The sequence below is a fragment of the Labeo rohita genome, chromosome 24 (genome assembly GCF_022985175.1).
Source record: "Labeo rohita strain BAU-BD-2019 chromosome 24, IGBB_LRoh.1.0, whole genome shotgun sequence".
NCBI classification, from domain to species: domain Eukaryota; kingdom Metazoa; phylum Chordata; class Actinopteri; order Cypriniformes; family Cyprinidae; genus Labeo; species Labeo rohita.
Genome location: NC_066892.1, coordinates 25075204 through 25147292, shown reverse-complemented (window position 1 = coordinate 25147292; position 72089 = coordinate 25075204). Strand labels below are relative to the sequence as shown.

The window sequence follows — 72089 nt, the reverse complement described above, 5'->3', positions numbered from 1 at the left end:
TCACGTAAGTAATATTCATGAGCAACGGGCTTACCATAGTAGGATTTGTTAATTCGCTTCCGGGAAATCTCGACTAAAGCGTAATGACGTAAAAGGAGTTTCAAAACACGTGAGCAGCATACCAGCCAATGGTATGTGGTGTTTAATATGGGGCCGAGACTCTTAAGTCAACCCGTTATACTCTTTATCATAAGAAGACGCAGGTGAGTTTTGATCTTGTAAACAGATTTGTGCAGCAGATTTAACGCGTCCGCGAACGTCATACTGCTTATAAACAACGCGTTTGTTTTTTATTTGTATGAGGAAAAAATCTGGTCAGTCACTACAGGCAGAACAGCCTTGAACGCACTTGCTGCATGACAAACTGTTGTGTTTCTTTAGGTCGTTTTCCTATATTATAATCATTTTAAGACGAAATTACATGCATTATACTTCTCTCTTGTTACCAGGCTATTCATAAGACCATACAATATATATTTGCATTTAATTCGTGTTGTATGTTTCCCTGGTAGAGATTTAGACGACTTCTATGTTATGGTATTTCCTCTCAGTGGATACATGTTTAAATGTTACTCTACTTACAATATATATTTGGGATAATTATTATTGTCACAAAACTTTATTTTATAGTTCTTGAAAACGTATGCATATAGATGTAATGACTTTATAATTATTAAGTGATTCCATGGAAATATTTGTACATTTAAAATCATTTGCACGACTATTTAAGTTCACGTTTATGTTATTTGTCAATGACCCACCTGTAGTCGGTGCTAAAATCTTGCTGACCAATATACAATTTTTTGTTTGTTTGTTTGTTTGTTTGTTTGTTTTCATCTTCACTCTAAAGATAAGGCAACCATGCATCCTATGAATATGTATATGGTTCCCAATCAAGGAATACCGGGTTGTCCACCGGGATTAGAATACCTGACACAGGTTAGTTAACATTTAATTCTATATGGATATATAATTTATATACTAATATTAATATATAGCTATATAATTAATATAATTTAGCAATTCCGTCTGAAGTTGAATATTAAAGTTTTTTTTTTTTTTTTTTTTTTTTTTTTGTCTATTTGTTAATATATAACAATATATAAAAATAAAAATAACCATAAAAATATGGTTACACTTTATTTTAAGGTGTCCTTGTTGCAGTGTGATTATACTTTTAAGTACTAAGTAATATTAAAGGAGAAGTCCACTTTCAGAACAACAATTTACAAATAATTTACTCACCCCCTTGTCATCCAAGACGTTCATGTCTTTCTGTCTTCAGTTGTAAAGAAATTATGTTTTTTTAAAAAAGCATTTCAGGTTGATTTTTCTCCATGTAATGGATTTCATTGGTGCCCCGATTTTGAACTTCAAAAATGTAGTTTAAATGCAGCTTCAAAGGGCTCTAAACGATCCCAGCTGAGGAAGAAGGGTCTTATCTAGTGAAACAATTGGTCATTTTTTTCGAAAAATAAAAATTTGTATATTTTTTAAACACAAAAGCTTGTGTAGCACAGGCTCTGGGATGCGGGTCTACGATGCTATGAATTAATAATGGGTCATTCTTGAACAATTCTTTCTTTTTGAACGAATCTTTAATGCGACTCGGGAAGAATGAGTCGCCTCGGGGAGTGATTCATTCAGTCTCGCATGTGCAACATCCTATTAGGTTCTGTACTGGAATTAATTCACCTGTTTGGAGTCTTCAGGTTTTTTCGAGTCGTTTGTTCATCTTATTGGGCTGTCACGTGATGAACGAATGACTCAAACCCGAAAACTTCTCAGATAAAAAGTGAGGTGAGCTAATCATAGACTAAAGACCAAGGTAAACAATGAATTAATCTTTTCTGTTTCTTATAGCATTATAGTTTTGTCTTGTTTGTAGTGTGATCAACATTTGTGTAAGCAGGAGATGTGTTAGGGAAGTAACACGTAACATTTTAATTATATTTGGCTAAAATGAACGAAATGACTTGAAAAAAGATTAGTTCATGGTCTGTGTACTGAGTATGGCGAAAAACTCCATCTTATTTTCTCCTACAACTTAAGAGGAGGACATCGTTGTACCTTTTTGTTTGTAAGCAGCGTTTTCAAACTTACTTGCACTTTCTTAGTCTTTGCGCGTTCACTTTGTAAACACTGGGTCTATAGTTCCGCCTACGTTCCGCATGACCTTTCAACGTGATTCAGTAGTATGTAGCCTGTGCTACACCAGCTTTTGTGCTTAAAAAGTATCAAAAATGTTATTTTCTGAAAAAAAAAATGACAGATCGTTTGACTAGATAAGACCCTTCTTCCTCGGCTGGGATCGTTTAGAGCCCTTTGAAGCTGCTTTTAAACTACATTTTGGAAGCTCAAATCGGGGCACCAATGGAGTCCATTATATGGAGAAAAATCCTGAAATGCTTTCCTCAAAAACCATCATTTCTTCACGACTGAAGACAGAAAGATATGAACGTCTTGGATGACAAGGGGGTGAGTATATTATTTGTGAATTGTTGTTCTGGAAGTGGAGTTCTCCTTTAAATACTACATGTACTTACTATGTTGTTAGTGTTAGGAATAGGGTTTGGTTTAGGGTTACTTGCATGTAATTATGCATAATTCATTGTTATTATAATAGTAAGTACATGTAACATGTATAACAAGGACACCTTAATATAAAGTGTTACTGTAATTGTTTATAAGTCTGTATATAAGTCATATAAAATTACTAAAACATCAGTTTCTTTTTCCTTTAGGTAGATCAACTTCTTATTAAACAGAAAGTTGAGCTTATTGAAGGTGTGTACAACAGTTTCTTACAGTTTCATCTTAGACCTATTTTTAACTTAATGCTAAATATGGAATCTTTGATTAATAAGTCCTCTGTATGTTTCACGCAGCTTTGGCAGGCTTTGAGAGCAACAATAAATATGAGATCCGTAACTCCATGGGTCAGAATGTGTTTTACGCGGTGGAGGAGAACGACTGTCTCACCCGTCAGTGCTGCGGCCCGCTGCGATCCTTCACCATCCGTGTCCTTGATAACTTCGGACAGGAAATCATCACAGTCAACCGTCCTCTGAAATGCATGTCCTGCTTCTTCCCATGTTGTCTGCAAGAGGTGATCTGCCAAAAAGTCTCTGAAAAGTGAATTTAGTTCTGCGAATTACATCGTTTGTTTGCAGATGCCACTCACTTTGAAATAGACCACAGGGAAAATATTACAATATTTATGAGTGATGGAGCAATTATGTTTATTCCTGTTTTTCATCCTCTCCTCTCTCTTTATTTCTCCTGTCTCAGTTGGAGGTCCAGGCTCCTCCAGGAAACACAGTGGGATATGTTGTACAGCAGTGGCACCCTTTCTTCCCCAAGTTCACAATAGAGAATGAGCATCGAGAGGCGGTTCTCAAGCTCCAGGGCCCGTTCTGTGGCTGGAGCTGCCTGCCAGACGTGGACTTTGAGGTATAACAAACAGTTACTGATCAAACAGTTACAGACAACAACAATTGCTAACTCTCACTGAAAATGAATGACTTCGTTGCTGTATCTGTGTAGCTCTAATTCTCCTTGAAAGCTTTGTTTAGGCTAGTAAGCTGTGACTGATGTTTTACCAAAAACGAAACTAATTATACTTCACAAAAAGAACAAAGAGACTATTTTTATAACATATTTTTAGCATTTAGGCACATAGTCTTCTCAAATTCTTTTTACTCCAATATAAAAGAAAGAAAGAAAGAAAGAAAGAAAGAAAGAAAGAAAGAAAGAAAGAAATAATAAATAAATAAATAAATAAATAAATAAATAAATAAGTATTTATGCATAATTATATTATATGTTGTACATCATTTATGGAAGCCTTTTATCTGACAATTCAGACCTTTTTTCCTCAAAATTCAGATTTTTTTCATGAACTTTTCATGAACTAAATGTAAAGAAAGTAACAATTGAAAAAAAAAAAAAAACAATTGTAAGATATAAACTCATTTTTTTTCTCATAATTCTGAGTTTACATATTGCATAGTTTATATCATGCTCATGCCGAGTCAAATGTACACCAGAATTTAAATTTCTATGGGTCAAGGTTTTTCACAATTTGGAATTTTTCAAAAAAAAAAAAAAAAAAAAAAAACTTTTTTTCAAACATGCGAACGAAGTTGACAAAGAACATGCCATATTGGATTCAAAGCTATATCTCTGCAACGCTTTAGCGTTTTCTGACCAAACTTGGTATGTCGTCATAATCATCTCCCGAGGCTACATACAGTGTTAAGTGCCACCTTCTGGTCAGGAGAAAAAAAAAAATATATATTTTTGCTTAAAACTTCTGAATGGTTTGTCCAAAAATCATAAAATTCTTTTCTGATTCAGTGCAGCATGCCGAGTCGAATGATATCCACTTTTTTCTGTATTCTATATTTAAATTTTTTCTCGTAAAATAATGTATTTCACATACTTCTTTAGTGCATCATTACGAAACTCAGTATGTGTCATTGGAACTATATTTATCATTTATAATTTTATAAAATTTATTGTGAAATTTAAAAAAATGCTAATAGTTTTTGATTAATTTTGCCTATTTTATAAAACTGGTCTTGGTAGATTGCTTGTATAATCATTATACCAATTATGCTATATTTGGTCAAACTTTTAGTTGAATTTCTTTGAAAACCTACTTTTTTGAGATCCTCCTATACCGTTGGTATGGTTTTCACCAAAATCATCTCAGATAATTTTCAGACCATGCTGGCAAAATGTTATAAAAAGCTTTTCGATAAACCAAACTGTTCTTGAATAACTGTGCAACACTTTGGGATATTGATATCAGAGTTTTTATGCGTCATTGTCATCTCACACTTACTGCACCATAATAATTTGATAATAGCGCCACATATTGGTAAAAAATTATTAGCAATTAAACCGTATTACTAATGATTGTATTTGTGATTTTTTTTTTTTTTAGCCATTTCCACTAAAATGATCTAAAAATGCCTTTAAAGGAGAAGTCCACTTACAGAACAACAATTTACAGATAATGTACTCACCCCCTTGTCATCCAAGGTGTTCATGTCTTTTTTTCATCAGTCGTAAAGAAATTGTGCTTTTTGAGGAAAACATTTAAGGTTTTTTCTCCATATAATGGACTGATATGGTGCCCTGAGTTTAAACTTTCTAAAATGCAGTTTAAATGCGGCTTCAAACGATCCTAAATGTGGTTGTAAACGATCCCAGCCGAGAAAGAAGAATCTTATTTAGCGAAATGATTGGTTATTTTTTTTATTTAAAAAATACAATTTAAATACTTGTTATTCTCAAACGCTTGTCTTGTCTTGCTCTCCCTGAACTCTGTGTATTCTGGTTCAAGACAGTTAGGGTATTTCGAAAAACTCCAATCGTATTTTCTCTCTCAACGTCAAAAATCATTTCAAAATCACCCTACATCTCTGCAGAAGTTACGACCCAATTTTTGCAAAGTGAACATGCAAAGAAGATCAAACTGTCATGAACAGGAAAAAAAAAACAGGTCGGGAAGAGCAAGACAAGACGAGCGCTTGACGTTAAAAAAAATATATAAATTGTATTATTTTTATGAAAGTGATCGTTTCGCTAGATAAGACCCTTCGTCCTCAGCTGGGACCGCATTTGGGATTGTTTGAAGCCACATTTAAACTGCATTTTGGAAGTTCAAAATCGGGGCACCATATCAGTCCATGATATGGAGAAAAATCCTGAAATGTTTTCCTCAAAAAACAATTTCTTTATGACTGAAGAAGGAAAGACATGAACATCTTGGATGACAAGGGAGTGAGTAAATTGTTCTGGAAGTGGACTCTTTGTCAAAACAAAAATGATACGCAAAATTATTTTTTCAAGCTCATACTCATTGGCCTTGGCTCATTTTCTGTGAAGAACATATATCAGAACACATTTTCAGTGACCGCTCACTGTACACCCCCCCCTACACACTTATATTACACACAGGATGTTCGGGTCCACTGGACCCGGGGCTAATAAAAGAGTGAAAATTTTGGGTCCTGTGTGACTTCACTCTATCCCCCTATTGTCTGGGCCTGCTATTAGTATGTGTATGTGTGTTTATGTGTGTTTATGTGTGTTTATGTGTGTTTATGTGTGTATATGTGTGAGTATGTGTGAGAGAGAGAGTCTGAGAGAGTGTGAGTGTAAGTGTGAGTTGTGCTTCTGCCCCTGTAGCCTTGCTACAAGGCTGTAGCACTTTAATTCATAAATGTGATCTAACAAAGGAAAATGGCAAATATCAGCCAAACATTCAGGTTATATTGCTTGTAATTGGGATGAAGTAAACATCTGTTGAGTATTTTAACAAATCTGTGTTGAATTAAAAACCCAAAAATGCAGCGGGTCCACCAGACCCATGAACACTGGCTGAGTAACAAAAATATGAACACCACAAGGATTAAACACTCATTGTTGCGGTTGGTCTGATGCTCCCAGCCATGACTCATTGTTCCTTCTTTGTGCTCGGTATTTATTTATTTAATTTTTTTAACTAGTGGTGGGAACAAGCTTCCATAATTTTTTCCCTCAATAGAGTAAATACATGCAAATTGGAAAGCGGAGTTTGTATATACAGTATGTGATTAATCACTAGACTACAGTTATGCTTTGAGCTTTACTACTAAAGGATCTATATGGAGAATATGTCAACTGTAAATGTATGTTTAATAATTCAGCTCTGTTGAATAGTGTTTAATTGGAAGAGCTTTACATTTGTACTTTTTCTGTCTTTGTGTTTGTCTGCTGTCTATTTGGCTCTGTCTATAAAGCCCACTAGGGGGAACTGTTGTTCAGCAGATGCAGTGTTTCACGTAAATAAGCATAGATTTGGATTGACATATTAGTATCTCAGAATTTAAACATTTTAAAAATTTTGCTTGAAGATTCTGACCATGGATGAAGTCGGCATCGGAAAGATCAGCAAACAATGGACAGGACTTCTTCGGGAGGCATTCACGGATTCCGACAACTTTGGGATCCAGTTCCCCATGGATCTTGATGTGCGAATGAAGGCAGTGATGATCGGAGCCTGCTTTCTCATTGTGAGTATGAGTGTATGGAGAATATGATTTGATAGTATGGCTTATGAATGACATATTTGTTTTATTTTGATTTTTTCAGGACTTCATGTTTTTTGAGACAAATAACTAGTTGCTATGCAGACGGTGTTTTAATGTCCGGCTCTGTGGAAACGGGTGAAAAGAGAAGATGTTTAACCTTGCACATCATACATCTGTGAAATCCAATGGAATGCATGTGAATATCAAGCCAGCAGCGTAGAAGAACGATGCTTTTAGAGACTGTGAAGTAGCTTCAGGTGTGTGATATAATTGGTTGTACCGATTGAAGTGTATTTTCTTTTTTTTTTAATTTCATATCTATACATAACAGATTAAAATATATGGCATTTAAAGGAATAGCTCATCCCAAAATAATAAAGAAATAAAATGCCACTATTCACTTCAAGCTCATATTACACATTTTCCTCCACTGTCTTCCATTTTCTAACATGAAAGGAGCAATTTAAAAGCAGGCAACTGTTTTATTTACTTATTTATTTATTTATTTATTTTTCTTTTTTTTCTTTTGGACAGCAGTCAAGCCCCATATCCCACACCCCAAGGCAAAGAAGAAAAAAAAAACACCATAAAATAAGCCATATGACAGATTTATGTGAAGAAGACACTGAAATTTAAATAGTGAACTATTCCTTTAAGAGCTGTCAGTACTACTATGCATATTAAATTTTGCAGTACTACCTGCAATGAATGACCAATATACACATTTACAACACAAAGTTATATTTTATTGTGAAATAGTATTTTCAACACTTTTCATTTTATTAATTCCCAAAATATATTTTGCATGCTAACAGATGTTGCAAAGAGCTAAAAGTGGTCCAAAAAGAAGAAGAAAAAAAAGAACAAAGAAAAAAAAAAGTGTGTAGTAGTCAATTTATTGTGTGATTTATTTAGCTTGTATATTGTTTGTCTGATTGATTTGTAGTGTTGACAATAAGCTTATAAAAATGGGATTTTTTTTTTTTGTGAGCTTTTTTTAGTTTATTTTTTGTAGTACTCAGTGTCTCCAGAAGAGGGCAATGTTGATCTTTAAGTGCACAAAATCCTCAACGTTTTAGGTCCTTCAAAATATTAATTACGAAGTGTTGTTCATGTTTTTTACGAGTTTGGTTTGCAATTTAAACACATTACACTCTTAAAAATAAAGGTGTTTCACGATGCCATCGAAGAACCTTTTTCGTTTAAATGGTTCCATAAAGAACCTTTAACATCTGAAGAACCTTTGTGTTTCACGAAAGGTTCTTCGTGGCAAAAGAAGGTACTTCAGATTATAAAAAGGTAAGAACGAGATGGTTCTTTAAAACGCCTTTGACCGAATGGTTCTTTGAGGAACCAAAAATGGTTCTTCTATGGCATCGCTGTGAAGAACCTTTTAAGGCACCTTTATTTTTAAGAGTGTCCTGTATGTGATGCTTAATAAATGCCTGGTATAGTTGATGTCTGACTAACACAGAATGTATTTCTAGCAGGGTGTTGTTCTTTTTTAAAATATTTATTTCGGGTGCATAATTCCAGCATTATATTTAAATAGTTACATGATCTAGTGCAAAATATAATTTTCTAAACTACACACATTTGTCTAATCATTGTGCAGCCAATGTACTGTTATTTGTGTCACTTTTAGTTATAATTCAATGTGTTTTGATCAAATTTGTCTTTAAAACAAAAAAGAACAAAGAAACCACAAAACTGTGTCTTGCATAAACCCTATACCAAAAGCAGTATTTGTTGGGAAGAAAAAAAAGGAGGGGGGGGGAGGGAGGGGGTAAAACTGAACTTTTCTCCTCAAGCTACAGTCAACAAGTCGGCAATAATGCCTCCTAATGAGCTGTGAATTGTGAATGCTGATGAAAAGAGAACATGGCAGTGCGTCACACAAAAGCTGTTTATGGGTTTGAGAAGAAAATATATTTATTAGCAGAGAGTGTTCAGTCAAGCATGTCATCAATGCAGCCAGGGCTTTGATCTGACCTCGGCTTGTGAAGAAATTTAACATTTTAAAACGGTATTAGCGTAATGGAAACACATGAGGCACTAACTCTGATCTGGAATGCAATAAAGAGAATTATTTAGCTGAGGATTCAGTCCTCCTGGGCGCTGATATTCAGTTCTCATCCTGCGTCCTGCAGGATAATGCCAAGCGCATCAAAGCAAACGCTGCGCAAATGCCATTCATTATGTCTGATTGCTTGTTTTTTTAATAGACTTATATTTTGTTGCAAGCTAGAAAGTCTATAACAGCATCCGCTATTTCTGGAAACTACTAGAACGAACAGTTCAGCCCAGAATTAAACATCTATCATCATTTCCTCACCCTCACAGTTTTCTAAACCTATTATTTCTTTCATGGAACAAAAAAGCTGTTCTCACTGAAAATAGAAAAAGCACCATAAAAGCATCATAAAAGTACTCAATTGTTTTGCATTGAACATTTTGCTCAACAGCTCACTTTCATTAAATAGAGAAGAGCAGCTGAGGCATTTTGCTGTAAACATCTCCTTTTTGTGTTCCAGAGTAGAAAGGAAGTCATATGACGACTGAGGGTAAATGATGACAGAATTCCTACGGCACTTCAGACAGGTAGTTTTACTGTAATTTTGCATTATAATGTTATCTGTACTGTTTGTATGTACCAAATGATATTTTATAGTCCATTACACTTCCATGTATATTTAATCACCCATGTCAATGGGACACTGGGAGCTTATATTCACTTGCAAGAATTGGGAGCAAAATGGATTTTAGACTTGAAATTACATTCAGGTTTTTTGGAAATATTTTTGAAGGATCAAATGTCAGAGTTGTAGGAGTTTTATTATTAAAAGGAAGAAGTTGTAAGCCTATCAGATCAGGCAAACTTGCTTTTAGGGTTTCGTCAAAATAACAAGACTGGACAGAGCCAAACCAATCTGCCAAGCAGGATGCTGATGTGAAGGTTTCCTCTCAGATGCTACTGTGAAATATGGGTGAAGCTTGGTTTGTGTGCACTATATTCAGTTACAAGTTTTCTAAGGAAAAAAATAGTCTTTAAAATGGATTATAATTGCTCAGGTAGCATTACAGGCCAGTGTTGCAATGCTTTACCACATGAGAAACAAAAAAAAAATCGGATGACTGATTGAAACAACCCTGTGCTCTTTGAAAACCCTGCCTTTCTTCTGTAAACAGTACTTACTTCTGGCTAAAGACGTTTTCCAAGGAACATACTAAAAAACTGTGTCAAGACCAGTATGTAATCATGTGCAATGACCCAGATTTTATGATTTGAACATTTGTCTTTATAATTGAGTGCTATCTGAATCAACAAACTATGTAAGGCAGCTTTGTGGGCCGTTTTGTGCTATTTTGAATTAAGACTTATGGACTCATTCTCTGCATGACACCAGCATTTTTAGATTTTTGGACTTTTGGACAAGGACTAGTGTATACATACTCCTGAAGCTCCACCAGACTCTCCTGTGATGAGAGAATGGTCTAAATAAAGTATTCATCACTAAACTTGTCAAACCTTAAAAGCAGGGTTGGGTTGAAACAGCTGAATGTTTAGTTAAGTTGTTATTTGGTGTGAGAAGAGCATCTCTGGCTTGTGTCTCCTCGTGTGTTATGACAGTGAAAAAAAATGGTCCTTGGAAATGTCATTATCATCTTACCCAATCCCTAGCCCACTATATAAACCCCAAAATTTAAGTAAATTGGTTGATAAGAATGCTGTTTAGGCATCTAAGAAAAGTCTTTCTCTGTCTTTAACATCTGGTCGAGGGGAATGTTCTTTCAGGAGCAGAAAGGATGTTGATCCAGGAACATGTCCTACTTGCTAAGGCCACCCAAGACAATATATATTACGTAAGTGACCACAAATGTAACTGTCATTATATTCAGTTACAAATCCAAGGAAAGATTTTATGTGTAGTATAAACCTTATTTTTTGTACATTTTTGAGTCTTGACTTCACATATTAAAAAAAGTTTACCTTGTTCTTTTCGATACTTTAAATCCAAAGAAACTCTAGATGGCCCAGGCCGACAGTTTCTAACTCAATCTGATATGATCACATCATTAATCACATGGTGCAGCTGATTGGTTTCTTTTCACATCAGCAGCCAATGAGTTTGCTGCTCAACACTCAGATACTCTGCTAGTGCTTGCTGTAGTTGCAGCGCGCTTCAGAAACCCTTCACCTTCCCCAGCTCCACCTGTATAGATCTGTTATACAGGGCTTTACGCTTACTTTCCTAACTTAAAACATTTAGGAGCACCTTCTAATAAATAATCAAAAAATCTGATCAAAAATGTGCCTTCCCATTACAAGGTGATATTTGATTCCTTAAAGTGATTTACAGGGAAATTCTGTTTTTACCTTTGTAAAACTTTATTAAAGGTATGTAATCTTTTATGTCAGTTTTTTAAAATTATATTTTTAAGCTTTTTAAAATGTCTAATTAAAACAACAGAATAAGAACAAGTAGGAAAAGTAAAAGTTACCAATCAAATTAAATCAGTAATTAATTTGCACTACAGAGGTGGCATAGAAGAACTCATAAGTTGTTTGTATGTTTTTTTTTTTCATGTGTTTAATGAGGCTTAGAGGTGGCACGAGTGCAATCAAATCTATAAATTAATGTTTTAATATAAAATTTTAAATGCAGAAATAATAAATGATTTAAATAACTGAAAAGATACTTTACAAATCACTTAATTACTGAATCATTTCATTCATTTAATTTGTTCGAATTGCTGATTCATTCGGGAATAAAGCAAGTGACTGTCTTTATGAATGAGAAACTGAATCAGTGACTCACTAGATTCGTTTAAAAACGTTTATTCATAAACCAAACACCGCTGTGTTTGAATGGATTCGCAGTGACTCACTTGTGACTTGTTTTAGACTATTTTTGATGACGAAATAGTATAAATAGTATAGTATATAAATAGTATAGTATATAGAAATAGTATAGTACTATAAAATGATTACAAGTGCTTGTTGTTTTACCGCCTCTAGTGTTAAAATTCTGTTGGAAACTGCAGTGATACATACATGGCAATTCGTATTTCGTGGCTTGCGAAAAAGTTCCCACAGGTACGTTTTCATCATGAGATCAGGTAGAATTATGTTGTATTTGCGCTGAAGTATTATTTTAGCAAAATACTTAGATTACAGTGTGGTTATTATGTAACACTCACTAAGTATAATTTATCTGTATCTGTTGTCCTGAAGATAAGAAGTCACACTTTTTGTCTGAATCAAATTATGCAACATCCTTTGAAATTACTGTTTATAAAAGTTACACTTTCTCATGGGATTGGCTTGGTCAGAGCTTTTATATTCATGAACTCTAATCCAAAACCTCCTGGAGAAGCTTGTGTTGATTCTGCTTTTCTGCCAAAACAATCCCTTTCCAATCCTTAACCACTATCCGTAAAATCAGTCAAATATCTTAATTAAAAAAAAAAAAATGTTGTTTTAAAAATCTGGCTTATAGGAAATCTGCTCTAAAACGAATGCTTATCCAGCAACATGTCTCCCTGGACAGAATCACAGTATGTGCTCAAGGCAATATATTTAGGCGACCAAGAACATCATAGTTTACATTATGTCTGTGATAGAGTGAATGATAGTAAGATCCTTCATATTCAACTTCTGTCACTTCTCTTATTAAATTAATTCCATAATAGACACATGGACTAACAGGTCTACATACAGTAGTACCTTGGCTTCATCCAGTATTTGTACATATACATGTCAGTCAGACTGCTTTGGGCCTTGCTGTTAAAAGACAGCATGCTCTGAAAGGACTGACATGCAAATCCTTCAAACACTTTATTACATGTTGTGTCAAGTTTATGTGGACAGACAGATGAAACTATAGGTTGACTATACAAAAAACCACTGCAGCTAAATTATAACTGTGCAAGTAAACCTCCAGTGAAAAGGAACATTCCCTGGAAGTGTTAAAACTAACTATCATGACCATTTGTAGCTATTATACATTTCAGCAAATTCACGTGAATTTCTATGATGTAATTTGTTTTTTCATAAGATCTGCCTGCTGAGTTTAGTTTAGGTGGGGTGACCATATGTCCTCTTTTTCCGGAGTATGTCATGACCTGGATTTCTAAACTGCCTTAAATGTCCGGGTTTTGGCTCTGCTGAAAATACTTTTCAGCTATTACCTTCAGCAATTATGAAAGCAATTGGCCAAAGCCAAAATTGAGACATTTTAGAAATCCAGGCCAGGACATGTCTGGGAAATAGATAGTATGCCACACAAGGCAATATATTTAGGTGACCAGAAACATCCTAGTCTGGATTTGACTGTACTTGGTTTAAAAAATAAATACATAAAAATGGGTCTGAATCCATGTCAGGTTTGAATACAAGTTCACCCAAGTGTGCCCGAATTTATTTATAAATGGGGTCAGTCCAAGTACCTCAACTCTAATAGTATCATCGCTCAAATTAATACAGCTTAACACATTCATTACTTTTCTCATTAAATATATTCGACAATAGACTAACAGACCTAGACAGTACCTTGGCTTCATCCAGCATCTACATATGTTAATCCAGCCTGGTCTCATTGTTATACGTAGGTATTTATAGGTAATGTTTATAGAGGCACAAAACGTACATTTTTGTACGTTTTTTACTGATGCCAAAACGTACAGTTTACACGGAGAAAACGCCTTTTGTTTCCCATCACGTTAATATTACATGAATGGTTAAATGATTGCAGCAATGTTATTTCATTTAAGGGTTTGAAGTGTAGTCTTGTAATTGAAGTAGTCTATTCTTGGAAACGAGCGGGTAGCAGAAATCACGCAGAACAGAATGAAATGTTATAATTTCACATTTAATAAACGATTAACAATTTAATAATGCAATTGAAAACATAAGGTCATTGGTATGACAAATAAAAAGAACACTAATTAAATTAATGCCACAACTTCAACATTCATAAGGATTCGTTTTCAGGTGTCGTCAATACGTCAGAATTGTTTGTTTAAATGCTGAAAATACGTAAGTATTTGTACGTTTAGGTGCTGTAAAAACATCAGTATTATACGTTTTAGTTTCTGGAAAAACATAAGTAAATGTACATTTTGTAGAACCACATTTTACGTAAAATGCATATGAATTATCATGCTCTGATGTTGGGAGAAAATGAAGACTCTTATGTTCACTTTTCCATCCAGCTACAAAACACCTACACTGCTTACGAGACATTGTCTCTACAGCTGACACAGTGTGGAAATATGCTAATATGGGATAGTCCGTCAGAGGTCGTGCACTATAAAAAAACAATTTGTTGAGTCAACTTAAAATAATTTGTAACCTGACTGCCTTAAAATTTTAAGTTCAGTCAACTCAAAAAAAGTTAATTCAACTTGAAATGTTAAATTATACTAAGTGACAACTTAGATATTTGAGTTGAATCAACTTAAAATTTTAAGGCAGCTGGGTTACTTACCCATCTGTTAAGTTTAGCAAAAACAAATATCTAAGTTGTTACTTAGTACAACTTAACATTTCAAGTTGACTAAACTTATTTTAGTTGACTGAATTCAAAATTTTAAGGCAGCAGGGTAACAAATTATTTTAAGCTAACTCAACAAATTGTGTTTTTTTTTTTTTTTTTTACAGTGTGGGCAGGGCTAGAGCAATATGACATTATGCTCAGAAAATCGAAATGGCTTGATAATTAAGACTGTTTAGGTATTTTGGGAATAAAAACAAATAAATAAATTTTTATCACTGTAGGGTGGCTGTGTCCACACACCGCTAAGACACATTTATATGCAAACAGCATGTAAAAGTGAATCTTGCATCCGATTTCCCTTTTAAATTCAGTGGGAAATAAACTGAAAGAATATTCGGAAAAAGAAAAAAAAAAAAATCCAGGGTTTTAACTTTGGTTTCATATTGATGTGCTCACTACCATCCTCATACATTATGTACAATAAATGCATGCTATTGGCCAAACTTTTTTTTTCAGGCATTAACTTATGTATGAAAGTATGAAAATAATAGGAAAACAAAGCCAAAGCTTTGACATTTTAGGCAGCGTTCTCATGAGACTGAGCTGGTCAGTGGATATATATCCATGTAATCTAAAACCTCTTGAATAAACATGTTGTGTTGGTTCTAGAATAACTTTTCTTCCAAAACAACCCTTTCTCAAACTCTTACTATTATCCTTAAAATCAATGGGAAATAAGATGATAAAAATGTTGTTAGGTCCCCATTCCTCACCCTGAAAAATCTGGTTATCCAGCACCATGTCCCACTTCACAGTAAGCTATCCAGAGCAATTCACTTAAATGACTAAGTCTGCATTAGGCCTATCATATGGTGAATAGTAGTATCATCCTTCAAAAAATAATATAGCCTAACACATCCATCGCATTCTTATTAAATGAATTCCGTCATACACAACACTAGCTGATACTAAAATACCAGAACACCCCTACACAAGAATGAGAGATTCATAGTACCTCTGCTCCAGATATGTTGTGCACTTTACCTTGATTTATAGGGTTCGGTTGAAGCGTATTAGAAATGACACAGTGTGAGTTTTCTCACTTGAGCGTAATATGTTTCCAAACACCAGGCTAACTGATGGGTGTGTGAAAGTAATGTTTAGGAATGGTGTACTTGCAAACAAATTAATTATGTCATTGCTTACATATACGAACTTCAAGGACCCTAGAAACAGCATACTTAATGGAATTTCCTGTATCAGTATGTGAAGACCACACAGTCAGTCAGAGGTCCTACAAACATCTGTGCAAACAAAGCTTGGAGATAGTCTTGAGTGGGATGGGATACTGAGACCTGGCTCAAGATACAGTGCAGCTGAATGAAATCTGTGATGTTTAGTCATCAATTCCAGCTGAGTTATTTTTCAGAATTAGTGAATGCCATGACTGGACTCTTGTCTTGGGTCTTGTCCACATGTGATGTGCTCCTCCGAGATTTTTTCAAATATACATGGAACTGACCATACAAATCCTGCTTATAATGCACATTCCTTGTGAGGCTTGTCCTCTCTTTATCCTCCTGGAAATGGTGATGGTCAGGGTGTATAAATATATCTAAGCATCCTATTTCAGGCTGGCCTCTCTAATGATCACTTTTGGTATTACTCTAATGAGAGACTGCTCATGAAGCTCACCCTGTATAATTAAACTTAAAATGAAGAAGTCTCCAAGAGGACAACTAAACTTGTCCAATGGAGCCCCTCCTTGGACCCAGTTTTCATTGCTTTATAACCACCTCTTTGGTCAAACTTATGATGGCATTGTATAACCATGTCTCGTCCTGTCACTAAAATGTATAGTTAAAATAAAAAAAGTCACCCTTGTGTTTTTTATTTTTTTCCCAATCCATATGGCTTCCCTTATTCAGTGGAAGACAAAAGCTCAGGTTTAGCAGAATATTTATGCTGCTCTTTCTTTATTAATGCTTAGAGATTGTCAAGCTCCACAGAGCACCAAAAAAAAAAAAAAAAAAAAAAAAAAAAAACATAAACACACTAGAGTAGTCCATACTTACAAAGTAGTTGTCACATTATGCTGTTTAGGAACCACAAAGGAGGCACAAATAAAGACAAACAGTCTTTAATCCATGGAACACAGGGGTAAATTCAAAATAGGCAAAGCAACAAACACACGCACATAATTGGTAGACCTGATAGAGACAAAAAGCAAGGACAGAAACTTAAATACACAGGGTAATTGGGAAACACAGGTGCATGGGATTCATAATCGATGACGAACAGAGTCCAGGCTGGAGACGACGGAGGAAGTAGCCAAGGAGGAAACAGGAGGAACCCGGTCAGAGACAGAGAGCTGACGAGCCAGGGTGACGAGGATCCGGAGGGCCGAGGTGGAGCCGATGGTGCTGGCGACCGATGTGGAGGTGTGGATCCACAAGGCCATGGTGGAACTGGAGCAACAGAGGACCGAGGTGGAGCCGGAGGGATAATAGAGCCTGACGGATTCTGAGGGACGAGGCAAAGCCGGAGGAGTGGAGTCTTGAGGCGTAAGATGGTCAAGAGCCAGAGGGACGACGGAGCCCAGGGGAGCCAGTGGACTGCCGGGCTACGGCAGAGAGGAGGGAGCTAGGAACCATGGTGGAGCTGCTGGGTCAGTGGGCTGATGCGGAGTCCTGGACTCTGAGGCTGGAGGCAATACAAGGGATCCTCAAGTCGAAACGCCAATGGATACTGTCAAGCCCATCGCGAGCCAGAGATGGAGTACTGAGGGTGAGCAGAAGGGCTGCCAGACGACAGTGGAGGAGGAGGCAGGAGCGGGTGGGAGGGTTGGCATTTGTGAGACTCTGGCCTCTTGGGGATGCCCTTAGGAACAGAATCTTTCTTAGGGCTTGACTTGGAAACAGGAGCCCTTTTAGGTTGTAATTCGCTTCAATCCAGAACAGTGACTTAGGCGTCAAACGACGTTAAAACAGCGAACTCAACGGCATTCTCCAAGAGGGTACAAAGGTCTTTGTGGGTGAGGGAGGTGAGCATTGTGGCCAGGGGATCCATGGGGAAACACAACGAAAACAAAAAACACTGGGGGAAAAAAATGGAAAACAGAAACGGATGGTGGACACAGAGGTAACTGTTTCGGTCAGGTCTTCTCTCACATTACACTGTTTAGGAAGCACGCAGGAGGCACAAATAAACATAAACAGTCTTTAATCCACGGTAAATCCACAATAGGCACAGGAACAAACACAAGCACTTAACTGGTAGACCTGACAGACCTGTCCTTTTGTCTTCAGTTACAAAGAAATGTTTTTTTTTTTTTTTTTTTTTTTTTTTTTTTTTTTTTTTGAGGAAAACATTTCAGGAATATTTTCCATATAGTGGACTTCTATGGTGCCCGTGAGTTTGAACTTCCAAAATTCAGTTCAAATGCAACTTCAAAGGACTCTAAATGATTCCAGTCGAGGAAGAAGGGTCTTATCTAGCAAAACAATCATTTTCTAAAAAAAATGTAAACAATTGTACAAATGTACAATTTGTATACGTTTTAACCTCAAATGCTCACATTGTCTAGCTCTGTGATGGTCATGCGTACTCTGTGCACTCCTGTTCAATGCAGTTAGGGTATGTTGAAAAACTCCCATTACATTTTTACCTCCAACTTCAAAATCATCCTACATCGTTGCCAAAGTCCCTACCCAGTGTTTACAAAGTGAACGTGCAAAGAAGGTCAAACGCCCTTTACAAAAAAATTTAAAATGTGATGTGAAGTTGGAGGAGAAAATGAAATGCGAGTTTTTCAACATACCCTAACTGTTTTGAATCGGAGTGCATAGAGTGCAAAAGTATGTTTAGAAACGGTCATGAACGTGTACACTAAGTATACTGAGTACACCAAGTAGCATTTTATTCAACTGATATACTATTATCTGTAATTACAGCTTTTTATATAAAGAAAAATTGATTTTAAGTATGCTACATTGTGTACATGCAATTAAGCACACTTTGTTTTTACTAAGGATAGCCTTAATTAAGTTTCCTACTTGTGTGGTCAACAGACTGTATATATTCTGCCCTATATGCTTTCTTTCTGAAATGTCCATGACCAACACTGTTATCTGCCTGTCTTCAATGTTGCAAATAACACCATTGCGGATGCATAGACTGCCCCCTTTCCACCCAAATGAATGATGGGTTCTTGAGGAAGACAAATGTGTTTTCCTGGAGGTCAAGTTCCCTTCATGATTTTGGCTGAAGTGCGGGATTTCCCGTCTTAACTTCACTCAAACCAGGGCACAGATGTGGAAATGAGGCGGTCAGACTGGCAGAGCCTAGTCTATCAAGAGGCACTGGTCTTCTGTCGTTGCCAGTTTGTAATTAACGCAAAGTGGCATGATCAAAGGCACGCATTTGAAACAAAAAAAAGCTATTATTGGAAGTAATTATAGCAAAGGATTCATCAGGTCTATGAGATCATGTCATTGTGGATGGCTGACTCATCATCATAATCGAGAAACCATTTGCCAGGCCTTCCAGTACCACAGAAAGACACGTATATTTATTTTCGGTTTGCTCCATGCACATGGGGAAAAAAAAAAAAAAAAAAAAAACTAGGTGGGCTGAAACTTTTAAATTGTCTTACTGTGTGATTCAAGACAAAGGGTCCAAAGGTCTGTTAAAATGTTTAGTCCTGATTCATTTATTGGTTGTACAACTGCCTGACTCTGTCATGCACATCAAAATTAGACGTACTTGACATTTTAGCAAAATGGAAATATAGATGGAGATTCATGACTGTCTTTATTGCCCACAGACTTTGACATCTCTTCAAAGTAATGTCAAAGGAAATTACGACAAGAAACACTTGTATTTTCTTCCTCCTATTTGGGGGATCTTCACCAGATACATCACTAGATACTGCCTGGAATAGAAACCATACTTTTTAATATTATTATTTTAGTATTATTATATTTCAGTATTCAGAATGAGTTAATAAATAATTAAATGAATAAATAAATAAATAAATAAATGAAGGATGGATTATTATTATTATTATTATTATTATTATTGTTGTTGTATTTATATCTCATTATGATAATATTTTATGCAAATAATATTAAAATAATATAATAATAAAATATATAATCATATACAATCTTATATATACAGTCATGTGAAAAAGTTAGGATACCCTATTGAATTCCATGGTTTTCTGTATCAGGACATAATAAAAAATTATCTGGTCCTTGGCAGTTCTTGGAAAATAAATCCTCAGATAAACATCTTCACATGACATCACACTGTGTCATTATTTATTTAACAAAAATAAAGCCAAAATGGAAAAGCCATGTGTGACAAAGTTAGGACGCCCTATTATTCAACTGCCTGTAGATCCACTTTTAGCAGCAATAACTTGAAACATTCATTTTCTGTGTGACTTTATCAGTCTCTCACATCGTTCTGGAGCAATTTAGACCACTCTTCTTTTCAACGTTGCTTCAATTTATTTTTTTTCAGTTGTTTCAGTTTAGGTTTTGTGGGCATTTGCTTATGCACAGCTCTCACCACAGCATTTGAGTCAGGATGAGCTCTGGACTTGGACTGGGCTATTGCAACATCTTAATTCTTTTCTTTTTAGCCATTCTGTTGTGGATTTGCTGGTGTGCTTGGGTTCATTGTCCTGTTGCATGACCCAATTTTGGCCCAACTTTAGATGTCAGACAGATGCCCTCGCATTTGACTCTAGAATACGTTGATATACAGAGGAGTTCATGGCCAACTCAATGACTGTGAGGTGCCCAGGTCCTGTGGCTACAAAACAAGCCCAAAATTATCAGCCCTCCTCTAGCATGCTTGTCTTTTGGTATGAGGTGTTTGTGCTGATATGCTCTTTAGGTTTTCACCAAACTTGGCGCAGTGCATTATGGCCAAACATCTCCACTTCGGTCTCGTCTGTTCAAATGACATTATTCTAGAAGACTTGTGTTTGTTCAGATGCAACTTTGCAGACCTAAACTGTGCTGCAATGATTTTTTTTTTTTTTTTAGATAGAAGAGGCTTTGTTCTGCCAAGCCTTCCAAACATACCATTGAGGCCTGTAGAGTCTGAGGTGTAGTTCTTTGGTTGTCTGCCATTTCTCTGAGCTTTGCATGGTCTGATCTTGGGGTGAATTTTCTGGGACGTCCACTCCAGCAAGAAGAGGTGTCTGTTTCTGTTGTGAATAAACTTCAAATTGTTTGGAAATGGCCATATTATTCTTCTCAGACTGATGGCAGCAACAATTGCTTCTCTAAGATGATTGCTGATGTCTTACCTCCTTGGCATTGAGTTAACACACACCTGAAGGCTCCAGACCAGCAAACTGCCAAAGCTTGTGCTTTTATAGAGGTGCTCACACTTAATTCGAATGTTAACAGTAAGGGTGCCCTAACTTTGTCACACATGGCATTTCCATTTTGGCTTCATTTTTTTTTTTTTTTTTTTTTTTTTTTTTTTTTTTTTTAATACGGAATACAGAAAATACGGGATACGGATATGGATTCAATAGGGTGTCCTAACTTTTTTACATGACTGTATATTATTATTATTATTATTATTATTATTTTTAATATATTTTACATACATTTTTAATCTAAGTAATGTATTTTATGCTTACCTAAATGCAATATATATATATATATATATATATATATATATATATATATATATATAATATATATATATATATAAAAAAGTAAAAGTTTGAGTTTGCCTAATTAATGCGTGTGTACTGTGTACTTATTATGTATATATAAATACAAACAAATTAATGTATATATTTAAGAGAAATATGTTATGTACATTTTTTTTTGATATATAATATAAATTATATAAAAATTATAATAAATACATATACTACTTATAATAAATACATATACTTGTAAATATTTTTAAAATATTTACATGTATTTATATACGCATAATAATTACACACAGTACACACACATTTAATAGGCAAAGTCAAAGTTTTATTTTGTATGTGATATATATAAATTTACATTGCATTTAGGTATGCATAAAATACATTTTTTAGAGTTTAGAAAACTGTATGTAACATACATTAAAAAAATAAAAAATAATAATAAAAACACTTAAAAGGCACAAAAAGTACTATATTTAATATTTTACAAAATATAACTAATATGCTTTGTTAAAAATAATTGTTACATATGTTTTGTTTCATTTTAGCAAAATATTATTCTTAAATTATTATCTATGTTTATTTATTGTTAGGATATTTTATTTAGCCTTTTCTTATCATTTAAACTGAGATTTTATTTTACTGATTTTTCATAGTGAACATTTTTCAGACTTTTCTGAATCATCGTCTTCTGCCTCTTTGAATCAACCTACCCATTAGCTTCACTTCACTTCATTTCACTTCAGAGTTTGTTACACTGTAAAAGCAATCTCATACTGTATATCTGACTGCCCACACAGAACATATGTAATTTACATGCTCACATCTATATTGTCGCTCAGTAAATAACCAAAACCACATGTGGCAGATGAATGCAAAGCCGGTGTGTTTCTCACAGTGTAATACAGAAGTGATTTCAGCTGTTCATGCAAGTAGCTCACACTTCCATCCCCCAAACATGTCCAAACAAACCCCCCTCTCTCACAAAGCTGTGCAATGTCAAGGGATGTATTGAGTATATCTGCCTTTATTTATCATTCCTTTCATTATTTATCTCCACTCTTAAGCTCTGAAACATCTACCATCTGCAGTGACAAACACTGCGACAAGACATTTTTTAATGGCCCACAGAGAACCTTGAACCTCTGGTGAACCTATATTTTGCGTACTTGTACTACTCATAGCTACATGCATGAGTGAAATTGAATCTTGTAAAAAGAATGAATGGGAATACACTGGCCTCAGTGACATCAATCAGTGGCTATTAAGAGTGTTGGACTTGAACCAGATTACTTCATTGTAACGCTGTGTGCAAAAACACCATATGTCTGAAAGCTGGAGACCACAATAAAATGCATAAATTGCATGGTCAGGATCCAGCTCTGCCATATAGTTTTTGTTTGGCACAGCGGATCTTTCTTTTCAATCTGCTGCAGTGTCATTGTGGTATTTTAAATGGAGCTCAATTTATATGCTTGCAGGGAAAATTATATGTATATATTTTTTTATATAAGTACAAGAGTAATCAAGTGGTCAGTATGTATGTGGGCAGCCTCAACACGTTTGTTTTTTTCCAAGCTGGGAATTTTTTACTTCTGTTGTTTTAATACTAGCTAACTATTGCATTATCAGAATATTTATTGTGTTTATTAAGTTTATTACACTATTTCCTTATGGGGTTGTTGCCTGGTTCCCACAATGCAGATGACTTTTGTAAGTGAAAAAAGTCAGAAGACTAGTTAGTGTTTTTATGTACATTCACAAACACGTTTTAACCCTCTAACCATTTCAAAACTTTGTAGTACACAATCTACTACATGCCTTTTGCTGTCCGATTGATAATTCATAATTTTCTGAAACAGTTTTTATAATGTAAGCTAGGAATAACTTTTATATTGTCAGCAATGCTTCGAGATGAACACCCACTGGACTCAAGCAACCTGTTTACTTGTTTTTCCAGACATGATGTTAAAATGTGTTTATCATCAGACTTTTGTCTCCAATATTTACTGCGCTTTGATGACTGATGAGCTGATAATTCAATAATAGTTAAAAGTTAACTAAAAAGAATAGCTGAGCATAAGTTCGCCAATTAAATATTTTGTTTAAATTGTTAGTTATGATTTTGGAATTAATGTAAATTGATTAAAAACACTAACTTGATGAGATTCATACTTGACTTTAAAAATATGAGAGTTGTCCATGCCTAAAAAAGGGTATGGTATTGCAGTTATAGATAAATTTGACGAAACAAAAGATAACTCAATTCGGTCTGGTTTTCTGAGCGCATACACTGAAGCATACACACACAGAAAGTGCATCTCACACACCACACAATCAGCCTTTCGTGTCACACAAATGGAGAATGATGCTGAATTGTCAGTTTTGATGAGTATTCACGTAAACACATGGATTATGTCTTAAGTAAACGGAAACAGAATATCGGACGTGTATCAGTCATAGACTGTAAAAAAGATGGACGACATGTCTCCACTTCATTCCACTATAGAAAAGTGAAGCCAAAGCATCTCAGTATGGCCACTGTTATCTTAGGAAAATGACGTCCAAACTCCCGCAGACCCAATCACAAGATCACAATCACTACCTAAAATTAAAATAAAATAAAATAATAAATATAAGTATACTGTAACGGAGGGACGGGAGGCGAGCGGATCCATGTGCAAACTTTCTTTAATGGGACGAGACATAGACATGGTCAAAGGCAGGCAGGGTCGAACAACAGCAGATGGGTACATAGACAGCAAAACGAAGAATAATCCGTAAACAGGCGAGGGTCAGTCCAGCGCCAAACGTTATCCAATGGGCGAGGCAGGAGAATGGTCAGACAGGCGAGGGTTCAACAACAAGAAAACTAGACACGGAATAGCTAGGAGAAACACTTTGTATGAACGGAAACCAATTCAATACTCAGCGGTGAGTGACTGGAAGACCGGGGCTTTTATACAGTTCGTGATTGGTGCAAGTGGTGAGAGCAGTGGCTGATGGGAAATGGAGTCTGGGGTGTAGTGCAACAGTCAATGTGTGTAAGGCAGGTGAGAGTGACATCTGGTGGTGAGCGATCCGCAGCTCACCGACCAGATCCGTAACATATACACACATCTATATATATATATATATATATATATATATACTGACCAAAATTATAAACGCAACACTTTTGTTTTTTTCCCTTATTTTTCATGAGCTAAACTTAAAGATCTAAGACCTTTTCTATGTAAAAGGCCTATTTCTCTCAAATATTGTTCACAAATCTGTCTAAATCTCTGTTAGTGAGCACTTCTCCTTTGTTGAGATAATCTATCCACTTCACAGGTGTGGCACATCAAGATGCAGATTAGACAGCATGATTATTTTACAGGTGTGCCTTAGGTAGGCCACAATAAAAGGCCACTCTAAAATATGCAGTACACAGCACAATGCCACAGATGTCGCAAGTTTTGAGGGAGCGTGCAATTGGAATGCTGACTGCAGGAATGTCCACCAGAGCTGTTGCCCATGAATTGAATGTTCATTTCTCTACCATAAGCCATCTCCAAAGGCGTTTCAGAGAATTTGGCAGTACATCCAACCAGATGCACAACCGCAGACCACGTGTAACCACACCAGCCCAGGACCTCCACATCCAGCATCTTCACCTCCAAGATCATCTGAGACCAGCCACCCGGACAGCTGCTGCAACAATCGGTTTGCATAACCAAAGAATTTCTGCACAAACTGTCAGAAACTGTCTCAGGGAAGCTCATCTGCATGCTCGTCATCCTCATCGGGGTATCGACCTGACTGCAGTTCGTCGTAGTAACCGACTTGAGTGGCCAAATGCTCACAGACAGCGTGCATGGCGTCGTATGGGTGAGCGGTTCGCTGATGTCAACGTTGTGGATCAGGGGCCCATGGTGGCGGTGGGGTTATGGTATGGGCAGGCATATGTTGGACAACGAACACAGGTGCATTTTATTGATGGCATTTTGAATGCACAGAGATACCATGACGAGATCCTGAGGCCCATTGTTGTACCAATCGTCCACGACCATCACCTCATGTTGCAGCATGATAATGCACGGCCCCATGTTGCAAGGATCTGTACATAATTCCTGGAAGCTGAAAACATCCCAGTTTTTGCATGGCCAGCATATTCACCGGACATGTCACCCATTGAACATGTTTGGGATGCTCTGGATCGGCATATGCGACAGTGTGTTCCAGTTCTTGCCAATATCCAGCAACTTCGCACAGCCATTGAAGAAGAGTGAACCAACATTCCACAGGCCACAATCAATAACCTGATAAACTCTATGCGAAGGAGATGTGTTGCACTGCGTGAGGCAAATGGTGGTCACACCAGATACTGACTGGTTTCATCCATTGGCATTTCATTGGAAAGAAGACCATGTTCTTGGTTTTTTATGGTGATTTTAATTTTAGTATAAAGGCATGTTGTGTGTCACCTCAGTTAAATATGTGTCTATCATGATAAAACCTTAATATTAAACATATATAAGATTGGACATTTTTGAGAAATGCTTGCACTGTAACTAAACCCATTCGATTTTAGACAGCTAAATTGACTTTAGATTTAGTTGACTAAAATCGTATGATATTTAGTCGACTTAACCTAGACTAAAATTAAAACAACTCAGACAAGTAAAATATGACTAAAACTAAATCAAAATTTGCTGTATTTACTTGGCACTTCAAAGTAAAAAGTAAAAATTACAGTTAGAACTTTATATTTACTTCCATACTTTTTACACTAAGACAATGCCATTTTCTGACATAAATATAACCCTTAAACAGTTTATTTTTCAATTAAAACATTTTATATTTATATGTTTATTAAGCCTTTTTTCTCATAAGGACTGTTGGCTACTCCAGTGTAGGTGATTTCAGGTTTTATGGTCCTTGTGGGTACATTTTGTGCACCATGTATGGAAAACCTGACCCACCCACCACACACATACATTACATTTGTTTTATATGATGCCACGCTGCTCCCATTCTACTGATTACACCAATTGTAAATTCTATAGACTAACCCTAACCCAAAATTTTGACATTTGAAAGAGGACTTTTTTATGCAATGTTTCCTTTCAGTTTTATTCACTATCTTTGCTTTACATTTGACCTATTTTAGCCACAGACCTTGTGATATTATCTATTCAGCTTATGTGTACAAATGTTTTTAGCTATTTATTCTAACATCTACTTTTTCTCCATCCATTTAACTTGCCACAGGCATTTTTCTTTTTGCAATTTCTACAAGATGCAGTCAAAAAGTGCAATGACTTTACCGCGTGTTTAAACAGACGCACTGGCATTTTACTTAAGGCAGCTAATTTTCACTTTAAGCCTGCTGATTTTTTCCTCTTTTACAGTGAAAGCAGCGTGTGAGTCTGGGTGTGAATGAGGGCGGTGCAGGGGGGGCATTATTTGAGCTCGTGTTTGAGGACTGCAGGAGGAGGGGTGCTCAAACACAGCTGTACTTGTTCAATCACACTCACTCCTGTCACCCTGTCTGGGGAACATCGAGGGCACCATCACAGTCAGTTCGTTCTTAAGGGACTAATCAACGCGTTTATTACTACTGACTTTCAATAGAAATGACTTTACTTAGGTGATCTACGACAGAGCTTTTATTGTTGACCCCGGGGCTTTTCGGACTGATCGTGCGCTGACCAGCAGAATCACACACAACTTCGCAAACTTGTTCGTTCACATCGTCTCCGAGGACTTCACCGAAGCGGCGATGGGGCATCACTGGTGCTTTTACGCGTTTATTTTAACCCTGATGTCCTGTGTTCATTATTCCCTGAGCATGGAGAGAAATAAGGATATTCCAACAGGTAAGAGTCCGTTACAATGGGGACAGCGCGCTCTGCTGCGTCATTCACAGTGAGTGCGGCGCGGCGCGACGCGACGCAACTAGTCTAGAACGCTCACGTTATAGCCGTTATAAACGTTATAAAATAATAATGATCTGAACAGTAAACTAATGTGATGGTAACATTTAATTATTAGCGTATTATGATATTTATTTATTTATTTATTTTTTAACGTAATTTACCGATCAGTAGGTGTGTGTTCAAATATTCATAACCTGAAAATATAAAAGAAAATCCATGCCGTTTATTTGAATGAACATTAATGATCTTTAATATTTGAAAATTACTGTAAAATGATACTGTTCCTTGTGCTGCTCGATCATTTATGGGAGACCAGGGCTATAGTCACATGGGGAAGCTGTCACAAGCGGAAATTTTAGGACATTTTTATTTGTGTATAAATTCTGAAAACTGTGATTTAATATAATTTTTGTGAAATATTTTATGTGAACACACTTCACTGACATAGCCTGTATTTAAACAAGAGTCATCTGTGTAATTTGGGGTAAGTTGTCATTTTAATTAGCTATAATCTCTGTGGACCCCGAAAAAAAAAAAAAAAAAAATATGTTTAAGGAGTTTATTTTTTGTTTCAGAATTGTTTTACTTGTTATGCTAATTGTTTTAAATTAAACATAACACACAATAGACTGCCTAATGGCAGGTTACCTCATGGAGTGTGACAGTATGTCCCGCTAGAATGCTGGAAATAATGTTCAGTGTTTAGTTAGCTAGTTATTTAGTAGTAGTAGTAGCCCTTAAAGATTTGTGTCTATACTGAAAATAGTTTGCATAAATAACTTACTCTGAGAAATATTCACTGGGAAAAAAAAAAAAAAAAAAAAAAAAAAGTGACAACTAGTCCCGGTTTCCCTTACTGCACACCTTGGGACGTGAGGGATGTCAGGCACACATTTTTTCACACAGTCATGCTGTAGGGGCATGTGTGCCTGTTAGATATAACAATATGCTGTTCAATCTGCAATGCGTATGGTCGTCTAGTGGAATAACTAAAATGTTATAAAATTGAAAAGCACACAGTTAATGCACACAATAATGAGTTAATTTTCTTTGAAGCTTAAACAAGTTTTTAAATTACTTTCTGGATTCCATTTGGTTGTACAGTAATTTGTTTGCTATGGTAGAACATTTACAGCCAGAAAACATGTTCAAATAATTAAAACGCCTCCATGGCTTGTGAACAGTTGCTTTTTTAGTTACTGTATACTGGAATATAAAGTGTTGAATGTCAACAAGCCTAGTCAGAGGGAAAAATATGACCTACACAGATGTCGTTCATTTTGGCGTTCATCATTTTGATGCGACATGAATGCGGCAATCTTTATTCTTGACAGTTCTAGAACTGCATTTACATTGCATATACAAGGCGATAAACCTTACCCATCGACCAAGCTCTGGGACTAAGTGATGCATGATGCGTGTTTAAGGGTGCAATTTATATCTTTAAAAAATGACAAACATTTTCTAAACAATCCTGTGTACTCTGGATCATAATTAAAAATATAATTAAGCAGCGATAGTTTGCATGCATCATTTCCTTGACATTAAATATCAGGCAGATTCTATTAGTGCTGTTGGTCACTGAGCATTACATTTAGGTCAAACTGTGGGAAAACAGAGTGACATAATTTTATTGCAAGCTTTACTAATGCATTCCCGTCTGAGAAGTATATTTCTAGAAAGGTCACTTGGTAAAACTTTCCAAAAGCAAAACCCCAAAGTGCAGCCATATGTCACCTCACATTTTAGTATTGTATAACTGTGGTTTCACACAAATGGAAGGCAAAGGTGTGTATTTTGTGTGAATATGTATATGCTATCTGTGAGGCAGTAATGTTTGTAACATCTGGCATTTAGTATAACACAACTAAAGTACTGTTTTCAAGAAGTCAATCTTCTGTTTCACATGTTAAGCATTTGTAAGGCGTTTCAAGACAAGTCAATGAGCCTTGGGACCTTCCTAACGTGTGAGCTCCTTATCCCTTGTCATTGAACCAAAAAAAATAAAAAAAAAATCACTCTTTTCATGTTCTTGCAAAAGAAATCTGCTGCCAATTGAAGTATTTATTTTCTTATTTCCCTGTTATTACTCGATTCTCAACTGTTCCTTTAATCTTTAACTGATTGGATCTTTTGATCTTTGATTAGCAAACCCGTTTAGGCTGGTTTAAGAGGGGACAGGGACAGACATCTTGACCTACCAAATCTGTCTGTACTAGTTTATCCTCCTCTCTTTGGTCAAACAGTGGATGACATTTCACACGACCTATTTTATAAATATGAAGCTTGCATTATTCAGCATGGGCATTAAGATACCATTTGTGACCCATTTTACTTCCATAATCATACAAATTTTTGAGTGAAAACAGAAAAATTGTAGGGTGGGACGTGATTTTAACAGTTATGCCACCCAGTCTCATTGGAAATACGTGCCTCTTACCTACATTTTTTGAAAAACTCAAAAAACATACCTATATGTACAAATCACTGCAGTTTCCAGTTTTTACACAAATTATGATTTACAGGGCCAGAGTTTTGATTAAAGGAGAAGTCCACTTCCAGAACAAAAATTTACAAATAATGTACTCACCCCCTTGTCATCCAAGATGCTCATGTCTTTCTTTCTTCAGTCGTAAAGAAATTATGTTTTTTGAGGAAAACCATATAGTGGACTTCTATGGTGCCCCGAGTTTGAACTTCCAAAATGTAGTTTAAATGCGGCTTCAAATGATCCCAAATGCGGTTGTAAACCCAGCCGAGGAAGAAGGGTTTTATCTAGTTAAACAGTTAGGGTATGTCGAAAAATTCCCATTTCATGTTCTCCCTCAACTTCAAAATCGCCATTTTACTTTTTTTTTGTTAAGGGTGTTTGATCTTCTTTGCATGTTCACTTCGCAAAGACTGGGTCAGTACTTCTGCAGCGATGTAGAATGATTTTGAAATTATTTTTGAAGTTAAGTGTATTTTTTAAATGAAAATAACCGGTCGTTTCACTAGATAAGACCCTTCTTCCTCACCTGGGATTGTTTACAGTCCGCATTTGGGATCATTTGAAGCCGCATTTAAACTGCATTTTGCATTTTGCTGCATTTTAGTTCAATCTCGGGGCACCATATCAGCCCATTATATGAAGCAAAGTCCTGAATTTTTTTCCTCAAAAAAACATAATTTCTTTACGACTGAAGAAAGAAAGACATGAACATCTTGGATGACAAGGAGGTGTGAGTACATTGTCTGTAAATATTTGTTCTGGAAGTGGACTTCTCCTTTAAGCCTCATTTTTGCACAATTCCTTTAACAGTATTATGTTATGACCTCAAAACAGCTTGAACATGCTGCGAGATTTGAAAATCGATACTTTGACTGTTATAAAGTTACTGTTGTTGCGAAACAGTGCTGCACTTGCGAGGCAAAGCCCCCTGGTACAAATCCTGTAAAACCACGGATCAACAAAACATCACAAACTTCCATAGAAGGAAGATAAAATAGTATGGTTGCATCAGAAAATAAGTTTTTATATCATTTTCACATTTATTAACAACATCACATTGTTTTAGGGTTGGGTTTGCTGTAGGGGGTATGTTATTTTCCAACATGATACATTATTTTTAAGCAACAGTCCCCTGACATTTGAATTCTGAACGGTATCGGTCTTGCAGAACATCGCCACAAGCATGTATTTCTATTGAGCCTGGATTGCAATCAGATATTGGATTGTGAAAAGTCAGATGAAGCCAGAAAGTTGGAGGGGCGGGGCTTAAAAAAATAATAGGGCTTGGTAACATTAGTCAAAAGGAAAGTTGTTTTAGAAATGAAGCACATTTACGAAAATTTTGATTTGGTATAACGTCTACAGATCACTCACACAAAATAAGACCATCGACATTATGACTTTAAAATGTACCACGTAGCATATGCTGTCGGTTAAACCACTGACCCATACCGATCTCATGAAATCCGGCTGTAAATTTCCAAATTTAAGGTGCAGAGCAGATTAAAATCTAAATGGGTCTCTTAATTGCCCCTGATTTGAGGTTTTGTGTACCACAGTAATTAAGCTAGAGTCATTAACAGTTACTGGTATCTAGATGATGCATTCTGTCCTAAACACAGGGGAAGATATAGTAAGAAAAATACATTGCTCTATGTAGGCAGAAAGGGAGTAAACGACACAGGAAACCTCTGGCGTTTGCGGCATGACATCATTGCAGTCTTTAAACCCATCCGTCAAACTGAATAACCTAGAAACTGAGGCGTTTAAATCTGAACAATCCGCCTCATGACTCTTGAGGTCGTCTCTACTCAAATGCCTTTGGGAGAGCTATCACCTCCTGTGAGTTTTCAGTGTCCACCCACGTTTGGACATCTGTGAACCCTTTACAATGAAACATTGGCCTGTGAGGTGAACTTCAGTGCTTCAAGATTTATGACTCCAGAGTCCCAGTAAAAGAGAACATATATGGTTGTCTATAGTGTTGACTGCTGGACCTGGCAACACTAGCCTGTAATTGGTCTTGTGCAACATGGTGTCAGTCAACCACACACTTGATTAAAGGAGTCTGGTTTATATAAGCAGTTTAGATGGATGTTGGCTGTGTTTGTCAAACCGTTAAATGACTATCCGAGCCAAAAGACAAACAGAAGTACAGATATATAGTCACATCCAAACTTTGTGCCACAACCTTTTGTTCTCTAGTCTATGGTCTTACTTATTCTCTAATCAGGTTTTGCAGGCAGCTGATCAGATTTGTCAGAAACAAGCATTTATGTGCCTGTGACTTTTATTTGATTGACTATGAGGTCTGAGGGACACTTCAGCATAGACAGAAGAGCATTTCAGAGAACATTTTAATATCCAAAACTATTGTTAGGCATATTTATATAATAAAGACAGGCCATTATTAAGGACTGGGGTGTAGCCAATACATCTGGCCATTTTTTTTCTTTCTCTCCTAAGTGAAAATACACAATGTTCTTTGGTGGGATTAATGATATTATGGTCACTAGATCAGGGTTGTTTGTTCCTTTATTGGAAGTCACTCTTTGCAGTTTCTGCAGCTGAAGCACATGTCGGATTGTTATTGCGATCTAGATAAGATTGTAATTTTTCAAAGATCGGTTCTCATTAGCAGTGTTGTAATTTTTTTTTTTTTTTTTTTTTTTTTGGTTACACTTTATTTTGAGTCCACTTTAGACATTCTACTAACTATAAGTAACTTTGCAACTACATTTCAACTAATTCTCATTAATTTGCAACTCTACTAACTCTCAGAGCAGACTGTTAGGTTAGGTTTAGGGTTAGTAGAATAAGTTGACATATACTTGCGAAGTTTAGAAAAGTGTTAGAAGATATTAAGCAGACAGTCTACTAACAATCTAATGACTACTTGACATGCAAGTTACTTACTCTTAGTAGAATGTCTAAAGTGGACTATCAAAATAAAGTGTTACCGGAGAGGAAGAGAGAGGGACAGGAAAGGTCTTTGAGCCAGGACTTGGACTCGGAACAACTGAAGCGCAACAGCGCTACATGTCGGCTACGTAATTTTACTTTTCAAGTCTTACAATACTGTTCTGTGTTCTTGTTTTTAACCTAATTCACAGTTTACTAATGGTTTTATATAATTATTAAATACATGCTGTTATGGTCATTAAGCACACCCTAAACAGTCCAATCTCAGCAAAATGTGGTTTATTTCCATTTCTCATAAAGGAGAGTTGACTAGGAGGGTGAGAGCAGAAGATTTCAAAGTCCAAAAATAAGGGCCACCTTACAAGGGACATTCATGTCCACCACCATGTGGTCCGGAACGAGTTGCTTTTCAAAATTTGAGAAAACCCATAGCGGTTAATTGAATTTTCAGTGAAATCCTATCAGATCTGAGCAACATGCTCATGTTGGGGAGTGTGGAAATGATAGTGGAACAGAGAAAGTGTTGAAAGCAATCGAGAGCGTCTCAAAAGTCATGAAAAGCTCAACTGTATGCAAATGAGGAGCTGGACAACAGCAAATTGCTGTGAGGTGCAGGTAGTGAGTCTGTCATGTTATTATTGTACTTCTTACTATATTTCATAAATCTTTCAAATGTAGTTTAAATGCTTTCCTTGCTGTTGGGTCTACTTGATTAATTGAATTTTAAGTGGCACTAAACTGACATGCACCATAAATTCCAAAGTATACATTAGTTTTGGCATAAATGATTGGCATATGCATGAGGCTGAACTCCACTGTTTTCACTTGTAGCTTGGCTCTCTTGTTTCAGACCAAAAAGTAAATGATACATTTAGTCCTGGTTCACTTATCATTCACACTGTCATTTTTAACACCAGATCTAGATACAAAACATAAACATACCCCAATCTGACTGGACAGCTTTGTGCTGGACTAAATGTGCTCGTTGTATGTATGTACACATAGCTGTGTTTTTACAAAGAACTTATAAAAAGTGTAAAGGAGTCAAAACCAAAACCAGGAATTTCTCCATTGCACACACTGATCTGCTTTACCGAACTCTAACGAACAACATAACGCCTATGACAAGAAGAACCAGGTTTGCTTGAGCATTCTGTCCTTTTTAAGCTTGCATGCCATTACGTACTGTTTTTGGTTTGTGTAGATGTCTTTGGTCCGTGTTGTGTTTATACTTCAGTCAATCATGACCAGTGCACTAACAGAACAATTACACCAGAGTTTGTTTTAATCAAACCAAATCTGCCAAGTGTAAACACGGCCAAACAATAACCAACAGTGATAGCATGCCTTTGTATTTCATATCCTTATTTAACCCCTATAACTGTGTGTGGTCTTTAAAACACAAGGTTACAAGGGTTTCCAGTATCAAACAGAAGCTGTTGCTCAGTTGGCTTGTTTAATGCAGCATTCCAACTCAACTCAGCTCGGCACGGGAAGTGACCACAGTAATTGTGAGCATTAGGCCAAGGCAGGCACAATTTTGGTGATGTCAACCAAATGACCTGCTTCTTTTTGTCTGGTCTTCATACTTGTGATTGTTTTTCCAGCCAAGAAAAAATAAACAAGAATTACTGGTAAGTTAAATCCTCAACTGAACTATTGTGGCCATGCCCATATTAGTCCAGATGCTGACGACGTCATGCAGTGTTCCATTCTAGAGGCATTTACAGCTGCGCTGGAGTGGTGCGATCGATGTCAACCCCCCCTTTCCAGTGTACTACTAGATTCTCAGGTTATAGACACGGGGGCATGTTTAAACAATCAAGGAAATTTCCAAGCCCCAAGAGAGAAAGCTTTTCTAGTTTAGTTGTGGACAGCTGAAATAATGTCTGTCTACAATAACCCCGCCAGCCTTTTCCTCTAATTTGTTCTGCGCCCAGCCTTCAAATTTGGTTTCTGGTGCCTAAGTGATAACACATTTGCCAGTCGCCTGGCTACAGACTCAAAGATTTAAAATATGTTATGGAATATCTACATATAAGTGTTGCGTTGTCAAGTCACAGCTGTCTGTGGTTACATTAAAATTCTTCAGATCTAGTATTGGCCTTTGTTTTCCACAGTGTAATGAGGCGTAGGTCTGAGGTTTAGTTATTTGTGTGGCAGTTGATTCTGGCGATTTTGCTTGAGATTGTGTTAACATGCTCATGTTAAGCGGGCAGAACAAAGTACTCACTACATCAATTCGGAAGTGCTGGTCTGCTGGAGAAACGCAGTGACATACTTACGGTATGAATGAAGGGGTGGTAGAGTCTGGCATTTGAGGGATCAGACCGCCTAATGAGGTCAGTTATGTGACTCAGTAGTGTTTTCAAGTTTCCCAGAACTGCCTGAAGTGAGATCATCTCTGTTAGCATATGTCTTATTTGCTCCTGTTACTCGGCGTACTTATTCAAATTAGTTTAGTTTGAAATAGATTTAGTTGATGTTATAGCTGATTATTTATTAACTGTTTGTTTGATTGTAAAACAGTCAGTGGTCATTACTTTTTCTAAAGTTAATTTATAGTGCAATTGTTAAAACAATTCCCCTGCAGAAATCTGGTGAGGGGCTTAAGTATTTCCCTTAAGGACACAAAAATGCAAGATTGTGATCTCAGTAATTCTGCAGTACCACATTGTCTTACTTGGGGAAAAAAAAGTTTTGGAATTACAGATCCTCAGCTGTAGAATCCACTGTTATCGCATTTGAGAAATAAGTTTGACTTTGTAGTGCAGTAAATATTGGTGTTAATTTATAAATATTTAACTATAAAAAAAAAAAAAAAAACATTATACAGGTAATATAAAGCCTATTCTTCTGCAATAAATGCTAAAATTGCAGTCCTGAGACCTTTTTAAATGCCAGTTTTTCCCTGCTGTGAAGTTAACTTAGAAGTAACTTACAAAATCAAGTTTCAATCTGTGTTTTTATAATCCTGTACCATACATAACATGTAAATTTAGTAAGTCAGTAAAGCAAACATGCTTACCGTCTATGCAAATTAGTCCTATTATAAAAAAAAAAAAAAAAAAAAAAAAAAAAAAACGCTCTATTTTGTCACAAAAACTGTCATTTTATACTGTTTATAGTATCAGCAATTCAACAAATAGCAATAAAATGATGAAAATAGGTAGATACCCATAAATAGATATGCAGAAACACTGGGTAATTTTAGTTTTGGAGTGATGCTGTACATTTCCAAAAAGATACCTGCGTTGTCCTCCACAATTAAGCAATCAGAATGGCTTACCAGATGGAGAATTATACCGTGCACACAGTATGCGGTGTAGGATGCTATTAGCAAGTACAATTCATTCTGAGTCCATTCCCCAGTATGATTTACCCACCTGATGTATGTCGACCCACCAGAGCTGACCAAAAAAGTGTGAAAGGCCATGTTATTGTAGGCTGAGAGCTTTCTTAAACATACTCTGTCTCCAGAGCCCCAAGCTTTGCTCGGAAGATAAGCTGAGAGGGCCACAAACAAAACATAGTGTGTTCTCTAGTTTCCCAGTCATATAGTAGAGAAAATACTTTCTTTAAAGACTCTTTGGCTTTTTCTTTGACTCAGATTCTCCTACTGAGACTTGAGTGTTCTGTGTGGCAGATGTTCTGAGTGTATTACGGTGGCCTTCCAGTGCAGTCTGAGAGTTTACACAGACGGCCCAGACTGTGTGCGCAGGAACACTTTTAAGGCACCACTCTGAGAAAAGAAACAGCTTCCCTGTCTGAAGCAGCATTCCTCTGGACCTCAGCAGTTCACACTGAGCTGTCAAACACTGTCTCCTCAGGTCGGCCCAGACTATGTACTACATTCAAAATAGCCATCTTTTAAAAGTTCAAACTGCTTTTTCCACAATTTTTTTTTGCCTCAGTTCTAAAAACAGTGTTCCTACATCAAGCGGCGGAGAATGAAATTCTTCGGAGTGTTGGACAGTGACTTCTCTGTCTGCACTGAATGTCTGCTTATACTGCATTAAGCACTCTCTGTGGACTCCATTAACACACATTACTGCCCTACAGGGTGCACACTCCCTTAATATGATTCCTCTGGTTTTGTAAGTCTTTCTGTTTCACAGTTAAGCTACATGAATCAAAGAAAATACATCTTGATAGAGTGATTTTTTTTTTTAATCAAAGTTGTGTAAAGTGATTACACATGCTGTGTGGTGGCTTGGTTTCTGTCTTTTAAAAGATACTTTAGAACCACTAATCATGTCTTCAGCTTCTGTGAAGTTGACTTTCTCTATACAGCAGACATGCCAAGATTAAAGACACATCAAGAGGCATTATTCATTATTTGCCATTTCAAAAGTGGCTTCTGAGAAGGAAATAAGGAAAATAGCCCATCTTATTATCTCACATTTGGGAATGTTTATTTTAGTAAGCATCAATATTAATATTGCTCATTACATTACCAAAATGTAAAAAAATGGGCAATTGTCTACCTCCAGTAGTTAGCGATGTATAAAGCACAGCTCACGTAGAAGCCACTTTCAAACAAAGCAGCTTTATATTGCTCAAAGTGGAAAATTTGCATGACCAACCAAAAATGTCCATGGGGAATTCATCCACCCTCTAGAAAATTACCATCACACAGATTCCCTTTCAAATGACTTGATTCTGACTGTGAGAATTTGACAAATAACTGTAAATGTGACTCCCCAACCAATATCTCAAATAATTTAATTAATGATGCTTTACCAAGTGGCCAAACTTTTTTATCTTTACTTTACTAGTAAGCAACCAAACAGAACCTCTGAGAAATGCTCTACAGTATACAGTATTTAAAGTGGATCAAAAAGTTTAACAAAGTTGTCCTAAGACAAGAACCAGTATTGTTTTGGGTTTAGGACAACTTTGATGAAAGGTTTTGATCCACTTTAAATGTTGACTACTGTATACCACCCAGAACCAAGCAACTACCTAGAATAGCCTATTAACAACCAGAATACCCTAGCAATAACCTACCAACACCCAACCAGAACACCTTCGCAACCACATATCTATAAAACAACTACTCTACAACAAGAACAGAAATGGCGCAAGATACAAAACAAATTTTTTTGGCAAATCCTGTATTTGAGCTCAGTGAAATGTCTAAGTCACCTGCTTATCTTCGCATCATTGCAGGCGGTGCCGTTCGACCATATCACAGCAGGAGTTGTGCGTCATCACATACTTGTGTGTGTATTTGTAGCCATAGCAACTGATTCTCTCTAAGTTTGGTAGCCTAGATCCAGCCCTCGATCTTTCTAGCATGGCACAAAGGAAGACAGTGGCTAGGGTACACTTTCCCGGCTCCTGCTGTCGTTTGTTTTTGCTGTTGTCTTAAGGGATCAAGCAAAGGTTAGGTCAACTGCGGGTCAAAGCAATTGGTGTTTATTTGTTGGCCTTAGGGGAAGAGTACAGAGAGAGAATGTAACCATCCACCCCCGATTACCCACACTCATCCATTATGCAAATGTTTCAAGACATGCTGGGAAATAGGCTAAAATTCTGCTAAAGAACAAAATAAATTAGCTTCTTTTCTGGTGTGGCTTTTTAGAGCTGTGTGGCCACAATGGAATAGTCAGTTGAATATTATGTTCTGATTTATTATATGCTAAAATGAATTAGTATGAAAGTACAAGGAGAAAATATTGAAAGATGCATGCCGGCTGTAGAAACAGTCCCGAAAGTGTAATAAATTCTAGATTGGCAAATAATGGTGTTTATGTGAATGAAAAAAAACATTGGCGTGTTCTGAAAATAATCACATTTGGATGTTGATTCTGACCAAGAAACATAGCTCAGTACATCTTGTTTAAAAATGCAATCACTGAGTTATCTGTGATTTACAGATCCTAGAGGAAAATGAAAAAGCTCTCTCAAAGCTTTAAAGATTTCATCGAGATCTTAGATATGTGTCAATATTGTCTGAGATAACTCTTCTAAAGTCTCATCAGAGAAATAAAAACGGATACAAACTGGACACTTTCTGGGATACAGTAGGAATGTGGAGCTATAAAATCAATGTTTTATAAGAAATGTTTGAGTTTTAATATAAGACTTGGAATTTGGCAAATATGAGTACATCTTTTTTGAACCTCCAAGGGGAGTTGCATTCAAGTTTACTGGGGTCTTGAGCAAGTCCACATTTGGCCAACATTTAATCTTGCCATCTAAGAGAAACATTTTTTTCCTGCCCATGGGATTTTACAATGATTAAAGACCCTTCAGATTTTCTTTAACATGACCCATGTTTAAAGCTGATGTAACCAGTGAACAAGAGCTAGAGGAAGCCTGGCAGATATCACATTTCTTCAAGAGCAGAAGCTTCACTCTATGGATTTCCCCAGCTGTTATTTTAAACCCAACCTGCTCATAGAAACGGTCTTTCTCAGACAACAAGGCTCAATGAGACTTGGGCATTTATAGGATGCCATGTGCACATGGCGTGACCGGCATGACTCTAGCGTTAGATATAACATTACCGTCTAAGCATCCAGATGCACAGATTAAACATTTACAGCATGTCATAGAACAGCATATATCTTATAAACCAGGCCTTTAGACAGGAATTAGATGGATTACAATGAAACAATGAAGTCTCCAAGGGTTTCAAGCGTTTTTTAAGAAGTCCTCACCCATCTGTTCTTCAGAATAATTTGGCTCTTTTCTTATAACGTGACTCATACTGTATGCATGCTTCCATGGAAGCTATGCAGTTTTTTCTAAATTCTGAGTGCTGACCGTAATTCATTATTTGGATGCTGCAGGACCCCCATCATCACTGAAACCTGGTTTTCGCAAGCTTTTGTTTTAAGCCGATCATTTGAGTTAAAATGCTATTTGATTGATCATAGTACAAACATATGTCTATTTCATGCTGATAAGAGCCTAGAGCCATAGAAATCAAGCCAAAGGCAACAGGCACTAGAGAAAAACTCCCTAAAAATGTTTGGTAAGGTGAAGAAAAAAAGCCTTAGGATAAAATATCCAGTAAATGGGCCTCTGACCCTGAAATTTTTACAATGGTTCCAAAATACAGTATTTTAAGTAAGCCTAAAGGATATTCTTTAAGCATGAAAATCTTTCAGCAGAATATTGAATGAAAAAAACTAAAGAGTGGGGTTTGGTTTTTGTGCAATTCCTCACCATCTCTAAACGTCTGGAAAGAAAGAATAGAATGTTCTGTTCTGTTTTTCAATTGTTTGTTAACTTTACATTCCCATGCTTGGCTCAGCACAATTACTAGCACTGCACATTACTAGCACTCTATTCCAAAATGGTTCAGTTAAGCCATTTCATGAGGTGAGAAATCCTATTGCTCCTGCCATAACTCCATTTTATTGCTGAATGTGAACTAATGTGTTCCATTCTAAATGAATAAGGCAAAGACACTGACTGGTTGTGACTTCCCGTTCAACCCGATTTCCATCAGAGTTATTTAGAAACCTACCCACGTTGTTCCTACTGCAGTGAAAACATTTCAAGGTGCAGTGTTTATTTTTTCAAAGGTAAAAAAGTTCCTTCTAACCCAGTTTACAGTGCAACGACCACCTGCATCACCTGAACCATAAATACCGTGTGACTAATCACTCTGATGCCTCTGGAAATTACTTTTAAATGTAAATCAAAGCACTGAAGCATTTTTCTGAAGGCCACACCATGACATACAAGAACAACTGAGGTTTTAGTCTACAAGCTTGTTATTTGTTCGCAATCTGCACAGTTGTAAAAACTACACTGTGTTACAGATGACGAACACACATCCTGTTCTCTCAAGTTTGCTTAAGATTTCATTGGGGCTGTTTTCCAAACCCTAGAGATGACGGACGATTGAAGTTACTTAGCCCTTCACACCCCCAGTCTGGAATTTATTTTCCCACACTGCTCTACTAGAGGGTCTGTACCTGCTCACTGGCACGTCGAGCGGAAATGTAGCGGGCGCTTGCGAAACTAAGACCCTCTTCTGCTAACTAACCATCAGCACCACTGTTACCGCCACCATGTGTAACACTACTACTCATTATAGAACATATCCTGCCAAAGCCATTTCAAATCATGGTGATTTTAACTTTACTGTGCGTTTATACTCACAAGAGGAAGGGATGAACTTTGGGAATCAGTTTTGTGAGTGTTGACATAGGTTTGAGGTTTGGTGTGGAGTAACAAGATACCCTCTACTTCATACTGTAGGCAAGAAACAACATATATATTTTGGTAAAGAGGCTCTTTAGGGAATGGTAGGGTTTGGGACAACTTTAACTTAAAGAATTCGAGATATCTTAAGGTTTTTGAGGAATTCAGTTCAGGAATAGTAGTGTTTCTTCACTTCAACACTCCACACTTAGAAAAAGTTCATGTTATTTTAATTTTCTAGACATTTCTTGCATTTTTTTCTAACATACACTTTTTATTTCTCAATTTCCCTGTCACCAGAAAAACTGCTTGTACTTACTGTTGCAACACAAGAGACAGATGGCTTCCACCGCTTTATGCAGTCAGCAAACTACTTCAAATTCAATGTGAAGGTAAGGTTTATTTCTCAGTTTAACCATTTAACCAATCACACAATGCAAGATCACACACTCTTTCATCCCGTTGTGCAAGACCACTGCTTCTCTTCTGACCGATGCTTCATTTCTTCAAACTGATGGTAGTATGTTGATTGAGATGCTGTTTGAACTGATACATGCTGATCGCAGGTGCTGGGGATGGGAGAGGAGTGGAAGGGAGGTGATGTGGGTCGATCCATCGGTGGAGGCCAGAAGGTTCGACTGCTGAAGGATGCCATGGGGTCTTTGGCTGACCAAGAGGACTTGGTGGTCTTATTTGTGGACAGGTAATATGCTTGTCATTCGAAGGAACTTTTCAGATGGTCAGGCTATCATAGTCTGGATAAACCATATGTATCAGTTTCAGTGGTACCAGCTGAGAGCAAACGTTCTTTCTTTCCTAAATGCCATCAGATTGACTGGACAGTAAAAATAGAGGTCCACATACAAGAGACAGAAAAATATACATTATTAATTTCTTTATGTGGGGACTAGCTGTGAATAGACTTTAATTTGCCACAAAATAGTTTTTAGTAATTACCTGTAATTGAAAGTAAATGATGCCTAGAAAAATATATAGTCTAGATATAGTTAAAATAACTGGCTAAATGCATATCTTTGTGCAGTGTAAATCAACTATAAAAATGTGCCGTGAGTTTGAATGCATAACCATTTTTTTAACAGCCTCAGTGGGAGAAATCTTACAGTATCACTGCCAGCTCAATGGGAAACAGCGAGACTCTGTGTGAAGGCAAACCGGTTGGGCATTTGTTCAACAATTTTGTAGACCTACCTTTATACCCTTGCTGAAATGGTGGCTTTTCACTCAATTTATGCTAATGAGTCATAATAAATGGCCTGTTATTTAACTTCATCATTCAAAGGAAATTATGGCATGTCAATTATAATGAAAGTGTGGCGAGAGGGTATTTTTTTGCTGTGCAGGTCTGGGTGTGTTCTAAAGAAATGAGTGATTATTATAATCACAAAGTAAAAAAAGATTAGTGTTTGAAGTTAACTTCGCACGTAAGTGCCACGTGCAGTCAAAGGGTCATTTATATAAAACACCTCAAATCGAATCAAGTCCTCATTGCAGAGGTTTCTGACTTCTGAAGCAGCTATTTATACACACCAGATATCTGGAATTACACATATGTCTAGGTCTCCTAAACAGCTTGAGTTCAAAAAGTTTAGAATAACAACATCCAGGGCCGTACGTCAGAGAATAGTTACCATTATGTACAACCTAAACATTTAGGTAAGGAGCTAGTAGAGTTCAGGGTTCCTCTGAAATATCTTTTCCAGTAATATTTCCTTTAAAGGTATAGTTCAGACCATTTTGCCACAGTGAAGCTGTGCCACATATTCCAGAGATTAATTTTAAGTCATGCTAGAAAAAGGGAAATGACTTGTGTGCACAGGTGCTCCCCAGACGAGAGGAAACCATGGTGCCTCCCTCACAGTTTACTTCCTCTGATGACATTTATAGTTACTAATGTTACCAGGCATATTAATAGTGTCTGAAATAGAAGACCTAAATGCCTATGAAATGCCCTCCTCTCCCATCCAAGAGTTCATTTAAAATAGACATAGCTGATTAAATAAACTAGACGTGGATTAGCAAAGATTGTACAGTGTCTTGAATGTGAAAATTGCTGATCGTTTGGAATAACGTAACAGGATAACACAATTTACTTCTCATTTTCCCTCTTCAGTTATGACCTCATCTTTGCTGGTGGACCTGAGGAGATTCTCAGAAAGTTCCAAAAGACCAATCATAAGCTGGTGTTTGCTGCTGAGGGAATTATTTGGCCAGATCAACGACTGGCAGAGAAGTATCCTTCTGTCCGCAGCGGGAAACGCTTTCTTAACTCTGGAGGTGTGTAAAAATAGGAAATACCAACTGCATAGTACAGGGATAGGCAATGTCGGTCCAGGAGTGCTGATGTCCTGCAGAGTTTAGTTTCAACCCTGAAATAATTCTGAAGACCTCGATTAGCTTGTTCAGTTGTGTTAGGGTTGGAGCTAAATTCTGCAGGGCAGTGGCACTCCAGGACCAAGGTTGCCTATCACTGGTATAGGATGTCCTGTTTTGATTTTCAGTTACTTCATAGTTACACATCAAGGCTTTGCAGGCCCTAAGCCATTGTGTTATTGAGAATGCAACTCATTCAGTTCATTTGGAGTTTACACAGATGTCATATTGTATCAAAACAGCACAAGTGCACATACATGCAAAATCTTACAGTGAATATGCTAAATAACCCAATAAGCCCTAATCAATATTCTTCGAAACTACACCATGCATGAAAGCTAGAAACAGTTGGGTTTACTTGAAGTCATATGTCTGTGATAAATGAATTTGCATGTACAGTAGGCTACATCATAATGCTGATAAGTATGAAAAACATCAGCTGCTTTTATATGCTGTTTTGAGATTGTCAGGTTTTTTTACCAATTTTGATGTGAAAACAAACAGACATTAGCATATAACAGTTCCTAAACTTTTGTTTTACATGTAAACACCTTCACTGCCAATCTGGTAGCTTATTCATTATGTGCACATCTTGGCTACATTTTGACTTTAAATCTATGCCTGGTTATTAGATTTGTATCATTATCTTGTTTTTCAATTGTAAATGCATTTTGTATTTTATAAATGTACTGTAAAGACTGAAACAAACTATTTATGTAAATGAACACAAACGTTTCTAGCTTTTATGCTTCATTACCTTACCACGTTGGACGAACAGTTTGAAACAATTTAGAGAAAGTTAATTAAATGGTTAGCATGTATATAACAGGCTGTCTAAATCTGGCTTAAGGGCACTGGCATGTCAGAATGTGTACAATTAATTAGCCAGTTGTTCTTCACAGCTTGTAATACCTACTGGTTTACACATTTTCAGCATTCCATGTGATGTATACATATTTGCATGTTTCTTGCTGTTATTGGGAGGTCAGTCTTTAAGAATTCAACTCAGGCAGCATATCACTAGGATAGGTCATGGCCAGCTGCCATATTAGCTGTATCATCATAGTGCAGTGTGGGATTGTTGTGTCTGGTAGGATTTAGAACAATGCAAGGAGGATGATTTTAGAGAGCAAAGGACAAACAGCGGAATTTCATTATCTGTACAATAAGATAGAGAAAATGTTTTCTGTGTAAACTGGCAAGCGGCGGTCACTCACCCTGTGGAATTTCCTGAGGGCCACCAGGCATAGTGCACTATTCATTCAGGGGTCTTCATGAATGGTGCTTTCATTTGAGAGTGTGTACGTGTGCATCCATCCATCTTACTCAGTCTCTCCGTTGAAGAACAGTAATGTCGGCCCCACTTTACCCAAAAACCCTGTGGTCATCACTCGTCTAAATTGAAGTCCAGGTCTATTTTAATCTGGTCAATTGCTGCTTTGACTGTGGTGGTCACTTTGTCTTGTGTAGTGTCCTGTCAGGGCGTTGAGCCTGTGTCATTAACAGGGCAGGTTTGTTTGCGTTGGATTCGATAGACTGTACATTCAAAATTGAAGGTTGGTTGTATCCCTTCGGCTGCTCCGTAGATTGCGGTGACAACTGTTTTGTTTCAGTTGGACCAGAAATATTATATAGACCAGTTTGTGGAAATAAGAAAGACTGTACGGCACAGCCTGTCTCTTTTCGATCATCCATTACTTTGCCAAAGGTAGTGTTGCTTTGATTGGTGGGAAAAAAGATTGTGTATTCTAGATTAAAACCATATGTCATAACATCTGGCTTCAGCTATTGCTTTCAGACCTGGGCATTATGTCAAGGATTTATACTTTATTGCAAGGTAATAAAACTAAATGTCACCACATCTGAGGTGACTGCCTTCAGACTACGTCGATCTGCTAATTTAGCGAATGAACTAACATTTAAATCTTACTTGCCCAAAAACTTGCCTTGTTTATCTTCCTTTGGCTTTTGGTGGGCTGATAATTCACTGAAAGGTCTAGATTTCCAGTAAAATCATTTGAGATGTGATGCTGCTTCTGAACAGATTTGTACTGTCCAGAATTCCTACTAAAGCCACTGAAAACAGCGTTGAAGATGGTTTTTAGCATATCAGCACATGAATGTAGGCTATAGAAAAAAAGGTTATTAGGAGTTAAAAATGTATTAGTCTAGGGCGGTAACCTAACATAGTTCCTAATTCCTGCCAAATGATGGTATCTAAGGCTCCAAGCCCTACAATTTTCATCTGTGGCCAGAGCTTTGGGAAAATGATGAGAAATCCGTACGCAAGTTGCTACAGACACACAGAGAGCCAGCACATAGCTGAGGTCCTATACTGATTACAGTTCTCCATCTTGAGGCGATTTAGAAAGTATATGCCAGCCGAGGTTAGACATGGCCACACAACACTTGTTGCTTGTTGGTTGGATGCTTCTGCCAGATATCCCACTGTTTTGAGGGTTTGAGGAACCGCACTAAAATTGGAAGTGAGATCTAAGCTTCTCAGAGGAGATGTAATTGAAATTGGAACTGTTGTATCCAGGCATTCCATAATGTCAACGTTTCACACATTCTTTTACATCCTATCCTTTCTTTTACAACACACAGACCGTGAAAGAAAAAACAAAACAACAAAAAAACATTGCAATGTCTTTCACAGGCTTTATCGGGTTTGCTCCGTATGTTCAGAAGATTGTGAACCAGTGGGAGCTGCATGATAATGATGATGATCAGCTATTCTACACAAAGATCTACGTGGATCCACTTCAGAGGGTCAGTCAAAAAACAAGTCTTTGCGCTCTGTGAAAACATAAACGTGCTTGTAACTTGACCACATGCACTTAAAAACGCCTGTAAACATATCATACCATTCAAAAGCGAACAAACTGGTTAAAAATACAAAACTATAAACAGTTTACACAAGGTCACACGGTCACTTTTATACAAACTCTAGTGTGTTCTGCTCTTTTTTATTTTAGGAAAGACTTAATATGACCTTGGACCACAAGTGTGAGATTTTCCAGAATTTGAATGGAGCCGTGGGTGAGTCAATCCAAGATGGTGTATAAAACTTAAAAAAATGTATTGCATCATACATTGCTAATGAATAAAGGGATGACAACGTTTGTTTTAGACTTTGCATTATAACAATTTTAGTCTTAGTTTTAGTTCTTGCTCATTTCTTAAAGTAGGCCTACTTAAAGGATTATATACCCAAAAAATGAACATTACTCAAGCCTCAAGCTATCCTAGTGTATTTGACATTCTTCTTTCAGACAAATACAATCGGAGTTGTATTAAAAAATGTCCTGGCTCATCCAAGCATTATAGTGGCAGTGAATAGGGTTTACAGTACAGGTGCATCTCAAAATATTAGAATGTTGAATATTAGAAAAAGTTCATTTTTTGTTTGTAACTTATTTAAATTACTGATGCTGTAATTTGTGCTAGGAGCAAGGAATTTGCTGTAATTTGTGCTGCCGACCAAGAATTGAGTGCATAAATGAACATACTTTAAAAAACTTTAACATTTCTGTTTTACAGATCCGTTATTTGATTGATCTTAGGAAATATTCAAATATTTTGAGATACTGGATTTTTGACTTTCATGGGCTATAAGCTCTAATCATCAAAAACTTTAGAAATGTTTTACTTTACATGTAATGAATCTAGAATATATGAGAGTTTCAATTTTTTAAATGTTACAAACAAAAAATGAACTTTTTCACAATATTCAATTTTTCTGAGATGCACCTGTAAAGTTGGATGGATGCAGTCCAATAAAAGTGCATACATTCTTCATAAAAAGAACTCCACATGGCTCTGGAGAGTTAGTGAAGGCCTTCTGATCAGTGTGTTTGTGTCAGAAAAATATCCATATTTATCGCATATGACAGTTGTAGTGGAAGCTAGAGATTATGTTTTATAAAGTTTTAAATATGGACATCACTTCACTTTAGAAGGAATTTATTAACCCCCCAGAGCTGTGTGGAGCACTTTTTATGATGGATTTATGCACTTTTATTGGACTTTATCCATCCAACTTTATCTTAAATCCCATTTACTGCCATTTAAAAGCTTGGAAGAGCCAGGCCATTTTTTATTGGAACTCTGATTGTAATCATCTGAAGGAAGAAAGTCATGTACACCTAGGATGGCTTAAGGGTGAGTAAATCATGGGGTAATTTTCATTTTTGGGTGAACCATCCCTTTAAGGCAAGTACCACTAATACTACTCCTCATATAGGGATTTGAACAACCTAAATGCAACTCTTCTCACACATTTTGTACTATCCAGTGGGGGAAAAAATTATTTGATCCCCTGCTGATTTTGAACATTTGCCCTCTGACAAAAAAAAAAAAAAATCAGCCTATAATTTTAATGGTAGATTTATTTTAACAGTGAGAGAATAACAACAAAAAAAAAAACCTAGAAAAACACATTTAAAAAAAAATGACTTGCATTTTAATGAGTGAAATAAGTATTATAGATCCCCGATCAATCAGCAAGATTTCTGGCTCCCAGGGGTCTTTTATACAGGTACCAAGCTGAGATTAGGAGCACTCTCTTAAAGGGAATGCTCCTAATCTCAGTTTGTTGCCCCTATAAAAGATACCTGTCCACAGAAGCAATCAATCAATCAGATTCCAAACTCTCCTCCATGGCCAAGACCAAAGAGCTGTCCAAGTATGTCAGGGGCAAGACTGTAGACCTACACAAGGCTGGAATGGGCTACAAGACCATCGCCAAGCAGTTTGGTGAGAAGGCGACAACAGTTGGTGTGATTATTCGCAAAAGGAAGAAACACAAAATAACTGTCAGTCTCCCTCGGTCTGGGGCTTCATGCAAGATCTCAGCTCTTGGAGTTTCAGTGATCATAAGAATGGTGAGAAATCAGCCCAGAACTACACGGGAGGATCTTGTCAATTATCTCAAGGCAGCTGGGACCATAGTCACCAAGAAAACAATTGGTAACTACGCCGTGAACAGCTGAAATCCTGCTGCACTCGTAAGGTCCCCCTGCTCAAGAAAGCACATGTACAGGCCCATCTGAAGTTTGCCAGTGAACATCTGAACGATTCAGAGAATAACTGGGTGAAAGTGTTGTGGTCAGATGAGACCAAAGTCAAGCTCTCTGGCATCAACTCACCGTGTTTGGAGGAGGAGGAATGCTGCCTATGACCCCAAGAACGCCATCCCCACCATCAAAAATGAAGGTGAAAACATTATGCTTTGTGGGTGTCTGTCTGCTAAGGGGACAGGACAACTGCACCGCATCAAAGGGGCGATGGACGGGGCCATGTATCGTCAAATCTTGAGTGAGAACCTCCTTCCCTCATTGAAAATGAGTCATGGATGGGTATTTCAGCATGACAATGACCCAAAACACACGGCCAAGGCAACAAAGGAGCGGCTCAAGAAGAAGCACATTAAGGTCCTAGAGCGGCCTAGCCAGTCTCCAGACCTTAATCCCATAGAAAATCTGTGGAGGGAGCTGAAGGTTTGAGTTGCCAAACGTCAGCCTTGAAACCCTAATTACTTGGAGAGGATCTGCAAAGAGCAGTGGGACAAAATCCCTCCTGAGATGTGTGCAAACCTGTTGGCCAACTACAAGAAACATCTGACCTCTGTAATTGCCAGCAAGGGTTTTGCCACCAAGTACTAAGCCATGTTTTCCGAAGGGGTCAAATATTTATTTCACTCATTAAAATGCAAATCAATTGATAACTTTTTTTGAAATGCGTTTTTTTCTGGGGTTTTTGTTATTATTCTATCTATCACTGTTCAAATAAACCTACCATTAAAATTATAGGCTGATCATTTCTTTGTCATTGGGCAAACATACAAAACTAGCAGGGGATCAAATATTTTTTCCCCACTGTGGACATGAGGGACACCTCAAATCATACGGCCTAGTAAAGAAGAAGTCTGGTCTCAGGGCTCAGGCTTATCATTTCTGCCTGCTGGACAATAAAACACTTAAAAGAATAGGACATAAGTAGTGAATGTAAAAAGGTACAATTGAGTGTACTGTTTTTTAATTTAGATGAAGTTCTCCTGAAGTTTGGGACAGAGCGAGTGCGAGTGAGGAACACCGTCTACAACAGTCTGCCAGCCGTTATCCATGGAAATGTGAACACCAAGGTATACAACTACATTTCCATTACCCTTCAAATTGCGTAAATTGAAATTGTGAATTGAAAATATGAAAACGTCAAATTCACAAAACCCCATAATACTGCAAAAAAATGTTTTTATGCTCACATGAGGTGGACTTTCAGTCAATTCGAAAAAGGAATATTTAACTTTCTTTTTTTTTTTTTTTTTTTTACGTATTTACGGGTGTGTAAAATCCGTAAATGGCTAACCTTTGCTAAACATACATGCTTACGTTTTCTTCAAATAAAAATAATGGGTAGCGCGGTAGCTGCAATATACCAACATCTGTCGCCATGAGTAAAATTACGTTTTAGTGACATAAAATTGCGAAATGACATATGTTATATGTTTTTTTTTTATTGACATATATAAAATATCGCAAAAGTTTTGCACAAATCTGTGGAAATGTTTATATGTACAGTATGTCTTCAGGGATTTTTCTGTTAGGACATATATTGACTTATATCGTTATATTAGATATGAGGACATATATAGTTACTGAAGTCCTGGAAGTCTTCTGAATGTAGGTTCGATGGGGTTTTCAGCTGAACGTAGTTTTCAGCTGTGGCACTCAGTGGATTGAGCCACATCAAATCATCAATTGTCACAAATATTATAGGTAAAAACAGGTGTTTGTCAGTAGTAGAACTCATATATTGATATGTCTAAATTGTCTGTCCATTCAGGTTGCACCTTCTGCAGTTTATTCGGTTTAATTTCTTTCCTTCATGTTGTGCAAAACTGATATTTTCCATTAAAACACAACATAAGTTAGTACCAAAATTATGTTCCAGACTGTAATTATACAGTTAGTGATTAAATACTATACAATCCTTTGGCCAGAAATCTTGCAGTCATTGCCCAACTGTCTTTGCCTAGCTGTAGAGTTTGACATTTTAGCAGGATGTCTGCATGATAATGTAATCTCAGCCCTGTAGAGCTTTTCCTTCTGCACCTCAGAGACAGATTAAACAAACACGGCACTGCGTGGAGTCATCTTTTCCTAATATCCAACCATCTGTGCTGTTTCTAATGAATAATCATCCATCCAGAGCTTACCCTTATGCTCTATGATTCATTCAAGCTGCCCCATGTCCATTCCAAAAGATCTCTCTTATCTCCAGGGTCTTTAACATGCCCTAGGGAATGCAGATGTTCTCGTAAATGCTCAAACAAGGTCCAATAAAAGTAACAAGGCTTGAAGATACACAGTAGTAGCTTATGACCAGAATGTGACGCCAGAGGCATGGTTTATGGCCTGTCTTCATTTGGAATCAGTGAGCACCTCCTATTTTCTGTCAGTGATGTTAAACCGGTTGACCTCACAACACTTGAGGTCATGACCTGTGTCTCTAAGGGGTTGTCAGTCTTAGCAGCCAGATAAAAATGTTAGATTATCTAAAACTATCTAACATGGCTGAACATGGGACGAATTAAAAAGACAACATCTGGATACCATCTGTAATGTGGTCGAGGCTGGATTAAATTGAAGATCTCCTCCTTTCTATTACAGTCTAAGTTCCTGTAATCGAAAGCAGCATGACAAGAGTGTGCACGGCTGTCCTGCCAAAATCTGTATCCAAAAGCCAGTGAACAAATTAACAAGGAGTAGAGGCTTGTCTTCCAGGAAACAAAAAGTCAAAAGCTTGTCTCTTTTGGTCAAGTACAGGCAATTTGACATGCAATATCACTTCAAAATCAGAAATCAGACATCTTTTTTTTTTTTTTTTTTTTTGTAGAGAAGTCCTAAATTATTAAATATTGTCATTGCATCTTGCTGGAGTCCCTTAGTTCTAATGTTCATGACGGTGTGGTCTTCTGTTTCTGTATGACAAATATACTGTAAAAATAAATAAAGCAAACGTTTGTTGGTGTAAATAATATTTGATGTGGTGTCCCATGGGCTTCACAGAGGGTGGGTTGCTCCTTTATCACACCAATCAAAGATAAATATTTAAGGTTTACTTCTTTAGCAAAATGTGAGACAACCTGTTTATGGTAACAAGTACATTTTTTTCTTGTCTAAGATAAAAACATAAGCCATAAGCCAACACGCAATTTGCAAGAAAAGCAACATCATTCCATTCGGACCAGTTAATCTGCTTGATCTGTCACACTATGTAAATGCAAAACAAACATTAGATGCTAAATTTCCCTCCCTGTGGCGCTGTCCTGTAAATTCCCAAATGAGATACAAAACTCATTCTTTGATGTATGTTATGTTATGTATATTCAGAGTAACAGTCCAGCAATAATTATAGTTCTAGTTACTGTAGGTCATGAAAATTTGACAGCTGGATTCATTTTTGGTTTGTCGTCCTGACCAAAATTGGATTTAACTACTACAAGCTAGGATTGCGTATGGGTGTACATTTCCTATCCTGGATTATAAATCATCTAGACCATTTGGAATAGATATTTCAAAGATTATTTTTATTTTATTATTATTATTTTTTCTTTTGTTAATAGTATTATAAAAATAAATAACTGTATACATAAAATGCCTTTTTTTTCCCCCTTCCACAGATATACTTCAATTACTTGGCCAACTACATCCCCAATGCTTGGAACTATGAGCAAGGCTGTACCATCTGTGACCAAGACATGGTGGATTTGTCTGAGCTTAAAGTGAGTTGTCCAATTAAAGCCACAGTAGCTGTTTTTGTTCCTTTTCCTCTCAGCACCAGAAAGTTACTTTCTAAAATTGCCATTTAAACAATGAAACATTTCCAGTTCTATTAATACATGTCTTTTCATTTAAAGATAAGCCAAGAAAAGTGAAGCTTGGAAGTTATGCATGTCGTATCCAACAACAACAAGGATCTTGCGTCCTATTTGTCTTTACACGTTCCTTAAATTATAAATGCTCATGAGGAGCCACTTGCGGAAGAGGAAGCTGTGCACTGCTGTGGTGCAGGAAATGGCTTTTGGTTTTAGGATGGTTTCACTTACTGGGGTGTTGCTGTCAACCAGACCTCTCTTTAGCGGCCGGCTCAATGTGGGGTTTTATACACGGAAACTTACAGTGGTTGTCCTGAAAATTTGTCGTACGGTTCAGCTAAGGTTGGCATAAAGGGCTTTGAGTTCTTTCCAATACGCTTGAGTTACTGATGCAGAAATAACAAATTTGTGCTTGTGTTATTTGCCAGAGCAAAATTCACTACAGAGTTGAGTTGACCTGATAATATTGGCATGTTTATCAGCATTTGATAACACACTGCTAAGGTTTTCTGAGAGGGTTCTAGAATGTAATGAAGTTGCGATTAAATGTAAGTAGCAACAGATCTTTTCTGTCATATCAAGAATGAATGCAACATGATGATGGTGAATTTTCATTTCATGTTTACTTTAAGCAGTTGCTAAAATATTCAGGTTGGTTGCTTGGTGACATTGCTAGGTGGTTTTAAGGTTGATCTGGGGTGCGTTTCCCAAAAGCATCGTTAGCTAAGTATGGTCAATGGTAATGACAGAACATGCAACCATAGTTGCTTTTGGAAAATGCAACCCTGGGTAGGTGCTCAATGGCCCAAGTCAAAACATACCAAAATATCCCAAATCTCTATGGTAATCTAGCCTCTAGTTACGTCTTGGACTATCCATCATAAATCTGTAGAATTTTTAGACTGTTTTATTGTCCTCCAGGCAGAAATCGTAAGTCCAATAACTTTGAAAAATAAGAGCACACCTTTCCTCATCACTCCATATGTCATATGTTAGTAGCATAAACAGGGCAAGACAGTAAGGAAATTCCAAAACACTGTTTAATAAGACTATGAATTGAAACAATGCAATTGAGAGAGCAGAGCAGAGGTTTATTTTTCTCTGTCTGATCTGGAAATCTAGGAAACACTGGAAAGGGTGATGAGACCAGAGTCTGTTGTTTGTCAGGATGAGGGAGTGGCTGGGTCATACCACTCTTCATCTGCTCAGTGGTTTTGGGTTAGTTCTTGAAGAAGGGACAAGGGTTGAAAATCTCACACTGCTTATGCTGAGGTTGAAAGGGCCCCATTAAAGGAAACTCTCCCAGTCTAGACTCCGCAGAATACCCTGTGTCTCCTGTTTAGTCGCTTCGGTCGGTAACAATTTAAAGACTTTTAGCTCAATTCTAGGACACTCCCTTCAGAATCCCAGTGCCAAGGTCGGAACTGGGAAATTACATGGTGCCACTCAGGTCCCGTTTCATCTAGTGAGCTGTGTAGACTGGTCAAGAACCACAAAAGTAGTGGTGACAGATCCATATAACCTTAAGCTCAATGTCATGGGAAACAAGCTTCAACTTTCTCTCAGACCTCCAGCAGTGCTTCTTGCTATGTGAAAAATAAGGTTGGATGGTATACATTATTTTGCTATACCATTTTAACCATAATAGATATATTTGTTATCCTATATTCAAATTATTATCATGTGAGAGAAACATGCAGAGCAAAAATACAAGCCAAGACAAGGAAAACCTTTATATTAAGGGGTCTACCAGAATTCGACTGATATACAGTCACATTTGTGGTATATTAACTATTTTACTAGTTTAATTTTACAGTTCAAATGTAGTTCATCCATTCAGAATTAAGAGCTTTATAATTCTTGTTTTACTCTTTGAGGCTTTAGGTTTTCATTTTAGTGAATGTGCCACTGTTTTTGCAGGAAAAATAATTAGAATAAATATTTTTCCTTTATCAAGTATTTACTTGACTGTATTATTAAAAAATGATCACTACAATATCGTTATTAAATATGCCTCTTTGTATTAGTCCTCTAACAGACTAGCCATCCATCCAGGGTGTTTTCTTGCCTTAGGCTCGAGACACTGGGATAGGGTCCAACATCCCCACGACCTTGCAGAGGACAAGCGGTTTGGAGAATAGATGGATTGTCATTAAAATATAAATAACATGTTGTAGAGTCTCCAGCAAAATATTTACACTGCGATACACAATTACTGTGCAATAAAAAGATTCATCCTGTGATATTGTTTTTTGGTTATTCCTCCCACCCTAAGTGAAAACATTGCAAATAACTCAACTGCTTGAAAAAGTATTAAAGTTTGACCAGACCTTTCTCTTTATCTAAACAGGAATTTCCACAAGTGAATGTTGGTATATACATCGAGCAGCCGACACCATTCCTGCCAGAGTTCCTTGAGAGGATCCTGAGTCTAGATTATCCCAAAGATAAACTGAATATCTTTGTTCATAACAGTGTAAGTGTCTGGCTGAAAGCTAGCAGAACCATTTGACCTTTAGATTTTAGTGTCTGTATTTGACCATGTTTCTTCCACATCTTATTTTTTAGGAGGTTTACCATGAGAAGCACATACAGAAGTTTTGGGAACAGAACAAGGATGTTTTCCACAGTTTTAAAGTTGTTGGCCCCGAGGAGAACTTAACTCAAGGAGAAGCAAGGAACATGGGAATGTAAGCATCCCTTTAATTTCAGAGTCATTCTCGAAAATATGCAAATAATGAAGTAAATTGCAATGCAAATCTGAGCAACTCCTGATCAAAGATAAACACAAACCTTTGCCACATGTCAACAAACTTTTCAGCTACTTACAAATAAAAAACGCAGGAACAACATCCGACTTACCACAAAGCAATAAATCTGCTCCTCCTATTGCAGTGTACCCATGAAATACAGAAGACACTCCTGTGAACCCTTCTATTTGCTCTTAGTTTAGCACTCTCCAAAACACTGCTGTCTCCAAGATTCCCATCCCAGCTCTAAAACTAATCTGCTTGTACATTTCTGCTTTCATACAGTTACCACAAAAGTCACAATGTGTCACCACAATGTGCTATCTGCAAACACTTGACTTTTCGAAGCTTTTTAGGGGTACAAGCGTGTAGCACTGAAAACCTATTGCACTTGTTAGAATGGTCACGAATCAGCAATCTCCATGGAAAACTGATCCTGCAGACAAAACCGTAAGTCGTACAGACTTGAAACTTGGAGGGATAGTAGTACTCACACTGCCTACAACATGACCAAGGCTCACCCCAATCGGTCTGATGGGGGTGCTACAGCGATCAAAGGACTGAAATAGCTCATAACTCCTAAACCACCAGTCGCAGGCTTGTGTCTTATGTCGTCAGAATCCAGATTTGATCGTGAGCCTGGTGAAATTTTTGGGTGTTTTGCATTTTTTTGAAAAACCTACTTTTGCAAACAAATCCTAGGTTGTCACCCAATCGGATCCAAACCAGTGCAGAAAGATTATCTGGAGAGTGAGTATCAGTAATTATCAAAAACGTTCAACGTACTTTCAACTCACCGTCGCAAAGAGATGTCGACCCAAAGGGGCAGTGCCACTTTTAGTAACATGCCTATAACTCCTGAACTGAATGAGATATCTCCACCAAACTCAGAACATGTACGTAAGAGCTCAATCTAAGGTCACAGGGGAAAAAATTGCAGCGCTTGGCCACTTGGTCACGCTATAAGAGGGTAAAAATATAAAAAATTGCTATAACTGTGCAGCTATTTGTCTGTGCAATCATTGTGCACAGTCTCGGTATGAAGTGCCACAAGTGTCTTTACGTAACTTAAAAACATGGCCGCCATTGGCGATAAAGTTTGAGCACATATCAGACAAGGTTAACGGAGGCTGATTGAACCGAAACTCCGTGAGCCTGTTCGACTCGCGGTCCCAAAGGTCTGAGAGAAATTTGAAAGAAAATGTCCTTTTTTTTTACATTGCACGGTCCTTTTTTTTACATTGCGACAGAACTCCTTGTTCCGGACAACTTTGCCTCTAGAACCACTACTGCCAATGAAACCATTTGCTAAATGATTGAGAAGATGTCAAAAACTTACTTTTGCTAACTAGTCCTAGGTTTTTTGCTTAATATGGAAAAAAAAAAACAACAAAAAAAAACACTGCAGTGCTCTAGTTAATTATTAAAAAAATGTTAAAATTTAACCTTTGAGAGGCTATAACAGGGTAATTTAAATCCTATAAAGACTGAAGGTAACCTCAAAACTTCACAAAACCTGGTGAGCACAAGAGACAGGTGATTCTAAAGAAGCATGCAAAGTTTTAAGGAGATTGTACCACAGCTGGCACTATCAGTCATAAAATGTTAAAAACACAAACAAACCAAAAAAAAAAAAAAAACATAATATTTATATGGTAAATTACCTGGTTTTGCCAAAAATGCATTTTTTAATCATTGATTTAGTTGGTTACAGGCTAGCTACATAATATCTTTTTTCATATGTGCTTAAATGCCATAAAGCGCTTGAACCCTGGTAATCGCTGCTTGCGATTTTAACTAGCTGGTTCTAATAGCAACTACTGCTGCTTGTTTAAGAATCACTATTACTGTTGTTCACACTTACAGTTAGTATCTTTAATAAACCCCCAGCTCCACATATTAATCTTCAGTATGTGATTTGTTGGATTGTTGATGAGTTTTAAGCAGCTTTATGAAGTCACATGCTATCACATTTTTTAGGGCTACTCTACACAGTAGACACACTGACTCTCTTAGCCAGTCCTGGTGCTGTTTTCCTACTGCATGTCTGTGTTTGGCATCAGTGGCTGTTGACATGGTGATATCACTCAAGTTGTTTGTCTTAATTACTATATACAGAAACTGCTGGTTTGCATAAGACGTCAAAGCAGACTTTAGAAGATCTTGGATTCAGACACCTTCCGTTGTGCTTCAGAGCAAAGCCTTCTAAGAATATTAAATATTCTAATAATGATATTCAGAATCACATAAACATAAGATAACACTCTGAACATCATATTGCTCAGATGTTGGTCTTTCATCTAAGAACACTTGGAGTATCAACTTTGTCTCAGATGTTCTTCTAAAAGACCTTATAGGACAGAAGGGCTTAGATGAATTTGATAAGAAATGTTTTGTTATTGATTGCACACTTTGGTATGTTGGCAAATATGTGCAGTTTGTCACATTTCAGGAAACAAAAAGTTTAGCAAAATTCTCTTATTTCAGTCTTACTCCTGTTCAAAAGAAACAACATTGCCCTGAATTTTGCTAATAGTAATATTGACATTTGTTTTCTTAAAGGGATTTGTGCCGGAAGGATCAATCTTGTGATTACTACTTCAGCATTGATGCAGATGTGATGCTCACCAACCGACAGACCCTAAAACTCCTCATCGAGCAAAACAGGTAGTTTTCCCTTTCATTTCAATGCTCTGGAATCTTCCACAGTACCCGTTTTGTCTGAGGGAATGGAGTTGAATCCCTCATGTGCTAAAACCACAGGAACATTACAGCCCACTGAATGCAAATCCCTTACGGTTTAAAAATAAGCATGGGTGGCTTCCTGTTTTCCCATGGTGCATAGAAACGGTCTGCTCTATATCGCATGAACTCTTGTAATGCCGCTTGCCTTTAAATATATAAACAAAGCCGAACTCAGTCACATTTAACGTGACAACCTTAAGCGCTCTTTCGCTTGACTATGGAGGAAGCCCTTTTCAGATATTTTAAGAAGGCTTGGGAACTCTTTCTGCTGTGCCTCTGGCTTGTGGAAGTGAAATCGTAACTGGTAGCTGTAGAAATGTGGAATTTTACTTTTTTGCTTTCACATTGTTGACCAACACTGTAATTTTCACTAATGTGTTTTTAATTGACATGTTTACATCAGTAAAGTGATATTCTGTATGCTCAAGTTTAAGGTCACAATAGAGTTGAAGGGCTTGACTGTGTTACTTCAGGGTCACTCTCACGATTATAGGAAGAATAGCGTATAAAACTGCTCTTATTTGCTTGAATAAAAGGATGCCTTCTTTACAACCTCACACAAGTATATGTTCTCGGATTAATTATGTTAACCACTTATTTGCAATAAACCAATATGCTATTGTCATCCATCCATCCATTCCATCTATTCTCCAAACCACTTATCCTCTGTAGGGTCATGGGGATGCTGAGCCTTTCCCAGCATTTCAGGTCACAGTCAGGGAACATCCTGGATGGATGGTCAGTTCATCACAGGGCTAAAACACAGACACACAAACACACACACACATTTACACCTACAGGCAATTTATTTTGACCAATTTGCCTATGCTGGTTGTCTTTTGTATTGTGAGGGAAACCAGTGCACCCATAGAAACAAAAGAGGACATGCAAACTCTTACATACCCCTTTTCCACCAAGACAGTTTGAGTGCTGGTTCGGAACTTAAGCCTAGTTTCAAATCGGTTCTTTGTCTTTTGAAACCCAAAGCACCAGCTTGGAACCTGGAAAAGTGGTTTGTAAGTAGCACCAAAACATTGCTTGTCTAGAAGTAAGAACCACTTGCGTCAGGAGTTGGGGGCAGGGTTACTGTGACCAACAACACAAAAAGAAATTTATTAGGCTCGTTTGAGATGTGTCTGCACTGTGTCAGTGATGTGACGTCAAATTACCCTGAGATGCTTAAAGAGCCGTTTGTTTTCCAGTTGCTCTCGTGGTGCTTTGGTGTCCTGTGCCGGTTGGTTTGCGCAGTGCCGATGCATCTCGATCAAGCCTGTTGTGTTTGTGTTTGCCGCTGCCATACTAGAGTTGCTGGGAAAGATGCGACGTATTCAGTGACATAAGACCTGGCTCTATGGTGGCTTGTGGAAAAGCAAACCAGTTCGAAAAACAACTCTGAACCAGCAATAGCACTAACTCTGAACTAACACCCAGTTCCTGCTGGTGGAAAAGGGGCCACAGAATGGCCTTCTGGCTCAAACCAATCAAGAAGGTCATCTTGGCACCATGACGCCTTATAGTGTCATCAGAGAATCTTAATTCTGTACAAACTACAGCAAATCTGAATCTGTTTCGCATTCATCAAACATCGTCATTGCATTAATTTTTTCTATAATTTTAGGGTCTTCATGTGGCAAAAAAGCAACGTTGTTTCTTGCATAGTAGGCCTATCATATTACATTTATGAACTGTTGCAGATTTCTGTACTGATTTTTTCTTTTTCCATCTTAGAAAAATAATTGGCCCTCTTGTCACCCGTCATGGAAAATTGTGGTCCAACTTTTGGGGAGCCCTGAGTCTGGATGGTTATTATGCGAGATCTGAGGACTACATTGACATTGTGCAAGGAAAGCGTGTGTGAGTGTCTTCAAGGATGTGATCCAGAAATGACTGAAATATGATATTCCACTATATAATTTTACTGGAACATTATGTAATTGCATTTATCCTTCTCTGAAGCAAAATAGTACTCTATTCAAACTCAGATTACTTTTTATTGTGTTCATCAGGATATGTCTCTAACAAAGTCTATTTTAACACATTATTAAAATAACTATATTATGCCACATAATGCTACTATTTATATATGTTCTTTTGTCTTTCCTTGTGTAAATAGTGGTGTGTGGAACATCCCCTTCATGGCCCACATCTACCTCATAAAGGGCCAGACTCTGCGGAATGAGCTCAAAGACAGAAATGTCTTTGTCTTGGAGAGATTGGACCCTGACATGGCTATGTGCAGGAATGCCAGAGACTTGGTATGACCGCTGAAACACAGAGCTGTAGAATTATAGTAATTATAGTATTTAATCTAGATCAGCAATGATCATAGTCTAGAGGTTTAATTATTTAGTTGTACAATGTCATTTAATATAATTTGTTGTTGTGCAGTTAATGTAACAAATTAATGATAACTATAGCTTTTGCATGTAATATTATGTTTAGCATTTATGTTAAGCTCCATCAACAGCATTTATGACATGCTGTTTATTAATTACATTAAAAAGTCACATTTACAGTAAAGCATTACAATGGAAGACACCAGGAGAAATGTTACAATATATACTTAATGTTTCAAAAGTATGGTCACAAAATGTAATGGATTCTGTTGATAGAGCTGAAGCTGGAATAAGTAAGGAATGTAGGAGAGTAGATATGGAAGCCCTTTTCTGCCACTATATATATATATAAAAAAAAAAAGATAATTGTGACTTTTTTTTGCTTGGTTTCAACTTGAAATTCTGACTTTTTTTCTCAAAATTGTGGGATATAAACTTACAATTGTAAGTTGTAAAGTCAGAACTGTGAGATACAAACTCACAACTCGCAATTCTGACTTTGTTGACTATATATTTAGAATTGACTATGTATTTAGCAATTCTGACTTCATTTAGCTTTTTTTTGGTGGCGAAAATGGACTTCCATAAGTAGATCATCAAGCAGTTCACCTCTGAAAACAGCAATTGTTCTGTATTAGTTTGCACATGACAATTTAGCCTGATTTCTCAATGCTTTGAAACATCTGCTGCACCTCTGTGACCAAGATATAACTGGCAAGTATTCAAAGTATATTTATTGTGCTATTGTGAAGGCATGGCGTCTCTGTCCATTCATGGCAGCCTCTGTGATGCATTCAAAGTGTTCTTTGCCCACTATCCTTTCCAACTCTCTATTTTTCACATCCATCGCGCGACCTTGAACCAATGGGAATGTCTGGCTGTGTGCTTTTTGCTCCTAACTAAACAATCTACACCACTAATAACTAACTATGATGTTTTTCCAACTAAAATACTTCCTGTCTACAGCTAACTGATTAGGACCTAACAGCAGCGCATAGCTCTTTTCTGAGCAGAATATCAACTAAAGAAAAACCTCAATACAAGAGCGAGCAGGCATCTCTACTGTTCTGGTAGAGTTTAACACTGTACATGTGCTGTGTCCAAATTTTCCCTAATATTCTCATTTCTTAATATTTCTCTCTCTCTTTGTATCTTACTCTGTTTATGTCCCATTATATAATTTACATGGTGCTTTTCCTTCGTTTTAGACAGTACAGAGAGAAAGAGAATCTCCTTCTCCGGAATCATTCCATATGCTCAGACCCCCACAGGTTCCTCTCGTTTTGATTATTCTAACATGTATAATTTAAGATTCAAATGCTTTAAAGCTTCACTTTTCCAAATGGTTAGAAAGTGATATTCTGACCAAACTAAATTAATAAATGTTGTAATAAATGCAGATTTTTGAAGGATAAGGTCAACTAACATCTAATATTTGCTTTCTTGGGATTAATTACAGTATGTGCAATCTCAAGATCACAAGCATTGTTGTCAGAACATATAATCCCAGAAGACTGGGTGAACCAGTTTTGTCATTAATTATTATGCATGTGGAAAAACCATAAATCCCCATTTTATGCTCAGTGTGGTTATTTCATGGTTTTTCTATTTCATACATTTATGTGCATGTGCTGGCAGGCATACAAACATTTGATTTAAAATTATGGCCATTTTGGAACACATCTTGCACTGATAGATGTGTTCAGCTAACAAGCGGAATCCTTTGGAAAAGTGATGCTTTTGAGTTTGATAAGCTACATCTGCATTTTCTGATGGGGTTAACCTGGACAAAGCACGAGATATTATATATATATATATATATATATATATATATATACTAAACTATGAAATTCTACACCATGGTGGAAAGGCCAATGAAGGATATAATAGATTTCCTGCATTATAGTTTTTTCTTGCAGCAACATCTATATCCAATAGCAACCCCCTTCCAACCACACTAGTACCAGTAACATGAAACTTACCCTCACTACATCCATGACTTATCTCAGTCTAGGTGTAGTCTAGGTGTTTATGTAGCACTTGTTTCCTTTGTATGTTTGCATTGAATTGAACAATTAGGCTAATATGTTTGGCATGTTTTAGTACAGCCTAGACTGACAGTAAGTCTGGATCTTCCCACAAGTAGATGGAAGAAACCTTGTCCCTGCTTCTAGTAGTAAACAGGAATGTTGATTCCTGAAGTTGCACTTTTCCCAGCACTTCCCAGTGTTCCTGTTCCAGCCCCTCTCACAGCCCTTCCCAACATCTGTCGTCCATTGTTATCGATTACACATTATCACAGATTATACTGTTTTTTTGTGATTTGTTTTTATCATTGACTTTAAATGATTTGCATGATGTGTTTATTGTTGATTTTACACTGTTTAATTTTTGTTAACATTGGACTTTTTACATTGTACTCATCATTTGTAGTATCTAACTACCTTTTCTTTGTCTGCTACAGGGACTTTTCATGTATGTTACAAATCGTCATGAGTTTGGAAGGCTTATTTCGACTGCCAACTATAATACATCTCATCATAACAATGACCTTTGGCAATTATTTGAAAACCCACTGGTGAGTGACTAGTTGATGTGTGATTGAATGTTTTCTGTATACAGAGTGTCTTGTATAATAATTTAGTGCTACATTTGTCATCAATAATGAAGTGGAGTGCCGACAGGGTATCATGTGTGTTGACCTCCATCTAGATTTTTGTCTGCTTAGTGAATTAATGCAGAGGAGCTAATCACTGTTTGTAGTGCAGGTCAGCGAATGGACTAAAGTACTAATCCTCTTTCCTTTTCACAGGACTGGAGAGAGAAATACATCCATCCCAACTACACCCGAATTTTCACTGACAATATCTTGGAGCAGGTGAACAAACACTTACATTTATTCATTTAGCAGATGCCATTCAGGTACAGTACAAAAGCTTGTTCCACCATGGAGGTTTAGTAAAAGTCAATATTCCAAAAAGGTTTACTCACTTAGTGACCAGACTTGTGGAATACGAACAGATTTGCAACAGTGGATGTAGGTAGGAGAGTGTAAATGTAGAACCAGTGGTAGTTCTATACCAGAGGTTCTAAACTCTGGTCTTTGAGGTCCACTTTCCTGCAGAGTTTAGCTCCAACCTTGATCAAACTCACCTGTCTGTAACTTTCTAGTGATCCTGAAGACCTTCTTTAGCTTGTTCAGGTGCATTTGTTTAGGGCTGGAGCTAAACTCTGCAGGTAAGGTGGACTTCAAGAGCCAGAGTTGAGAACCTTAGTTCTATAGTCTTAGTCTGATTGAAGACTAAGTGAACAACCACATTTAAAAAAAAAAAAAAAAAGAAAAGAAATTTGATAAGCACTGCAGTATTTCACAGTCTAGAGATAACTGGACAAGGAGCTGTACAGATAGCTCAGATAGGAAGCAGATAGAATCTGACCTTCTGGATAAAGTACAGTCGAAATCTACATGATTGAGCAGACTTTGCAATAGTCTGTGAAGCTGGTCTAAACTGGTCATCAGACACTACTTTACTTCTTGCCTGATCTGGATGCTTCGTTGATGGGCATTTCTGAATGATGTTGGTGAATTATGGGATTGCCAGAAGACAAGGAGCTCAGTGCTAGGTTTAGTGGTGACATTGAGCTGAGAGTTAATGTTCTTTTAACCAGGCCAAGATGTCTACCAGGCAAGCTGAGATTCGGGCAGCCAAAGGCAAGAAAGAGAAGTAGAACCATGTGTTGTTGCCACAAAAGTAGGAAAATCCATGGGTCCATGATAGGTCCAAGAAATGTTGTGTATATTGAGAAAAAGAGGAGACAAATCACGGATCTTTGAGTCAACACTGTGATTAGCAGTGATGTAGCTTAGATACAGTTCCCTTCCACGATACAATAAAGCAGGGGTTCGCAACTCTACTCCTAGGGAGCTACCATCCTGCAGATTTAAACTCCATCCCAATCAAACACAGCTGAACCAGCTAATTAAGGTGTTCAGGATTACGTGATAATTACAGGCAGATGTATTAAAGCAGAACTAAAGTCTGCAGAATGGTAGCTCTCCAGGAGCCGGGTTGGTGATTCCATTCTGTTTGGTCTAGTTTGCATCTTTTGAGACTGTAAATCCACAGATCCTCCAATAAACCAGGATGGTAGCTCTCCAGGAGCAGAGCTGGAGATCCCAATCTGTTGGTCTAGTTTGCATCTTTTGAGACTAGAAATGCAAAGATCTTCCAGTCAGCCGGGGTGCATTTCCCAAAAGCAACTATGGTTGCAAATTCCATTGTTACCAATGGAAATTGCGACCAAAGTTATCTAACGATGCTTTTGGAAAACACACCCCAGGATGGTAGCTCTCCAGGAGCAGGATTGGAGATCCAAACCAGCAGTTTCCAAGATGCTAACTGTTGAGAAGGTCTCAGAAGATGCAAACTAGTCCAACAGAGTTAGGACAGATGATTTGGAGGCTTCAAGGCAGCATCATCATTAACCAATATTAAATATAACTCCACCTACATTGTTAATCAAGTTACATGCACCAAAAAGAATTGTAATTTAGTTTTATATCACAATTTAGACCATTCTTCATCTTCTCTCTGATCCCTACATTGGCTGCTTTGCTATTTCACCTTTCTATATGTAAACTGCTTCTGTTATGATTGTCAGATGAATATGTAAACATAAAGGAAGATGTGGTTTTCTATGATGTCAGCTTTGAAAAGAAAAGCATTTGTTCTTTGCATGACACTCCCATCAATGTTTGCATGAGTTTGGATTATTTAGAGTGAAAATCTGTTATGCTGGAACAGCCAAACTCGTGCTGGGTGTTAAGGGCAAAAGTTGACCTGATGATACTAAGCACCTGTTTATGTTTCTGCAGCCATGCCCAGATGTTTTTTGGTTCCCTGTGCTCTCGGAGAAAGCCTGTGATGAGCTGGTGGACGAGATGGAAAATTATGGTTCATGGTCTGGTGGAAAACACGAGGTCAGATAAACTCGCCGGCCTTAAAACAGTCTGTACACTTTGTACAGGGATTGTCTGTGAATGAAAATGAGTTTAAGAATGTGTAAACACAAAAAGGAAATAGATTTAATAGAAATAACTGTGTTAGTCAAATAAATATTTTTCCAGTGAAAGTTACCTTTTAGTAGACTTTAGTAGCACAATTGCTGATATCATTTAAGGTTTTTATCATTGGCTGTTTGCTCAGTCATTGTGTTTTCTCTTTACAGGACAGGCGTATCACTGGAGGCTATGAGAGTGTCCCGACAGATGACATTCATATGAAACAGATCGATTTCGATAAGGAATGGCTGCACTTTATCAGAGAATTCATCTCCCCTGTCACTCTCAAGGTCTTCTCGGGCTATTACACCAAGGTGAGCCAGTCTGTCTGGGTCTGGACAGAGTCATAATGACCTGTTCAGAATGATCAGAATGTCTGAGCATGTGTTAGGAAATTTCTCTCTTCTACCTCACCTTTATCTTTTTGCAAGGCATTTTGTTCTTTAATGTTTGCCAGAGTGAAACTTATGAACCCTGTAAAGATTTATTACGATTTACATTTCAGTATTTGCATTATCAGTTCGTTTTGATCCAGTTTGAAAAATGCATAACCATCAGACATTACCATGAATCATGGTAAATGTAAGGTAACTTTCTGTTTATTGGAAAATGTATTTTAAAACTCCATTTTTATCTTTGTTTCGTGAAATATAACCCAGACATGGTCTTGATAGGCTTCTTGAAGTTCATCCATTAAGTCTGGTTGATTAGATGCAATGCAAACACTGAATCACTGAGCTGATGATTATTATAAGTAGGGCATTATAAGTCTATAATTTGCACAGTTTGAAGTAAATTTTTGTTTTGTCAGCCACCGGGATTTTTTTAGTACATTAAACATCTGCATGATTTCTGAAGGCGTCTTACAGCAGCCAACCAAAATACAGCTTGCTAGATGAGCTTTGTTTGGTTTTTGGTTGATGTGACTCATGGAATGAGTCAAGTCATCTTTTTCTCTGTATTTTTTTACTTTCCCTCTCATGCTGTTCTTTCAAGAGGGCTCTGTCCACTGGATAAGCCCAGTTAGTTCTCTGGCTGATTTGACTCATGGAATGTGAACTCTGGTTGGTACCATGAGCCTGCGTTCTTTGTGGGTCACCCGTTAAAAAGATAGTAGACTCAAAAATGAAATATAGGCCATTATTTTCTGCCTCATGCCTTTCCAAACTTGTACCCAGTTATGCTTTCAGTAGAAAGATAGTAGAAGAATGTGCATCAAGCTCTCTTTTTATACAACGACAGTTCAATGTAACTAAGTGTGGTTCCATTCCATTCCTTCCAAAGTTACATGGTAGTTTTATGTCAAGAACAAAATAGCCATTTTAACTATGATATGTCACTGTATGGAAAAGACCTACCTTTACCAATTGTTCCACATGAGAAAAAGTTGCACAAAACTGTAAACAAATCTGTCAGATACTTTTGAGATTTGAGTTTTGATTGTGTCTCTCATCTTTTTTTCTTTCAGGGCTATGCGATTATGAACTTCGTGGTGAAGTACACTCCAAACAGACAAGCCTATCTAAGACCACATCACGATTCCTCAACATTCACCATTAATATTGCTCTCAACAACAAGGGCTTAGATTTCCAGGCAAGCTGAGACACTGGGCTTATATTTTCTAAAATAGGTTTTAAATACATTATGGAATCACATGTAGTTAACCCATTTCCTTCTATTTCAGGGTGGAGGTTGTCGATTTCACAGATATAATTGTTCCATAGAGTCTCCTAGAAAAGGATGGAGCTTCATGCATCCAGGTAGACTCACCCACCTTCACGAAGGACTACCTACGACCAACGGCACACGCTACATAGCGGTGTCCTTCGTAGATCCTTAGACTCCCATATAGTTCTAGTATTTCTACACTAAGAATTTACTAGCCTTGATATGTTTGTGTAGTGTCAGCTGTTTGTCTGTTCTTACTGATTTATTCTTGGTTTATGTGTTGTGTGACCGTTTGTATTTGCTGTCTTTTAAAACATTTACTACTGTCGAGAAAATGCTGTTCAACAGAGGTTTAATAAAGTCGACGGATGCACACACAGACTCACACACATACACTCTGCCAGACTTGTATACATATAAACATTGTTTCATTACTCAATTATATGAGAGATTTGACCGTAACTTTTCTACTTGGGCAAAAAAGAAATCAGGTGAGGTCAGTAACTCTTCATTTAAACAACTTTAGTTCAGGACGTCTAACATTAGCATTAAATTCCCATTTACTAGTTTGTAAATTGTAATTTTATGATGTGCATTTAAGTGATTCTCATTGGAATAAAATGGATGCCACATTTTCTTATTTTTTTAACATTCCAGTGCGAGTGCAACAAAATGAAGAGCAAAACATGCACATTATTTGTGTATGTGTGCCTTATTGTTGCATTTCAGTCATTCTGGTGTTAGAGAATGATGCAAACATTGTGCAAGCCTGTTACCCTTATAAACCATATAAAGTATTATTTTTGGGCAAACGTTAGGGCTGTTCTTCCTCAACAGCACATTAAATGTCTAACAACTGCAATGTATCATAAATATTTAGAGTCACACCTTTTTAGGATTAAAATCCATTAGTTTTCATTGAGATTCTCTAACTGACAAACCCCCAATCCAATGTGCACTCAGGTGCTCTAAGCTTATAAGTACAAAAGGAAGTGGGTAAAAAGGAAGGTGAGCTCAAAGTACTGTAAAAAAAAATCTGGATTTCTACAAATCTCAGAGCTGTTAGTGGCAATGACATAACATATAACTTCAGTGGTTCTTCCATGTAGCAGCTGTGCATGTTTTTAAAAGACATGAAGGTAATTATTAGGGTTATGTGATATGAAACTATGAATATGCTGTCAACAAAATAAGTATAATTTTGTATGTTTGCACAACAAGAAACGGTAGGATTTAAAATGAATCCTAGTTGAATTGAAGTTTTTTTTTTTTTTTTTTTGGACAAAGATTTGCTGAAGGTGTTTTTACTGTAAAATACAAGGTAAATATGCCTTATTTTCTGAACTGAAAATGTCTCAGAGATGTCAAATGTTTTACTTTCTCTTGTTCCTTGCAAATGTCTCAGCCAGGTCAGTCTCTTAACTTATTTGAAATTGTTGAAATAATAAAAGATGTTTTTAAAGAGAAAATGCTTTTTATATTCTGTTGACAATAAATGCGTTGTTCTTAAAATTGTTAAAATGGAAAAAAAAAAAAAAAAAGTTTTTTGCACAAAAAATGTTAAAGACATGGTTAAAGGAGAAGTCCACTTCCAGAACCAAAATTTACAGACAATGTACTCACCCCCTTGTCATCCAAGATGTTCATGTCTTTCTTTCTTCAGTCATAAAGAAATTGTTTTCTGAGGAAAACATTTCAGCATTTTTCTCCATATAGTCAACTTCTATGGTGCTCCAAGTTTGAACTTCCAAAATGCAGTTTAAATGCGGCTTCAAACGATCCAAAATCCGGTTGTAAACGATCCCAGCAGAGGAAGAAGGGTCTTATCCAGTGAAACCATCGATTATTTTCATAAAAATAATACTATTTATATACTTTTTAATGTCAAATGCTCATCTTGTCTTACTCTGCTTGAACTCTGTTTTTTTTTCCAGTTCATGACAGTTAGGGTATGACGAAAAACTCCCATCTCATGTTCTACCTCAACTTCAAAATCACCCTATATCACTGTTTTACCTTTTTTGTTAAGGGTGTTTGATCTTCTTTGCATGTTCACCTTGAAAAGACTGGTTTCTGCAGTGACATTGGATGATTTTGAAATGATTTTTGAAGTTGAGGGAGAAAATACAATTGGAATTTTTCGACATACCCTAACTGTCTTGAAACAGAATACACAGAGTTCAGGCAGAGCAAGACAAGATGAGCGTTTGAGATAAAAATATTTAAATAGTATTTTTAAAAATGAAAATAACTGATCATTTCACTAGATAACACCCTTCTTCCTCGGCTAAGATCGTTTGCAACCACATTTGGGATTGTTTGAAGCCGCATTTAAACTGCATTTTGAAAGTTCAAACTCGGGGCACCATATCAGTCCATTACATGAAGAAAAATCCTGAAATGTTTTCCTCAAAAAACAGTTTCTCAATGACTGAAGAAGGAAAGACATGAACATCTTGGATGACAAGGAGGTGAGTACATTATCTGTACATTTTTGTTCTGGAACTGGTTGTCTCCTTTAAACATGTAAATGCAGCTTTAGAAAACTTTAAACATTTCCTTTCTACACTTAAGCAATTTCAACATGCCTTGAAACATTCACATTCCGATTGTCATGCTAATGTAATGTAGTACATGTGTTAACACATATGCCCATCACATGACACCAGACTTGTCAAATCATGCAAGTCTTCTTAGAATCAGTCAGCACAGCTGGAGAACTTAGTGTTGATAGAGTGAACATGTAAACGAAAAACAGATTGCAGATTGACACAATCAGTCAGTGACACATACTTGAACTCGTCTTTAACTGAGATTGATGAGATGTTGGAATTTTAGCCCAACAATTAAAGGAATGTACGGGGGAGTTGAAACTGTACTTCTTCCTATGCAGCTGGATCATTTAACTGGAATCAGAGATAAGCTTACACTCTTCAGATTAGGACTGTTACAGTAAGTTCTAACAGAGCAAGTGAGCAAAGCATCAAAACTTTTACTTTTTTAATCAACAAATCGAAGTCATGCTTACAGTGTTACTTGTATTAGTGGTTTCTGCCTCTCAGATCAGCTCTAACTGTCTCTGTCTCTGACTTTGGGATTCTGTATAACTGCAAATTACTGTCCATGTGAATACACCTTCAGTGTAGCCAACATGAACTACATAAAGTTTGAAAGTTGCCATAGCAAAGAAAGGTGGAGCATATGCTTCCTGATTCTGAAGCGTGAGATCTTTTTCCTTTCCTTCATCTTTCGTCTCTTGGTTTGCTGGGAAGAACTCCCTGGCTTGTTCAATGTTTCCGTCTGGGTCTGCGGGTTTGAGAAGCTGCTGAGAAATGCAGCAAAAGAGAGAGGCATGTAGGTCAGAGACATGAGCGCAGCAGCAAGCTACAGAAAGATCCCTTTGTGGCCGTTCACCCCCCCTGCTCACAGTTCTGAAAGATGACATTGATGCAGGGCAGCGGCACAGGAAACTCGCAAGGCTAATAAACTTACAGGTTTGCTGAGGATAACTTATCAAACAGAGCTGAGAGGGAAAGCTGTAGTCAAGACAATAAGTATGAAAGCTGAAAGCGGACCGGAAGTGTGAAGTCAGATCAGGCCACTTGGCTTCATTTATTTTCTGGGTCATTGCCATTCAGTTCATATAAGCTGTGAGTGGTCTGCATACCCAAGCCATCTGAGAGAATGAGAACAGAGACTGACTTATTAATATTAGCATTAGTATAATTCCTTTGCCATTTGAGCGTAACATATAAAATGCTCAGAATACACATGTGACACAAAGATATTTCTGATGAAATCCGAGAGCTTTGTGACCCTACAGCAATTGTACTCCTACGTTCAAGGCCTAGAAAAATATCGTATAACTGAGTTGTGAAGATGAACGAAGGTCTTACGTGTTTGGAAAGACATGAGGGTGAGTAATTAATGATAGAATTTTCATTTTTGAATGAACTATTGCTTTAAAACTGCTGTGTGTCATTTTCTTTTTTGCAACAGCAGCAGCAGCAAATGGAATTCTAAAAATACTTAAAGCTTTAAAAAAAAAAAGCTAAACAAGGCCAAACAGGTAGTTTCACTTTTCAGGAAATCAGACTATGAATCACTTACCCAAAGATGCTTAATTTCTAAAAACTATTAAAAATTTTATATCCATTTAAGGTCAAAACCATTAAATCATGGTTTGGTGAAGGAAACACCAGAGAGTAATTGCTGAAGTCAACTGATGTGTCCCTTTAACTGCTGACAGGTAGTGATTAAGGAATTTGACCACCCATCTGTTTATGTCTACAAAAAATCCAGACACACAAATGCCCTTTCCATTTCTTTAATTACACTCTTACACATTTATTACGGGGTGGAGCTGAGGCAAATCTGGGTTTCTAGAGTTATCACTGAGTAGAACCACCCTGTTTTTTGAGGCATCAGGGTGGAGCCTTTTGTTTAGCAGTTGGTAGAATGAAAGCTGGCCCACAAACCAGTGCCAACAATCCATCACAGCAGACTAACCAAACAGTGTTTGCTTACAGGCTGGAGTTTAGGTATTGAAAATATTCAGAAAATGCATACCACTATTTAGAAAGAAAAAAAGAATAAAAATCTGTATTCCCTACTAAAAAGGCTAGCATGCGTTGGGAACTGGTCTAAAGCACACAATGCTTTATTCTGAAGTTACTAAATTTATCTACACACACATACACGTACCTGCTTGTCTATCTTCTCAGTTGTCTTTAAAATTAACATCCATTATAGAAACAAAATAAAATCTTATTTTTCATGTGCTGTATTCAGAATCAGATGAATTCTGTGACCATGACTGAGTTTGGTCTTAGTTAATTTGGCAAAAGTGGATGAGATCATTCAGATCCTCCTGGTATGGAGAGAATGATCAAAGGTCTGAAACTCAGACATGACATCAGGCGTGTGAGAGGAGCAATGTAAACATTTCAGATGTTTGAAGAACAGCTCACCATCTAAATAAGACCTGAATTCACTTAACTGTCCTTCTAACGTAATTTGGGACAGTAAGTGTGATTGGAAAGCCTTCGGTGTATCTTCAGTGAGAGAGACGTTTCACCACAGCTGGACCGGCACGTAAAGCTCAGGGGGAAAAGATGAATCGGTGACTCAGTCCCTGTTTGGACACATGGAAAAGTACTACTGGAGAAAATGATGAGTAACAGAAAGTCAAGACAAGATGTCGAAGAGATGCTGTCCTATTAAAATAATAATGGTGCTTTGGAGTATTCAATAAGTATTTTGTGTAAGGTAAACTTCATGATAATAACAGCCTTTTAGATTCTAGCCATGCTAAGCATTTAGTTTTATGCAGTCTCAAATCTTATGAGTTTGTAAATTACCATGTGAGGCGTGCTCAAGCGATTTCAGTTGAAGTAAAACAGTAATTTAAGGAAAATAGCATTTTAGGTAAATAATGTAGGCTTTATATAAGTATTCTCATGTTACCTCAGAGCTGAATG

The 72089-nt window shown here is 37.1% G+C and overlaps 2 protein-coding genes across 5 annotated transcripts; both read left to right on the top strand.

Annotated features, from left to right (window-relative positions):
* The first annotated feature begins 118 nt into the window (after window positions 1-118).
* On the top strand, window positions 119-9686 carry si:ch73-206p6.1 (phospholipid scramblase 1). 3 transcript variants are annotated; one of them, XR_007825657.1, is made up of 8 exons: window positions 119-203; window positions 851-939; window positions 2745-2787; window positions 2889-3109; window positions 3292-3453; window positions 6909-7067; window positions 7147-7342; window positions 9620-9686. XR_007825657.1 is itself a non-coding variant. In XM_051098487.1 (7 exons), the coding sequence occupies exons 2-7, from the start codon at window positions 862-864 to the stop codon at window positions 7174-7176; spliced, it is 693 nt and encodes a 230-aa protein (XP_050954444.1). In that variant the 5' UTR covers window positions 119-203; window positions 851-861; the 3' UTR covers window positions 7177-8135. The 3 variants fall into 3 exon arrangements, 1 of the variants encoding a protein (XP_050954444.1); XR_007825658.1 differs by lacking the exon at window positions 9620-9686 and adding an exon at window positions 7623-8135; XM_051098487.1 differs by lacking the exon at window positions 9620-9686 and having other exon boundaries at window positions 7147-8135.
* Window positions 9687-26765: 17079 nt separating this feature from the next.
* Window positions 26766-67261, top strand: plod2 (procollagen-lysine, 2-oxoglutarate 5-dioxygenase 2). Of its 2 annotated transcripts, XM_051098470.1 has the most exons (20): window positions 26766-27136; window positions 41076-41167; window positions 41342-41478; window positions 42907-43070; window positions 45826-45938; window positions 46145-46208; window positions 49214-49311; window positions 51853-51954; window positions 54398-54523; window positions 54616-54737; window positions 57360-57464; window positions 59271-59396; window positions 59656-59797; window positions 61087-61149; window positions 62343-62456; window positions 62691-62756; window positions 64755-64859; window positions 65108-65254; window positions 66409-66534; window positions 66626-67261. In XM_051098470.1, exons 1-20 carry the CDS (start codon window positions 27040-27042, stop codon window positions 66779-66781), a joined length of 2265 nt encoding a protein of 754 aa, XP_050954427.1. In that variant the 5' UTR covers window positions 26766-27039; the 3' UTR covers window positions 66782-67261. The 2 variants fall into 2 exon arrangements, with proteins under 2 accessions (XP_050954427.1, XP_050954428.1); XM_051098471.1 differs by lacking the exon at window positions 61087-61149.
* Window positions 67262-72089: the final 4828 nt, after the last annotated feature.

Bases quoted from the DNA above. Each gene is read 5' to 3' on its own strand.
- si:ch73-206p6.1 (XM_051098487.1), top strand. From the start codon at position 862: ATGCATCCTATGAATATGTATATGGTTCCCAATCAAGGAATACCGGGT. The intron at 3,110-3,291 runs GTGATCTGCCAA...CTCCTGTCTCAG, and splicing joins TCCCATGTTGTCTGCAAGAG to TTGGAGGTCCAGGCTCCTCC. The intron at 3,454-6,908 runs GTATAACAAACA...TTTTGCTTGAAG, and splicing joins TGCCAGACGTGGACTTTGAG to ATTCTGACCATGGATGAAGT.
- plod2 (XM_051098470.1), top strand. From the start codon at position 27,040: ATGGGGCATCACTGGTGCTTTTACGCGTTTATTTTAACCCTGATGTCC. The intron at 45,939-46,144 runs GTCAGTCAAAAA...TTTTTATTTTAG, and splicing joins ACGTGGATCCACTTCAGAGG to GAAAGACTTAATATGACCTT. The intron at 59,798-61,086 runs GTATGACCGCTG...CCTTCGTTTTAG, and splicing joins GCAGGAATGCCAGAGACTTG to ACAGTACAGAGAGAAAGAGA.